The 72,089-nt window shown below is 34.3% G+C and overlaps 1 protein-coding gene across 2 annotated transcripts; it reads right to left on the reverse strand.

Annotated features, from left to right (window-relative positions):
- Positions 1–9,488: 9,488 nt before the first annotated feature.
- On the reverse strand, positions 9,489–47,022 carry NOS2 (nitric oxide synthase 2). 2 transcript variants are annotated; one of them, XM_053704601.1, is made up of 28 exons: positions 46,945–47,022; positions 44,065–44,163; positions 42,594–42,774; positions 38,253–38,328; positions 37,092–37,211; positions 35,553–35,701; positions 34,946–35,108; positions 34,731–34,822; positions 33,415–33,556; positions 33,023–33,162; positions 31,481–31,655; positions 30,555–30,656; positions 29,560–29,754; positions 28,727–28,809; positions 27,822–27,966; positions 25,800–25,904; positions 25,386–25,435; positions 22,542–22,716; positions 21,942–22,074; positions 19,761–19,839; positions 18,603–18,784; positions 16,447–16,610; positions 14,987–15,197; positions 14,615–14,702; positions 14,145–14,266; positions 11,666–11,814; positions 11,164–11,358; positions 9,489–10,128 (listed from the first exon to the last, which is right to left on the reverse strand). In XM_053704601.1, the coding sequence occupies exons 3-28, from the start codon at positions 42,704–42,706 to the stop codon at positions 10,042–10,044; spliced, it is 3,435 nt and encodes a 1,144-aa protein (XP_053560576.1). In that variant the 5' UTR covers positions 42,707–42,774; positions 44,065–44,163; positions 46,945–47,022; the 3' UTR covers positions 9,489–10,041. The 2 variants fall into 2 exon arrangements, with proteins under 2 accessions (XP_053560576.1, XP_053560575.1); XM_053704600.1 differs by having other exon boundaries at positions 37,092–37,214.
- Between the last annotated feature and the right edge of the window lie 25,067 nt (positions 47,023–72,089).

Here is a 72,089-nt window from a genome sequence, read left to right on the forward strand (position 1 = left end):
GACACTGAACCCAAATTTTTTTCTTTCGTGATTCAGATAGCGCATGCAATTTTAAGCAACTTTCTAATTTACTCCTATTATCAATTTTTCTTTGTTCACTTGCTATCTTTATTTGAAAAAGAAGGCATCTAAGCTTCTTTTTTGGTTCAGATCTCTGGACAGCACTTTTTAATTGGTGAATGAATTTATCCACCAATCAGCAAGAATAACCCAGGTTATTCACCAAAAATAGCCGCCATCTAAACTTTCAATCTTGCATTTCAAATAAAGATACCAAGAGAATGAAGAAAATTTGATAATAGGAGTAAATTAGAAAGTTGCTTAAAATTGCATGCTCTATCTGAATCACGACAGAAAAAAATTTGGGTTCAGTGTCACTTTCATAAAACTTTTAACTCGGATATTACCTTAGAGCCTGAAGAGATTGTTTTCCTTAAAATTTCAAGGGATAATCAATCCTTACAAAAAAATATACTAAACACAATAATTCTTTTAGGTAGACACCTTATATTAAGGTTCTGGAAAGGGAAAACAGCCCCGAGCTTTTCACTTTTTATTAGGGAAGTACAAAATCAAATAATATTTGAATCCTTTCATTCACAGTTAGCAGGTGAAAAAAAAAAATCAAAAAATTCATACTGGGATGGCTCCCCATAATCAAAACATACCCTCTTCAAGCGCAGAAACGTATTTCAAGCCCTTTTTTGAGTTCAAATAGTTTTGCAGACTTGGTATTATTAGAGCTTTTTCCAGCCGGATGGATCTCGCTTTATAGAGAAGCATATTGATACATAAAAGGGGTTAGACAGATAAAGCTAGCCAATAGCTGATCGCATGCCCCCGGTCGTCAGGGCAGGGCCCTGCAGGGTTTGGGTCTTTTTTTTTTGTAGTTCTGTGTTGTTTTAAATTCTGTTAGAAAAAAAAAGAAATAACCAATAATACGGTAAAAAAAAAAAATGTTCAAAGACATAAGTATGTAACGATATGATTGTTTTGATAATTGCCAAGATTGTATTAAATCTGTTTTTTGTTTTTTTTGTTTTTTTTTCCGGAAGTTTTCTTCAAACACCCTGCGTGGTGTGAAACAGACATACTTAAAGGGACACTGAACCCAATTTTTTTGTTTTGTAATTCAGAAAGAGCATGCAATTTTAAGCAACTTTCTAATTTACTCCTATTATCAATTTTTCTTAGTTCTCTTGCTATCATTATTTGAAAAAGAAGCCATCTAAGCTTTTTTTTGGTTTCAGTACTCTGGACAGCACTTTTTTATTGGTGGATGAATTTATCCACCAATCAGCAATGACATCCCAGGTTGTTCGCCAAAAATGGGCCGGCATCTAAACTTACATTCTTGCATTTCAAATAAAGATACCAAGAGAATGAAGAAAATTTGATAATAGGAGTAAATTCGAAATTTGCTTAAAATTTCGTGCTCAATCTGAATCACGAAATACATTTTTTAGGTACAGTGTCCCTTTAATGTTACAGTGTTATTGATTGGTTATAAATAAAGAGATTTAAAAGAAAAAGTAAAATACAATTTTTTGATTCAAAGAGAACATGCAATTTTAAGAACCTGTTTAATTTACTTCTGTTTTCAAATTTACTTTGTTGAAAAGCATACTAAAGTAAGTTCAGGTGAAACAGTGTCATTGGCTCACCAGATGTGTTCCACAAAGTCCCAGTAGTGCATTGCTGCTCTGGAGCTGACTTTAACTATTTGTCAAACCATTGTATGAAGAAAGATAAGATTTGTAGTTAAGAAGGCAACCATTCATCAGTTGCACATAAAGAATAATGCAGGGCCTCCTTTAGCATTTGTGGGGCCATTGGCAAGACAAATTTGTGGAGCCTATCAGCTAAGCGCTCTTATCCCCTCCCCCCTTTATGACCCACCCCTGTCCCAACATTCACCTATAAAAAAACAAACTATATAGCTATGTAAAGCATAACACTATATATTACACCTCCTAGTACCATAAGCAGTTCTTCATAAACTAAATACAGGATGTATATTGCTCCTTCTCATACCGCCCAGATCACAGGGCCCTGGGCGAGTACCCACCTTGCCCTGCCCAAAGGGCAGGCCTGGAATAACACTATTCATTCTTGAATACAATCTTCTGTGCATCTGAAAAACACAATTTATGCTTACTTGATAAATGTATTTATTTCCGGATATGGTCCATGGCTTGATTAATTACTGTTGGGAATATCACTCCTGGCCAGCAGGAGTAGGTAAAGAACACCACAGTTAATCTCATATCCAGGCTTGAGAGAACTTAGAAAGTCTTCCCCCCACCTGATCCAGTCCCGGATCAGGGGCAAACCCTTCATGCTGATTTGGAATCAGCTGCTGGTTTCTTTGATTGTTTCCCCCTGTTCCAAGACTGACTGGGTTTCCAAAAAGAATTGGATTGTTCCTGCTTGGAAGAAGAAGGGGAAGGCTTTCTCCTGAAGTTACGAAAGGAATGAAAATTGCTCTGAAGTCCTTTAGGCCTATTCTTCCTATCTTGAGGTAGAAAGACCCTTTTCCACCCATAATATCAGAGATAATTTCTGCCAAACCGGGTCCAAAAAAGGTTTTGTCCTTGTAAGAAATCACCAGAAGCTTGACTTTAGAGGAAACGTCCGCAGACCAGGATTTCAACTATAACGCCCTGCGGGCTAGGACATCGAAGCTAGAAGTTTTAGATCCTAGTCTAACAACCTGTAAAATGGCATCTGCAATAAAGGAATTGGCTAACTTAAGGAAGTCTCTACTTGAAGAGAATCGAACCAATAAGATGCCACACTAGTCACGGTGGCAATACACACCGCGGGCTGCCATTGGAGACCTTGATGAACATAAATCTTTTTCAAATAAGCCTCCAGCTTCTTGTGCATCGGATCCTTAAAAGAGCAGCTATCCTCAATAGTAATAGTGGTTCTCTTAGCCAGATTAGAAATGGCCCTTTCAACTTTGGGTACAGTATACCAAGGGTCTTTAATGGAGTCCTCAACAGGAAACATTTTCTTAAAAATGGGAGACAGCGAAAATGACACCCCTGGTTTCTCCCATTCCTGTGAGATAATCTCCCTAGCACGGTCCAGCACAGGAAAATCCTCTGAAGTGGAAGGTTCATCAAAGAAACTATTAAGTTTACTAGATTTCTTAGGAGTGACAACGACAGGGGTATCGGAGTCATCTAAAGTACCTAAAACCTCCTTTAACAATAGATAAAGGTGTTTAAGCTTAAATCTGAAGGATACCACCTCAGTCTCAGAAGAAGGAATTATACTGTCCAAATCTGAGATTTCACCCTCAGAAAGTCCCGATGCATCTTATGAGAAAGGGCCACTTGGGAAGCAGAACTGAGGACAGACACCTTACTTTCTGAATTTGTAGATTTCCTCTTGCATTTTCCCTGTAATCTGGGAATGGCAGCTAATGTCACAGATACCACTGAAGATACCTGGGCAGCAATTTCTGCTTTTAAATAAACTCCACTAGGAGTTATAGAGGAACCGCAGGGCACTGCATGTGACACTATTGAGGCTTGGGATGTAGCAGGAGAAAGTTGAGGTATTATTTTAACAGCATCACCTTTATTTTAACAGCATTACCTTTATTTTGCAAGGTTTTCTTGACACATGAAGAACAAAACTGCATAGGAGCTGCAATTTGTGCATCTAAACATAATAAACATGAATTCATGAGAGCAGGCTCTTGCTCCATATCAGACATGTTGTGAAACAGTAAATACACTTGTACAGATAAGTTTCAAAGATTTTAATATTCAATTAAAATATGCTAAGGAAAAAATGCACTTTAAATTTTATCCCAAATTAGGATCGATCCACAGCTAAAATTATGTGAGAAAAGTTAAGAAAAAACATTTAATAAACATCAAATAAACTTCTAAAATACCACTCAGGCAACCCCACATCTCAATTACTGAGGTGCCTTGCCGCTACCAATTAAGACTGGATCAGTGATCACCCAGAAATGGAGAAAAATAACTTTTTCCTCAGAAACGTTATGAAGTAAAGCCGTTCAAATTACTGGTGTGACACAGAGAGGCACTAAAAATAGATTCCTGGTACACTGAGTACCAGAAATAACTATTTTTTCAAAACGGACAGTTTGAAATGTTGCATTGTTTTATTTTAAAGCAAAGGGGAAATTAATAAGCTGCTGAAATAGAAAATTCAGCCTTACTTTCAGTTTAAACTTGAATTGTTTTATCATGTAAATATGTGTCAGAAAATAAAGCCTAATAAAAACATTTTACCCTTTCTTTTTAAAAGAGTTTAAATGTTAGTCTCACACATGCTACAGTGCCTGCTTCATGCCCCGTGTAACCCATACAACAGGATTATCTATGACCCAATAAAAAAGCAGTGTCTTTTAATTTGTTAAGTGCATGGTCTCATCAACTGGAAGAAAAAGCACTAACCTGCTCCGCTGTCCGGCATGTAGACAGTTACAAGGTATGAGAAGACACAGTTCTTCACAGAGACCTTTGAAAAAGAAAGGACAGAGTAGCCAACTATGGCTTTCTAAACTAGGGCAGCAATTGTTAGGAAAACGCAGTAAGTACCTCTTTACAAGTTCCTAACTGATTTAAAGCCACTAATTGACTGCAAGGAATGACGTGGAATACAGCTATACCCCAAAACTTGCTAGTAGATGAAATCAAAAAAATTTTTCAGACACCTAAACGTCACCTCCTCTATGCACCAAAGGCAAAGAGAATGACTGGGGTTTGTGGGTAAGGGAGTGATACTTAGCAGTTTAACTGTGGTGCTCTTTGCCTCCTCCTGCTGGCCAGGAGTGATATTCCCAACAGTAATTACTCAAGCCATGGACTCACCATATCTTAGGAAAGAAATGCAGTTTTGTAGCATAATATATATTTTTTTTAATTGAATATTTTATTGATTTTTCAAACAAATAAACAGAAGTACAGAACAATTACATTTTTCCATCAAGGCTAACAAAAGGATGATTACTGTATATGTGTACATCAACATTCCATACTGTGCATCAGTTCGTCTCAGTTATAAGTATTATAAACAAATAAAAAGCACTGACAAATAGAGTTTTAATTTGAGCTTTGCAGTTCATCATTCTCAGACATACTATTGTAGCAATTACAGTGTTTTTTGTTTCCACAAGAATAAAACATCAGCAATAAAATCTTGCCTACCAATAAAAGCATAGTGTACGCTAAGATGTGGTCCACTTCTTTTAGCCACATAGGCAGCGTAGGGAGCACGCTTTTCTTCCACAATCTGGGTATTAATTGCTTCACACAATTAAGCATGTATTCCTGTATATACAGGGGATGGATGGGGTATTGTTTAGAAGAATGATAATAGGTGAGAGTGTTATTGAGGTCCCCAGCACCTTGTTAATGTTCTTAGAGATATGTGTCCAGAAAGTACGTAGGATAATGTACTTGTACCCCTACAGTGCCTCCAACATAAAGAGGAGGAATTTGGGAAGATACTATGAAGGCGATGCGGAGTCAGGTATCACCTGGAGAGCAGTTTATAATTTATTTCAGCAATATTTATGGAGATGGATGATTTTTTTGTCTCACTAAATATGTGGCTCCATTGAGATTCTGTCAAATTAGTTTTCAGCTCTATTTCCCATTTAGAGATGTAAGGGTTTCTTGACGGGAAAGGAACCTCTTAGTATTTTATAGATTATGGAGATATGGGATCTAGAGATTGAGGGAGTGTTACATAAGGTTTCCAGGGGGGGTGAGTGTTCTGGTAAGATCTTGCCTTTAGGGGCTAGCGAGTATAGCATGTCTTATTTATCGGTAGGTGAACTATTGATAAAAAGGAGGACCCAATAGCTGGGAAAGCTCTAGCTGAGGATGTACCACACCTTTGTCTAACACCCTGTGAAGTGGGATGTTTGTGGGTATGCCTGCAACATGTGAAGTCCCATCCAAGAGAGGTGGCCCTCTCTGTGCCAGGATGCTATGGAAAACTGAGACTCCTTTTGTAGAGGGATGTAATTAAGGTTGAAGAGATCTACCTGACTAGCGGGCACCTCAATTCCTAAATAACGTATTTTATTTGTAATCTGGAAACTGGTATGACTTGAAAGAAATCGGGATTCTTCCTCGGAGATATGTAGGGACATCAGCATTGCTTACCCCATATTAATAGTACAATTTGAAACCTGTTTGTACTCATCTAGCTCTGTGAGAAGGAAAGGTATAGAGGAGGTTGGGGAGCAAATCGTGAATATAATATCATCCGCGTAGAGGAGACACCTTTGTTGCCTCTCTCCAAAGGAGATACCCTGTATATTAATATTACTTCTAATCCTAGACGCCAGTGTCTCTAACACTAGGACGAACAACTGTCAGGTACCCTTATTAATGGGAATCTGGTGGGATAGTGTGTTGTTGGCGGAGATTCTGGCAGTGGGATTATTATAAAGCGCTTTTATTTGGGCAATCAGTGCGTCCAAGAATCCAAACTTTGACAGTGTGGCCTAGAGAAAATCCTAGGGAAGGATTCTATTTATTCTTGTCACCAACAACTTTGTGTATAACTTAATGTCAATTGTGACAGACCCTTCTGTCAGGACTGAAAGAGTTAACTGTGTTTAGCTTTAAGAATCTAATTTCTAAAGACAGGGTCACCAACAACTTTGTGTATAACTTAATGTCAATGTTGATTAAAGATATAGGGCGGTAATTGGCAACCTCTTCCGATGATTTGCCAGGTTTTGGAATGACAGAGATCGTGGCCTCTAGTAGAGATTGCGGTAATTGGTGTGCATTATCAATGGAATTGTATAATTGAAGGAGCTGAGGGCTTATTTGGGATTTGAACAGATGGTAGAATTTGGGTGTAAATCCGTCAGGGCCTGGGGCCTTTCCCTGGGGGAGATTTTTAATGGCCAGAAGGAGTTCCTGCAGAGTGAACTTCGAGTCCAAGGCCTCACAGTGTTCCACCGTTAAAGAGTGGAGTTGGGTCTGTGAAAGGTAGTCTTAATTAATATGTGTTTATGGAATGGGCTTAAAGTTGGAAGATTGTAAAGGGAGGAGTTAAACCCCGCAAATTGGTTGACTATGTCCGTATTGGAAGTATGTGAGGATCCAGATGTATTCACTATTTTGGGAATAAAGGACTTTTATCTTTTCTTTTTAAGGGATCTGGCCAGAAGGCATCCTGCCTTATTACTTTCGATGAAAAACGTAGATTTTGTCGTGAGTGCTCATAGGTGGGAATTTTTAATCGGGTATTGAGTAAGTGCTTCCCTGGCCTGCTGTTTTTGCAACAAGAGTTGCAGAGATTTGGGGTTTCGCTTTAGCTCTTTTTCACTATCCTGAAAGTCTGATGTCAGTGTTGTGTAGAGTGCCACTCTTTGTTTGCGTAATTTGTGTGTGTGGCTCATTATCACGCCACTGATGTAGCATTTGTATGCTCCCCAATTATTGGTTATTGAGGTCTCAGCAGGGTCGTTAAAATGAAAAAACTTGGTTGTTTTTTCTATTATATCAGTAGTTATCAAAGGATCAGAAAAGATTTGATCATTAAGTTTCCAAAGCTGCTGGTGCTGAGACTTTGTGGACCACTTAAAAATGGAGCTAACCATACTATGGTCGGACCATGAGGTGTGATGTATTCTAGAATCAGTCAAAGAAGTCAGCATGCCTTGGTTGCAAAAAACATAGTCTAAATGCGTGTAGGAGCACTGGGATTTGGAGAAAAAAAGTAAAATCTTTAGTAGTTGGATGCCTTATTCTCCAGGTGTCGAAAAAAGGGATAGCATGGAGTGCCTGCCAGTTGACCCTTACTTGGCTGCCCTGGAGATAAGATTTGCCCGAAGATGTATCTCAAACTGGGTTAATATGAAAATTAAAATCCCCTCCTAGTAATATGGGGCCTTTAGAGATATCTATAAAATGGTTAGCGACTTTACGAAAGAAGGGAGGCGTAGGGCATATTGGAGCATATATATTGGCCAAAGTGAGTGGTCTGCCATAATAAAGCCCTACCATGATCAGTATCCTGCCTTGCTGATCTTGGTATTTATCCAGGAGTTGGAAGGATGTTCCCTTTCTAAATGAAATAATAACCCCATTACGTTTTGTTGGGCCAGAGCTAAGAAAGTGTTGGTCGTAATAGAGGTGTGAGAGAGCGGGTTCATTAGCTTTTCTGAAATGAGTTTCTTGAGTCATGATAATGTCTATATGTTTTTTATAGAAGTCATGGAATGCTATAGAGTGCTTCTGTGGAGAAAAGAAACCCATTACATTCTGTGTAGCAATTTTAAAAGAGCTGACTTGGGGATGTGGGGTCGTAAGGGTCTGAGTAACGTTCTGTACATTGGACATTTTCTACTGAAACTGAGACAATGCATTTCTACTGCAACTGGACTATATTTTGCACTTGACGTAGCTGCTTTCAAACAGTAAAGTAGCATAATATTTTTATATATTTTAAACAAGGTTCTGTAACCAGATCACAAAGTAAAAAACACAAATTCTAGGAACATACTTTTCATTTTATTAAATATCAGATATAAAATTACGCATTAAAAATATTGCACATCATATTCCATACAGGTAGCCCTCATTTTACATTTTACAATTCATTTTACACTGATTCGCAATAACAAACGTTATAGAATTGATGACACACATAAGAAAATATTGCATATTATGTGGAATTCCTTTGAGAGAATAAATTAACACTAAAACATAACTATCTGGAAATTTGTGGGAAACTATTAAGACATTACTGCACAAAAACTGAAGAATCTTTGCACTTAAAGGAACAGCAAATTAACAGTTAATCATTGACATCCCATTAAATTACATTATACAAATAAGTACATTTTTCAGAGATTCTTTTTACAACAGTTCCTCCAGGAAATGAATTCAGATATAAAAGGCTGCCTGTACAAAGCTGTTCTAAAAAGTTTTTTTTTTAAAAAAATAATTTAATATTACATTTTAGTGTCAACACTAATATTACTATAATATTAAAAGTTCTGAAAAAATTCAGATACAGATTGAAAAATAACTAAAATAAAATAAAAAGCATATATTAATTTTTCTATACAATAATCTTAGCATCTGGACCTGCCATTGCTGCATCAAATACATTCTAACTTTACTATAAAGCATAATATATAGAGATCAGAGCTATTGATAAATACAGTCAGAGAACGCCTTATAATGTAGCTAGCCTAGTCATAACTCAGAATGGACAATTTTATATTTAAAAATATTAGTATGTTTGATCATTATTCCATAGAGTAAATATTAATATTCACTTAACAATCACATAGGATAAAACACAAAATAAATTATATACAGTATATATATATATATATATATATATATATATATATATATATATATATATATATATATATGTTAAATTACAAAACATCATATCTACTTAGAATCAAGGGATATAACAAAAGATGCTATTGTGGCCACAAAAGTATATATGTATTTGATGTTATTGTGAAATATATTTAATCCAGTTAATATACTTAAATAAAATGTGTATAAATATGATTATCAGTTGAGAATTGGTAAACAAATACAATATTACTGGACATGTTTGCAGCTCTTTTAATCACAACTAGCATTCAATTAACCACCTTTAAATAATGAAGATATTTATATATATACACAGTGTATATATATATATATATATATATATATATACATATATATATATATATATATATTTATATATATATATTGAATTCATATAGCTTTGTGTTTAACATTTTTTTTATTAATTTATATAATGACATAATTTAACTAATTATTTAATTAATTTATGATGCTATGTAATCATAACAATAAAAGAAAGAAGAAACAATCAATAACATCCTTAAATATATAAATATACACATACACACACATTTGGACATTACAATACATTACATGAGTTCTGAAGTATTAAGTCATATTTCATCTAATGGTTCATCTTGTTTTTTTTTTAATAAACTCTGATCAGCAGATTAAAGTTGGTCCTTTTTAAAATGTGCATAAGTATTCAAAGTATTGCCTTCTTAATTCCATTCTTAGCATTTAGAGGTTTATGGGCAGCTCCAAATATATCTTCATGATACCGCATTTGATTCTGAAACGAAAGGATATACATGAACACGGTGCCACTTACTGTTATTGCTTAAGAGTATCTGCAAGCTAAATTAATGTAACAATGAAATGCACCATTGGCTGGTCAAGTGAAGTTTGCTGTTTGATAAATTGTTTCCTCTTTCCCAGGGGTGGATATCTCTGTTTCTTAATTAAAGGAATATGGAACACAGAAAATAAACTGCGATAACACTTTATTTTCCATTTAAATGCTAAAACAGGAAGACCCTTAGCAATTAAAGGAGTAGAGGGTAGACCTGAAATGAGGTCAGTAGTCAAAAAGTTGAAATGTTACTACTAGTCAGTAGATCCTTTTCTGCTTATCAGCTGCCCTTAATTGTGTAAGTGCATTGTTATAATTATGCTTGTATTTTGTGAACCAGTGAATTTAGAATAAAAACAATCTTTATTTAACCCTTTAAGGACACAGCTTTCAGTTTGCTCAATTGTTTTATGACGGAAAAATTCTGTCATATGTCCTGAAGAGATTAAAGGGACAATGTATACTAGATTATTTCCTTGCATAAATATTTTGTAGATGATTCATTTATATAGCCCATCTGAAAGTGTAACAATCTATAGTTTTGCTAATTTTTAAATTACATTAAGGTTATTTTCCGACTCCAAGCCCCAAAGTTGTAGATGTATACTGATGTCTACAGACTCCTGCTTGTGTAATGGGTCTTTTCATATGCAGGGGAGGGGAAGTGTCTGCTCTTCCTGTTTTCTCAGCCCATTTCAGTGGGTGTCCCAGCCTAACCTTATCAATAGTGCTAAATTGGGAGTAAGTTTTTAAAAGGTTTTATACTAGATTTTTATATAAGTATCTGTGCATATTCTTGTTTATATTAGTGTCTCTTACATGCAGTTATATGAAAATTGGTGTATACTGTCCCTTTATTTTTACCAGACTAATAATTTCCCTGGGTAATTTGATTCCACTGTGGCATTTTGAGACACATGTTGCCAATTTGTATCTTGATGTATGCAGCACAGCAGTTTTGTAAAACATTTTTACCTTTAGCTGAGAGAAATAATTTTCAGTTTCCTCTTCATTTAGCCTCATCTTCTTTGCAATAATATATTTTAGAGCGCTTGCCACATCTCTTGCCATTTGGATGCCTCCACATACATACAGGTGGCCCTCCTCTTCAAGCAAAATCCTGCACACTTCATTCTCAAGTTTGCTTTTCAAGAGGTCTTGAACATAGATCTTTGAGTAAAAAAAATAAATAAATATTTTTTAGAACAGAAAATACCTAATTTTTTCATTGATACAATTTGCAAAAGCGTTATTTGCTGCATAATATTATGATGGATGGGGAGCACTTTTTTAATCAGCATATTTAACAATATGAACCTACATTACACATATTTATAATAAAATATATTGTTCCGCTTTGTGTGTTAATGTAAGAAACTACTGTTGTCAGATGACCCTTTTATCATTTAAAAAAGATAGGGTTGGGAAAAAAGAAACAGGCGAATTAAAGCGCTCATGTTGTATAAATGATCCTTACCTTGGCTTTGCCTGGTTCCCTAGAATAAGCCATGTACACTTCTTTCAGCACTCCTTTGCTCTTCATGTCTGCCGTCTCTTCTTTGTAGATATCATCCAGCTCGGACTGTTGGCAACCAGACAGTAATATCATAGAAGAAGCCTTTGTTCCTGCAATTGACAAGACATTTATAAGTTAGCATGTACCTTTGTTTCTTAGTTCCCTCTTTAATCTTAGATAGAAAGCATTAAATGCCTCACAGCAACCTTAATAGCTATGGACAGTATGTTCTTTAATATGTGTTTCGTGTATAGAACACTTACAAAGCCAATTTAATAGACTACTAGGGAATATTCTATATGGCCTCCATATGAGTAAAACATTGCATTACCTTAATAAATCATTAACTTATTTTACTGACGTCTATATTGTAAAGTAAACGTCTCTCCTTTTCAAAAATATTATTAGTGAATCCCCCTTAATGAAACACAAAGTTCTCAAGGTAAAAAATGCTTGGAGCCAAATTTATTCTTGTGAAAGTGCAACACACTAAGGTCTGGATTTTCAAAGATATTAGTGTGTTGATCTTTCACAAGAATAGATCTAGACATGTGCATTTAGTTTTTTTCCGAATTGAAACTCGGACGAATTCTCCAAATTCAGAGATTCAAATCGATTCGAATTTCTGAATTACCCTAGCAATGAAACTAAACTAATCCAAATGCATCTGTAATGAATAAATCCAAATTAATTTTGATTTATTCATTACATACGAATGGCCATGGACTAATCACAATTCAGTATAAAAATGAAATTTAGTAAGATTTAGTGATATTGAACAGTGAAATAATTCCGTTTGTGTAACTTGGAACCATCTGAATCAACATAACACATACCAGACTTCCGAATTTACGAATCAAATCCAAAGCGAATACATCCAAATTTATTCAAATCCAAATGAATCTGAAACTAATACATTTTAATGTATCCGAATTTGAATCGATCCGAAACGAAATTAAAAAAAATCAGAATCGGTCTGAAACGAACCAAAACGAATTTATCCACTGTGCACATGTCTAAATAGATCTGGCTCTGTAAACAACTGAATGTTGCAAGCGGACACCTTCTCCCACATTCCCCAGGACATACTTGAAAACGAGAGAAATCTCAATGTATCCTTCCTGGTAAAATATTTTATAAATAAATAAAATAAATAAATTTGGAGGCATCCAAAACCTCTGAATGCACATTCCTATTGAGGAGGCATCTTATAGAATTTCCCCAGACTAGAAAGCTTTAGAGAATCATGCCCTTTAAATTTTTTTAGGGTCCTCTAATTTGATGATGTCTTAGGAAGGTGCTTAGGTTGCCATGTGGTCAATCCAACTCTTGTAGGATATGGTATAAGGAAATACAAAGTAGGTCTACAAATTAAATAAACAGAAGTGGAAAGTTTTTGTTTTAGATAATTTACACGCAGGGTGCCATAGGTGATATCTAACTGAGAATAGTTTTTTGTTGATAAACAGTTTTTAAAATGCCAAATATTTTTATTTTAGTAATTTCCTATTCACTACATCAGTGATTCTCAGGTTGGTTGGTAGGACAACCAGGACTTTCATAGTCACAGTCACACAGCCATGGTTGATAAAAGTTCTATATTGCCTAATATGTTTCCCATGAGTATATTTCCTCTTACCAGAAATATTCTGCAATATTAAATACTTATATTATTAAGAAACATTTAAATGTTTTGTAATTGTATTGCATTAATAAGTTCACTGTAGTGCCAACAACATTTAAAAGGACCAGTAAATACAGTAGTAGATTTTTAGTTATGTCTATTTCCACTCTTATATCACGTGACAGTCAATCATCTAATCACAAATGCATTTACGAATATTCTGTGAATTCTTGCACATGCTCTGTAGCAGCTGGTTACTCAAAAAATGTAAATATAAGAAGACTGTGCACATTTTGTTAATAGAAGTAAATTGGAAAGTTGTTTAATTTTGAGTTGAGTGTCCCTTTAAGAAAACAAATCAGACTTGCCCCCTTTAGTTGAAAGTAGGGCAAAGATATCCCAAATCAATTGCAGGATGGGGACCAATTTAAATGGTGTTTAAATGATTATAAAAAATCTCACAATAACATTACTATTCTTTCTGAATTCATTCTCACCAATTACAAATAAATCCCTAAAGACTAAAAGGCACTACATTTTTCATGGGTATTGTAAAACATAAATGACTAATACTCTCTGAGAATAGAAGGCTAAAGATAATGTATCTAATTATACAAATCTAATAGAAAATGTATTCATAAGAGAAAGAAAGAAAGAAAGAAAGAAAGAAAGAAAGAAAGAAAGAAAGAAAGAAAGAAAGAAAGAACGGATAAAAAAAAAAATTCCCACCTTTCCTAATATAATAGAATAATTATAAAATGTGTTCACACACAAGATAAATTGATATCTTGTGTTATCAGTACATTTTTTTCATACCTTTCTTTTGCTGATCATAGAGTCTCTGTTGCCAAAATCCTCTGTATGGAGAAATTCCAGTTCCTGGTCCAATCAGCAGACATGGGGCAGCCGGATTCTCCGGGAGATGGAATGTGTTTGTGCTGTAGTGACAAGTACATTTTTCATTTAATAAATGAAATAAAATTGGTTATATATTCTGACTGAATAATCTTATTTGTATAATAGAAAGTAAAAGCCTATTTCTTTTATAAATGTGTGCATCTTTAAAATGTTGCTATTAGTTTAAAAAGTTTTACATTTATATAATAATAATTTTGTAGTATATCATTCACATAATTTTTTAGTTGACTGTGTAATCCATTGGCACTGAAACAAACCCTTTGCAGATTGCTCTTAACTGCTCGTTAATTTTTTTATTTTCCTTCATACTTGTGTCCATTGTGTTTGAGTGTCTGAAACAGGCATAGTTGTACATATTTCCCACTCACCTTCGTATAAAACAGGGTACTGTATCATTGAGCTTCATGGAATTCAGCCATGTACTACACACCCCATGATGCAATGGGCCCTTGCCCTCTGTGTGAAAAACAATAATTCGTTAAACAATGAGAGGTGATGTAAAGCCTTATATAGCTCTTAAAGAGACACATATGATATTGTTTTTTTTTTTTTTCCTGATGTAGAATTATACTGTTTTATATTTGTGCATTTTACACTACATATAACAAGCACGTGTCTCCAGAATTATTTACAATGAAGTAATACTTGTAATGATTGGTTGGTTATATTTTTAATTAACAAAAACTTTATTAGAAAGTAAACAAAAGACACTATTCAAGTGTAAAAAAAAAAGTACACACCTTTTGTATTGTAGTTTACAACAGCAACTGTCAGATGAATTTCCCCAGGTACCATGTCCACTGAGGAGCTAATGGAATAGTATCTTGGTTTTAGAGTGGGCAGTTGAGTCAGCAAAAAAGTAGTAGGCACTTGGAGGGATGGAAACTCTTCCAGAACCTCAAAGAATGTAGGATATTTGTAAAATTTCCATTCATTGTATTCATCAGCACTCTGAAAGGCAAATATTATATTATCATTTTTATTATGTTTTATTATTATCAAGTATTTGTAGAGTGCCAAATATTTCAGTATGTGAAGAAATTCCCAATTTCTAAACTTTCTGGGACCTAGTATCTACATAACATCTACAAATTATATGAATGAATGAGTGAGGAGAATTTACATTACTTCTGTACCAATCACTATATAACTACAAGTGCACCATAAAGGCTTATCAATAATTGTACAGAGAAAATATAGAAGGGATTGATGGTTAATTTGTGATGTAGTTAAATAAATATATAAACATATATTGGTTTGCATGTGCTTTGTATATATTGGCAAATAAAGGGATAGTCTAGTCAAAATTTAACTTTCATAATTCAGATAGAGCATGCGATTTTAAGCAACTTTCTAATTTACTCCTACAATCATTTTTTTCTTCATTCTCTTGGTATCTTTATTTGAAAAATAAGAATGTATGCTTAACAGCCGGCCCATCTTTGGTTCAGAACCTGGGTTGCATTTGCTTATTGGTGGCTAAATGTAGCAAGCACTAGCCAGGGTTTTGAACCAAAAATTGTCCGGCTTCTTAGCTTACATTCCTACTTTTTCAAATAAGTATACCATGAGAATGAAGAAAATTTGATAATAGAAGTAAATTAGAAAGCTGCTTAAAATTGCATGTTCTATCATAATCATGAAAACTTAATTTTGACTAGACTATCCCTTTAAGCACTACATTACCAATAAAATGTTTTAAAAACTACCATTTTGTTTGCAGACATTTTCAGGGCTTAAATGTCGCAGAGCAGTTCAGCGATACAAAATTTTGAAACTCACTGTAGCATTATCCAACACACAGACCTCAAATAAGAGCAATATGTATACTAGGTCTTTAGGAAAAGGGGGAAAGCATTGGTTGCCGATGTTAGTTACAAAAGGTAAAAGAAATAATGAATGTACATTACATTGTTTTTACTATTCTTATTAAATATTTTTATGGGGATTTCAATTTATGTTTAATGTATCTTTAAGTAACCCTGCCTGCTTAGCTGTATAACATGATTCATATCTATATTTAGCTTGCTGTAGCAGTTCTTCTGAGTTAAAAATATCTTGCTGAACCATACAAAATCATAATGAGCCAGATTGTTTAAACAATTAACCCTAAACTTAAATAGAAATATAAATGTACTTTAGATTGTGTGAGAAACTGTTTGTCAGTATCAGATACTGAACTAATTATCCTCATACGTACTTTGCACAAAGTTTCCAGTCTAGTTTTGTCTCGGTCATCAGTAGCCAGTAGAGACAGTTTTTTCAGTAGCAGCTGTGTGGGCGGAGAAGTTATGTCTAGGAAGTATGTCAATGCCTGAAATAGGGAACAGGCTGGGATTTTTTCATTTATTGCCCAGAAGTTACCTTGAAACAAAGAAAGATGGGAAATCATTAAGAATACATTGAAATGTACACATGATAAGGGGGTGGTGAAGTTTAGTATTTTTTTGCATAGAATACAACAGTTTTCTCGTAAATGACATTTCCCTCATTGACAACTATGAAAACTTGTATGTACCTATCAAATGGTTTGTGGTATCTACATGAGATTTGTTTTCACCATCAGTAGAATTGTATTTACAATAAATATACTATTAGGGTTGTTTTCACTAATCCCCAATTGCTATAAAAAATTGGTGGAAAAAGTCAGCTAAAGTGGGTCAAACATGCCTTCATATAGTCAGTTAAAGGTCCACCTGTTCTAGAAAGTGGACTTGTTAATAACTTTAACTGACTTTAGCAATTTGACTGAATTGTAAGCAGATTTTTTTAACATAAATATTATTGGCTGGATTGGTTCCTTTTTTAAATTGACTTTGCACTAACTTTAACAAATGTAAAAGGACATAAAACAAGTTGGGATATAAACAAAATAAAATATGTACTTTAATTACTTTACCTGTAAATTTATACTGCAGTGCCTCACCATTAACCATTTCTTTTTAGTTTCTGAATTGTAAAGCTCTAACTCCCCCCACACATTTCCTTCTATGGCTGTATCTATATCTATTGTTGTTTTGAAAGAATACAAAAGTACATAGGGATTATCTGCTGGAGCATGCCTAGAAGCTGTGAACTCAGTTGAAATACAATGCCCATGTCTAAACACTGATAAGGGGGGTGGAGTTGGCTTCTCCAGGCAGCTTAGTTATGTAATTCATTTTGCTTATTTTTGAAAATTATTTTAAAATACTTGCCAGCAATTTTTGAACAATTTTTTTTAATGCAAACTCGTTTTAATTACTAAGCCCTTTTTGGATATATCTCAACCTGTTTTATGTCCCTTTACAGTTGGTTATAATTATTTCAAACTGTACGCAATCAGTTATGTAAAATTACTTTTTAAAAATCTGGAATGAAAAACAATTGCAGATCCTCCAGTCTGCACTATATGGTGCTCTTTATCTTTTAGGCAAAACCTCATTGGATAGTGAATACCACTGAGGTCTGATTGAGCATTCAAGAAGCAGTTTTGACATCCTTAGATCAATTGAATAATTAGTATCACCTGGTATAACCACAAATAACAAGGCGATAACATAAATGGCCTCTGTCGATGAAAAGTTGCTGTAAACACTTTCAAACATTTTAATGGAAAATGCATGATTCATTCATTAGCTATTTGAAGAAAGGCTAATTATTTGAATTTGTTTTTGCATATGACTCAACAAATCCTAAATATGGAAACCTATAAATATTGTATTATTTATACTGTGCAACACATGCATAATTTACATACATTTGTTAGGTGGATCATTAAAGAAAGGCTATTAAAAAGCCATTTTAGTGAAAAAATACTTGCTTTTATCCGATAGAGCAAGTTATTTTTTGTCACTTTTTAACCCTGCAATGCTAAGTATTTAACCTTCCAGCAGACTGATTAAACACATAGTTGAATTACTGCTCAGGAGCTACTGAGCACTACTGCACCGGAGTGGAAAATGTTGCTGACCCAATCAGCAGCGCTAGTCGCATGGACCTGCTGTGCAACTTTTCTGCTGTTCCCTAGTGATACTTGTGTTTAATCCCTATGCTGGGATTAAACACATAGCATTGCAGGGTCAATACGTAGTGATAACAATTACAAAGGAAAGTATGTAATTGTTTTCACTAAAATATTTCTTTAACCCTCATGGTTCTAATGTACAGTAGAAAAAAAAAATAATAAAAAAATATCAGAAATGATACTTGTATGCCAAGGCTCATACTTGTCTATATTATATGTTTTGTATGCACAAAAGCACAATCCATTCATTTTAAATCCATAAATAAGGGTTAATAGCTAGCATATTTTATATCCACTGACAAAGCAATGCAGGGCTTTAAAGGTCAAAGAGAAAAAGAATATATTCTTACCCTGTTCACTGCGTGTCTCCAGTCGGAAGTCCTGATCACTAGGGGGAGCATCCTTTAAATGTCCAATTATGCCCATAACTAACTCTGATTGGTTGGCAGGAAACAAACCAACATGTTCCCCTGGAAGATACTGTACTTCCTGTCTATCCTCGGCGGAAAGCTGGAGCAGAAGAGTGGCACGACTGAAAGCAAAAAAAATCCCATAATATTTGTTATTACGTATTCAGGATTTCCTTTTTGAGTGTAGTAAACAATAAAGTTAAATAAGGGATTTTTTTAGATATCAGTAAGTTATATATATATGTGTGTCTGAACCCATTAGTAAATTAACAATTAAATACACAATTGTCAAAATGTGCTCCCCTTTTATACATGTTAACAGAATAGGATGAAAGGTGATACATAGTACATGAAAGGTTTAGTTGCAGTATATAAGTTTTAAATATTCCTTATATAAATGTTTATATGGACATAAAAAGCCATAATAAACATGTTCTAATGCGTTAGAGTATTTTATCGTTGTACTATTGCTTGGACAGAACTATGTGTTTAACACTCGCATCACCCTACTTAGATCAGTCAAGGACCTTGGTTACATTTGGCTCTAATTGGCAACACAATATGGACAAGGTAAATTTACTCAAGAGGTACCTAAAAGGGACATGACCCCCCCCCCCTCCCCCAAAAATGATTTGGAAACAGTATACAATTTTTAAAACTTTTCAACTGTTTACTAATATTATTTAATTTGCTTTACTATTTTGGTATCCTTTGTTGAAAAGCATATCTAGGTAAGCTCAGGAACTGGTAGCTAGCTGCTTATTGGTGGCTGCTCTTATATAGCTAGCTGATTATTGGTGGCAGGTTTGCCTCTTATTATTGGCTTAGTGGTATGCTCAGCTAGCTCCCAGTTGTACATTGCTGCTCCTTCAGGAGACCAGGAGAATGAAGCAAAATTAAAAATGGAAGTAAATTGGAAAGTTGTTTAAAATTGTATGCTCTATCTGAATCATGAAAAAGAAATTGTGTTTTATGTCCCTTTAAGACTTCTCTGCAATAGCAATACCCTAAAAACATTGCTAGCAAAAATCACATTTTAAACTTTCTAACGGACAATATGCACATATAGTACAATTTACTTTAAAATAGAAGAGTTACCTAGACTTTTGGCTCTGAAGATTCTGCCTAAATTTTAGTTTCATTGGAAGGATATACTTGGAGTGCATTTTTGAAAGTGCTGTAAGAAAACAAAATAAAGAGATGAAAAAACTGATACACAGTGAAGAAACATATGTAAAGCATACAGGGTTAAGACATAGAGATACTCGTAATATCTTTATTTCATTTAGGTGTATTCCCTCAATCCTTAGAAATAAAGGATTTATATATGCATTTAAAATAAACGTTTTTTCTATCAATCAGGTTAGGGTGTCACATAGAATTAGGGTGAAAACAAAATGCTGTTCTTTACAATGTAACACAGGAATATAAATATTAATCAGGAATGTCACAATAATTGATTTTAAATTGTGGCAAAGTTGTGAAAAAAAGTCTAATATAAAAGTTATTACCACATATAGCAGTTTTGTCATTACTTTACATTTATATCTTATACATTGTTTTGTCCGCTTATACGGTGCATAAGCAGCACGGTTACTTTGTTATTTTATATGGCTACATCCATGGTCTGATAATACTGCAAAGTGTTCACTGATTGAAATACTACATAATTACTTTTGAAAATTAAAAGAGTGTTGTACAAAAAATATAAATGATGCTACTCAGATAGGTCACATTACTCATTTGGCAATACAGGCAGCTGCCTAAAGGTTCCTTCTCCAAGGGATAATTTATATGCTGAAAAGTTAGGTAGTGTCTAACTAAGTGACAATGCAAATATCATGCTAAAAAACTGTTACAAAATGAATATGGTCTCACTATACCATCCATCAAGCATATTGCTAATTGTAATAAAAATATACCATTTCCATTTATAATTACTAATAAGAAAATTAGAGCCACTGTCAATAGCAAACAATAGCATAAAGCATCTGTATGAAAAAAAAACTAAGTGCTTCCTCTCATCCATGGTAATAACAAATTGTGTAACTGCATTTCCTTAGTCCAGGGAAAATTGCCTACACCTTTTCCTGATTACTGCAATAAGCCAGATGTAGGGAACAGTGTGATGGAACTAAAAAATAATCTTAATTGTGAACACTGTGCTAATTGAAAACATCAAAGCTTGTTTTGCAGGTAATTAGCTGCTGTTCCACATCATGGCTTGCTGAAAAGTTGAAAGTTAAAATGACACAGCAGGTGTAGTGTACCAGGAAAAGGGTGCAGCAAAAATCTGTGTGGTCTCACTGTAATGACTCATAGACCTAAGTAAAGAAACTAGTAAGCTCTGAAAACGGTTTCCTATACTTTCTTGCTTTCTAAACATTTACACTTAAAGGAACATACAACTTAACTGAATTCCCCATATCATTTTTAATTATGTTGTAAAAATGCTTTGCAATGCATAGTTTACATGCTCAAAACGTCAGACACCTATTCCTGCTACATTCTACAAAATGGTTTCTTGATCATGGATATGTAATATAATCAAAATAACAAAGCTAACATTAGAAATATCATTTTCATAAACTTCAGTGTCAGCTTATGAACATCATTATTCAATTTGAATGTCAAAAACTGACAAGTGCCTATTAATATCCATAATTGCCATCTTTCAATATACATCATGGTTTGAGAACAGTGATTTTCATCTGTAGGCCTCATGTCCTATTGGTAGACCTAATATCAGACCTGTTATGGGATTCCATTGATCACCTTTGAGTAGGCTAACCATATTGCCGCTTTAAAAAGGGACACATATGAAAAATACCTATGTCAGGGCTGTTTAAAGAAATGCTTTGAATAATGTTCTGTTATAAGAACCCTGACATATGTATTTTTCATATGTGTCCCTTTTTAAAGCTGCAATATGGTCAGCCTACCTTTGAGAAATGCTGTTTTGGAGGGAAACATTAATCAAGTATAATATATATATGGGCAGAATCATCTGATGTCTAATTACTCACAATATTCCATTTCCAACACCATTTTTCTTTACTGAACAGAATCACATCAGATTTGAAATAACATTTATGGTAATACTTTTAACTGCCAATATGCATCATTGCCTCACACACTTATACTCCAACTCTTTATGTAACATGGGAATGTAACCATAAAGTTTTTTTCAGTCACATTATTATTATGTGTTCAAAAATATTATTAGATTTTGGCTTTGTTTCTAATTTTAATTGTGGAACTTTGAAGTATTTTAGATACCTTTAATAAGGTCAAATGGCAGTGTTTCATTCACTAAGCGGTAGTTCTCAGGATGCCAGGTTTCCGATGAAGAGTAGTGTTTTGGCAGCATAATTTTCTGCCTGTCTCGAATCTTGAATACTTCACATGCAGCCTAGAAAAAAAAAACATTATTTTTTTTTAAATATATACAGTGATATATTGTGGCTTCTTCTTGAAGCCAAAGGGTTATGCAACATAGTCATATCTTCAGATTTTCAATATATTAATGTAGTAATAGTTGTGTTTATTTTTAATAAAGTAGTTTAAAAACATTCCAATTTTCTGCATTTAAAATGAATATTGAAAGCAAAAATGTGATGCATTGTGGAACTTATCTGCATATCCATCCCCATCCCCTGCTATAGTGGAAAAACACTGTTAACTGAGGTTACAGAATAATGTACATCTAAAGTATACAATACTCTATTGTGTACCACTGAATAGGAAATCTTATTTAAAGGGACAACTATGTGTATAATATGTTTCCATCTTGTGACATATATTTTAATGTATACAAAATATAATTACATAATTATCATTGCCTTTGTGATTCAAACCTCTGATTTTTAAACAAATTACCTTGAATGTATGCACTGCCCAGGTTAGAAAAGATTCTTCTTGACCATTAAGTTCATCCCCTTCACCTGTCAGGCTTATCTGTGACCCACCAAGCTGAGCCAACTTTTGGTCAACATTGTGGGCAAATGCACAGAACTGAGGATACATGCTTGACCCAAGGCCAAAAACAGCATACCTGTGGGAAAAGAAATGTACCTTAACATATGCCGACAGATTTATTTCAAAGTTTTATTCTAATAGCATTATGTGTTTATATTCTCAGTGCATTCATGCAAATACTTCTGTGGTTGAGATTGTGTCACTGGCATAAAACAGAAAGAGAAAATGCCCATTTCTAGGAATGGAGATATAGTTCCAAATCCAATCTAATCAGATACATACAAAGCTAAGTGACTTTAGGTGTCAGTCTCTCTTTGAGTGATATAGAATAGATAAAGTGCTAGGTACTAGTGAACACTGTAAAAAGTCTGAATCTATTTGATTAACTTTTGTTTGGTTGATAGATTATTAAAAATGAGGACGACAAAATTATTTTTCTTTCTGTCATTTTAACATGCTCATTTTATATTGTTCTGTTAATTTTACATATGTTCCTGTGATTAATCCAGTGTGCATTAGTTAAAGGACATGAAAACCAATATTTTCTTCCATGATTTAGACAGAGCATATTTTTTAACAGCTTTCCAATTTAGCTAAACATATCAGTAAGCCAATGACAAGAGGCATTTATGTGCAGCCACCAATCAGCAGCTAGCTCCCAGTTCCTGAGCCTACCTAGCTATGTGTTTCAACAAAGGAAACCAAGAGAACTAAGCATATTAGATAATTTAAGTAAATTGGAAAGCTGTTTAAAATGATATGCTCTATTTGAATTATGAAAGAACAAGTTGGGTTTCATGTCCCTTTAAAGGGATATATAAGTGCAGTAAAACCCTCTAGTATTAGAGCATTTCATTATAGCACTAAAACTTGCATAGGATTATGTGTTTAATCCTTACATAGGGTTAGTAACATAGTTAATGTCAGCAACAATGCCCTACTGGGTCCTAATTGAACATATCTGATGAGCCAAAGACAAAAGGCATATGTGTGTAGCCACCAATCACCAGCTAGTTTCCAGCTCATGAGCCTACCTAGGTATGCTTGTGAACAAAGATACCAAGAGAACAAAGTACACTTTATAACAGAAGTAAATTGAAAAGCCTGTTAGAATTGTTTGCTCTATCTGACTTATGAAAGTTAAATTATGGTTTAACTTTCAATGAGATAAGGAGGAAATAACATTAATATCAGGCTCATGTTACAACATCATATGTTTTTAGTGTTAATAGGATGATATAATAATTTATGTATTCATTAATGAGTTACTAATGTGCCTCCAAGTATTACACTGTACCTGGTTTGATTAAAACAAGGACAATCCCTTAAAGATATATTAACAACATTTTTTTAAAAGGTCAAGTCAAAATTAAACTTTCATGATTCAGATAGAACATGCAATTTTAAACAACTTTCTAATTTACTCCTATTATCATTTTTTCTTCATTCTCTTGGTATCTTTATATGAAAAGGCAAGATTGTAAGCTTAGGAGCTGGCCCATTTTGGGTTTAGCACCTGGGCAGCACTTTCTGATTGGTGTCTAAATGAAGCCACCAATCAGTAAGCTCTACCCAGGTTCTGAACCAAAAATGGTCTGGCTCCTAAGCCTACATTCAAATAAAGATACCAAGAGAATGAAGAAAAATGTATAATAGGAGTAAATTAGTTGCTTAAAATGGCTGCTCTATCTGACTCATGAAAGTTTCATTTTGATTAGACTATTCCTATAATATACATTGTACTTATCAGCATCACAAAAAATAGCAAATGAAACAAAGGTTTTAAAGTAAATAAATTGCCATTTTTATATTTTTTTTATAAAAAATCTACATTGCGTATTCATCTTATCCCTTTTGCTGTGGTAAGTTAGGGGCAGATATTAATGAATGCCTGCACTGATCAATCTGTATGTAATCTTGCAGGGTCAGCCAGCTTCTTGATGTGAAATAACACCATTTTCAGATTTAAATTACAAAAAAAGTGGGCAAATGAATAATCAAATTATATTGCATTTTTAAAGTATAGTTATACATTTTAGGTGAGTTCAGATTTAAAGGGACAGTCTAGGCCAAAATAAACTTTCATGATTCAGATAGAGCATGTAATTTTAAACAATTTTCCAATTTACTTTTATCACCAATTTTGTTTTGTTCTCTTGGTATTCTTAGTTGAAAGCTTAACCTAGGAGGTTTTTATGCTAATTTCTTAGACCTGGAAGCCCACCTCTTTCAGATTGCATTTTAACAGTTTTTCGCCACTAGAGGGTGTTAGTTCACGTATTTCATATAGATAACACTATGCTCGTGCATGTGAAGTTATCTTGGAGCAGGCACTGATTGGCTAGACTGCAAGTCTGTCAAAAGAACTGAAAAAGGGGCAGTTTGCAGAGGCTTAGATACAAGATAATCACAGAGGTTAAAAGTATATTATTATAACTGTGTTGGTTATGCAAAACTGGGAAATGGGTAATAAAGGGATTATCTATCTTTTAAAACAATTAAAATTCTGGTGTAGACTGTCCCTTTAAGGAGGGTGTGATGTTTGGAGCAATAGCTGTTCAATAGTATTCATATAACACTGTCCTTTGCCCTGTTATGCCTAGTTGTTGTTGTTGTTGTATAGGTTATAATGAATCTCTGGTACAGTCAGGTTTTTATGACCATGATTACTGGACTGTGCAATTATTTGTTTAACTTCATGCAATGACAATAACAATGAAAGTATTTCTTTAGACATTTTCATACCTTAGTTTTTTCTTTAGTTGTTTCAAAGCAAATAGAGATTTCTTGAATTTCTATGGGATAAAAAAAAATCTGAGTTAGCCTGTAATGTACATTATTTCATATATAATACAATTTAAAATGAATATAGTATATTATAATATTCCTATTTGAATTATAATGCATTCCAGTTAAATATTAAATGCATTTACTTAGATAACTATTATACTAGGAATGGATACCTAGAAAAGTCTCAGCTATTTTTAAATGTATATACAATTAGATATATCATTGCTTTGGTAAAGATATATAAAAATGCAAATTACTATAAAAAAAGAGGGTTTATTTAGTGGATGAAATAAAAGAATATTAATACATAGCACTCATTCCCTATAAGATGGTATGATGTCTTAATTCATACCATAAGGATCAACTTACCTCCCCATTGCCAGGACAGTCTCCATTTCCAAATGTACTTGTCACCACCAGTAGAAGGGTTTCTTTATCCAACTGGCTGATGTCATAATCAGCCATACAGCAAATCTGAAATAGTAACATTTTTGGCTTAAAAAAATAAGCTGTTGGAGTGAAGTATAATTAAAGGGACAGTATACACCAAAATTGTTGTTCTTTAAAAACATAGATAGCGCCTTTACTACCACATTCCATACAGTTATGGCGGACATAGAAACTCCCCAAAGATTGCTTTTAGCACAGGAGTGTCCATTAAAAAAAAAGTTATTTTAATATGCCCCATTTTAGATGCACTTTCATGGCACATGTGGGTATGTGATGTCGCATATAGTAGGTGACACGTACAGTAGGGTATAGCATTTGGTTTCACACTTGGATATATCTTGCACTACATTTAGGATTATAGTCAATAAAATCTGTTATTTCAGCCATGTTTTTGAAAGTATATTTTTATAGCATAAAGTATATGCATAATTATTCATTCACTTTTTTATTCAAATGCTCCACGAGTCAAGTGCACCTACATGAGCATAATACAGGTAATATCAATAACAGCCACCTACAAAGATTACTCTGATATTTATGTTTTATGTATTTATTTTTATATAAATATACATCAATTCAGTGGTTCTTCTAAGGAGTGCTGGGAGCTGCATCTTGCTTGATTACTATAGGATCCCTTACCTGAAAGGTGCTAGCTGCCTTCAGTTTGCATTTTGTGCATGTCTAATGCTTTATGCCAGGGCCCCCAGATGTTTTGGAACTAAATTTCCCATGATGCTGAGACACTCTTTAGGCTGTCTGAGCTTCATGGGAAACGTAGTTCCAAAACATCTGGGAGCCCAAGGCTGCTGACCCTTACTCTAACACATTAGAGGTTTTACTTTCTGCACTTTTATATCCCTTTAAAGGGACATAAAACCCAAAATTGTTCTTTAATGATTCAGATAAAGCATATAATTTTAAATAGTTTTCCAATTTACTTCTATTATCTAATTTGCTTAGTTCTCTTGCTGCCCTTTGTTGAAACTCATAGCTAGGTAGGCTAAGGCGCTGGGAGCTAGCTGCTGATTGGTGGCTGCACATAAAATGCCTCATGGGAAATTTAGTTCCAAAACATCTGGGGGCCCAAGGTTGCTGAACCCTTCTTAATGCAGCACAAAGAACCATGCTTGCTTCAATACAAATGATTAAACACATATTTTTTTTAGCTCATGTGTATGTACATTTTGTTCTATACACTGGCTTACAATCTGCGTAGACTTAGTCCGATGCACCTGAGAAACGTCACTGATTTTTAGTGTCACACAGGTTTAAAAACAAGTGCCATATTCATTTTAAGGCATGATACAGCTGTGACAAAAGTAAAAGAATAGATACACTGTAGCAATGTATGTGTAAATGTGTGTTATACATCACATAATAGGACAATTTATACAATTAATCAGTCATAAGGACCATTTTATTTTATTTACATTGTACATATGACCAAGTAAAATGATTGCATTTTGTCCAGTTATTTTAGTTGCCAAAGAGAGAGCAACAACTCGTGGTCCAATATGCACAAACGTGGGATTAATTACATGCATAAAAACAATAAAATCATGGAAATATAACATCAGTTAAAGAGCCACTAAACGCAAAATCTTTCTTTCATGATTCAGATAGAACATACGAATTTAAAAAAACATTACAATTTACTTCTATTATTTATTTTGCTTCATTTTTTAGATATCCTTATTTGAAGAAAAAGCAATGCACATGGGTGAGCCAATCACATGAGGCTTCTATGTGCAGCAACCAATCAGCAGCTACTGAGCATATCTAGATATGCTTTTCAGCAAAGAATAAAAAAAATCAAGAGAATAAAACAAATTAGATAATAGAAGTAAATTAGAAAGATGTTTAAAAATGCATTATCTTTCTAAATCATGAAAGAAAAAATGTGGGTATCATGGCCCTTTAAGGACATGACAGAGAGCTTACCTTAGTGTTGAATGCATAGTTGAACACGGTGTGCAGTTTTTTTGCTAATGTTTCAGATTTTCCTGTTTCAGTAGCATAAAGAATAGTTGCTTTGGTTCTGGCAGCTACTGATTTAGCCATAAGTGCTGATGCAAAAAGGACAGCCCTGAGAATGTAATTAATATGTATTTAGTTTTTTTAGAAAACAACATTTTAAAGAGAAAACAAACTAGAAAATAGTATGACATCTGTATATGTTGTATATGTATCACGTTTACTGTTTTGCCTCTAGAGTCCTTTGGAGAGCACCAGCAACATGATAATAATAGACTGTATACTTGGGAATTATAGTGTGGAATTAAATATAATGTTGCCCTTATTTGAAATGAAGTAGACACTTTATATAATGAATTAGTAGTCTCAATAGCATAACACAATCCACACTGCTTGAATTTTTATGTTGGAATTATAAATCCATGGTTAATATTTATGGTGCGCTACACTATTCATGTTGGATAGCGCAGATGAGTAATTTCCCTCATTTAATAGATTTCATGACATATAATGCTCAGGCACAAAGCTATTAGACTGCAAGAATTCTGTTCAAGAAGCAGAGGTTTTGCCTAAGTTCTTTGTTATACACCTTTCATGTTTTGAAAGCACAATATCAAGCAATAACAATTAATATGTAGTGTTCAAAAAGTTTGCTTTAAAATGCTTTGGTTAGACATTTTAAGCAACAACCTTAAAGACTCCATTGTGATTGCCCAAGGGCCTACAGCTTTATAAAATAATTTTAGATAATGAATAATATTTTTGAGAGGAATTAACACAATTGTTTGTTATTACTTTACACTAAAAAAATAAATGTTGAATGTATTAACTCAAATTTAAACAAAAATACAATTCAATGAGTTCATTCTCACTTTGATATAACGCTAAACTTGAACTTCTTCTTCATTGGTTTACGACTTTCATCTTTCCACACATGGGTTTTCCAGGCATCCACCTAAACAAATTTCACAAAATGTTGTCAGTTGTATTAAAGGATATTTTTTTTTTCAGTTCAGAAAATATAAACAAGAATAGCAAACTGCAGAAACCAACTTCACATAGAACTGAAACAAGCAGTTTGTCTAAACACAAAATAAATAGTTCCTGTACTGCCCTAACTTACAAATATACTCAAAACATGAATTACATTTTTATCTGTTAAAAAACACAACCTGTTATACTTAATATTTTAGAAAGATTTAGAAAGAAATATGACCTTTCAGTAGGTGTTTTGTATATTGAAGCATAATCACATCATCATTAAAGGGATACTGAACCCATTTTTTCCCATTATTCAGATAGAGCATGCAATATTAAGCAACTTTCTAATTTACTCCTATTATCAATTTTTCTTCGTTCTCTTGGTATCTTTTTTTGAAAAAGCAGGAATGTAAGCTTACAAGCCGGCCCATTTTTGGTTCAGCACCTGGGTAACGCTTGCTGATTGGTGGATAAATGTACTCACTTATCAGCAAGTGTGCTAAATCAAAAATGGTCCGGCTCCTACGCTTACATTCCTGCTTTTTAAAATAAAGATACCAAGAGAAAAAATGAAAAAATTATAATAGGGGTAAATTAAAAAGTTGCTTAAAATTGCATGCTCTATCTGAATTATGAAAGAACATTTTTGGGTTTCATGTCCCTTTAAGATACTGACTTTGGAATTTACTATGGTTAAACTTTTCATATTTTATTAAATTCTTACCTGATAATAGTAGAATGGGCTAAGTATGTAATTAAGCATTTCCTGATGAAACACTGGAGTGATGCTTCCTGATATCGGAGGAACAATCCAAACCCAGTCAGCTGGACAACCTCCCCTTAGCTTATACTCATTCTGCATATGTTTCATAAATGATTCTGCTGCAGAGTGGTGGTCCATAATGGTTACATTGTGTTTCTGAAAAGCATACAAGGTCGTTTAGAAATCTGGTATTTTTCTTATAATAGTTTTCATAAGTTACGAGTGGAACACTGTTTATAATTCAGGAAATAGCACATAAAACTGCGCAATTAAGAAAAATAGAATTAGATTATGATTTTTTGTTGTGTAGTTAAGATATATAAATTGCTATGCTGCTATACTGTTTTATTTTTATGACTGATGAATAATAAATATTAATACAGGTATATCAATACAAAAATTTGAGTTGAATGTTTTTTAAGTTATTATTAAAAAATAAATAATTCCATGTGACAAATTGTAATTAAAGTTTTTTAATATTTGCCAACCCAGTGTTATAGATATACCAGATATTAAAACATGATCAAACACCTGAACAAAGCCACAAGGCTAAAATAGCCATATATTGGATAGAACCTAATAGTCCCTCTGAACAAAATAAATAAATACATAAATAAAAACATATCATTCAGATAAACACTGCTAAGAAATAGGAGAAAGACCTGAGACATTCTCTAATACAGACGTTTATAAAGCAATTGATGTACCAACCGTATACAGCAGGTACCCCAAAAAGACTAGAAGAGATTAGAAAGGGAGGAAAAGCTTATAAGAAATGGGGAATAATTAATTGAGAGAAATTCTGGAAATACCTGATTGTCCTTAATTAGGTTTGGTAAAATGCAATGAACATGATGATATGACATCTTAAAGTGAAATAGAATATTTAATATGCTATATAATAGCATATAAATACTATAAAGATGTGCAAAACAAATATAGGTTAAATGACTCACCTGAAAACTGTAAAGAACAGCTACATTAATTTCAATAACAGCTTTGTCTTTCCATAGTGAAGCAAGTTTATGTGTTTCTAAGCCCAATCGTTTTCCTACTTCCTGCCCAGAAAAAAAACAAAAAACATACAATCATTGAGTACTGGCAATCAATTTTTTAAAAAAATATTCTTTATTGAACACAAAATCCAGTAGTGAAAATGTCAAACTTACCTTTAAAAATATTAAAGAAAAATGGTTTTGCATGAAAACTTACAACATGCAATGTAATGTGGAACAACTTCATCCATTACACTGTATACCAGTTAAGATCTTGAAATAATTTTATATATATATATATATATATATATATATATAGTAGCAATATGTCAGAGCTATTGGCTGCAGCAAAAAAAAAATAACAACTGCTTCCATTATACTGTGAACCAGTTATAATCTTGAAATAATTATATATATATATATATATATATATATATATATATATATATATATATATATATATATTTGCAAAAAAGCAGAGATATTGGCTGCAGCAGAAAAAAAAACAAAAGAAAGGAGTTACATTTATCCAAATTAAAGGGACATTAAAAGCTATAAAATTAAATATATTTTATAAGCATAGTATTGAGGTTTTTCTCTGCCTCTGTCTAGTCATGGGTGCTGCCATATTGAAATCTAGCTTTCTCTTTATTCCAGTGCTTACATTTTTGTGTATGTACAGCAACTCTACTTCAGATACCTGCAGTGAAACCTAGGTTCCAAAGTGATTAGAGGGAGGGGCATGAAGTTTTTTTTAGTGTTTAATGTCCCTTTAATTCTAGGCTGCATATGTAAAGAAATATAACAGATGTGTATGGTAATTGACTAACAAATTACCTAAGTACAGGTTTTAAGAGCCTGCCCATAAATATCTAGAATGGAATTACCTCAAGAACATTGTAGCGTTGAACATCACAAAAATCCCTGACGCCTATTTCAGTACCCATGTACCAGCCATTGAAAGGACATGCTGTAAACTCAATTCCTCCAGCTTCGAGAAGCATGTTGGCAACTGCAGGCAGCGTGTACCATCTTAGATTCATTTCCTTAAACCATTCATACCTGCAAACAAAACAAGATTTCAGAACGTTAAATTTCATCAGATTGGTTTGCAAAGCAAATAAATCTAATTTTATTTAATACATTCTAACGGGCAGTTTCATTTTGGTTAATTCTTATTATATATGTCTGTGGTGTAGACATACAGGGGCCGATTTATTAATGTCTGGCGGACATGATCCACTGTAGTGATCATGTCTGCCAGACATCGCTGAATGCCGGAATCATATGCTGTCGGCATTTAACATTGCACAAGCAGTTCTGGTGAACTGCTTGTGCACTGCCACCCCTGCAGATTTGAGGCCAATTGGTCTCTAGCAGGGGGTGTCAATCAACCTGATCATACACGATCGGGCTGATTGCTGTCCGCCGCCTCAGAGGAGGCATACGAGTTAAGGAGCAGCGTTCTTAACTCCTGTTTCCGGAAACAGATGCATTGGGGCCGATTGACTGCTTGGTAAATTGGCCCCACAGTATGTTTAGAGCTGGAAAAATATTGTTATAGCTTACAAGTCAGGCCAGAGAATTACTATTCTATTCAATGTAAGCTGTTTTACCTGACATACATAGATATGCAAGCTATGAATACATTTCAAGCCAAAAGGAAAAAAAAAATATTTATGATCTGGTGAAGATAAAAATATTGAATGTTATAATAACTACAACTGTATGATTTGCATAATATCAATAACAAAATAAACCAACCTTAAAGTTTCATTTATATCTATTAAGCTAGCAAAAACAGCAAATTTCTGCAATTTTCGTATTTGACTTTTGCTTTCCCTGAATTTACTGAATAACACTACAACCCTATTTATGCATTGAATGGACAGAAAATAACCCAATATTTTAATATATATTATTTAGTTTTGCATAGTAAAACAACTTTAAAATATACTTTCATTACGTATTTTGCCCTGTTTTCATGTAATTTAGCTCTGAAAATTTTGTGATTTCGACTTTTCAGATCTGGAAATGCACACTGCAGACTTTTAAAGACTAACCCTGAACACATATTTCTTTAATTGACTTTAACTGATATCAACTGAAAACAATCCAATTTATACTAACATAATGATTTTAGCTAGCCTTGTTGTCTACAGGCTAAAGTCCAGTTTGGAGCCTCCAAATAATTCAAGTGGTAGGAGTAGTTTTGGCTATTGAAAAACAATTGCAGCAATCAATATGTTAATTTGTTTAGGCTTGGCTGATATGTTATTCTATAGCAAGATAACAGAAATAAGGGGTTTTCTGACCCTTTAAATCAGCCAAAATATTCCCCCGTGACTGAAAAATTGATACCAACTATAATAGAAATTCACACCTTAACTTGGCTTACAAATGCAACAACATTTCTTCTCCCAACTTACGTAGGATGTTCTAGTGGAACTTCAGGAATGAGTTCCGAGGGAATTTCAAACACCTCCGGATCCTGCCCATTTGCCTGGAGCACTATGGGAAGAATCTCAAACCGTCCATATTTTGGCTTCCATCCGAGCTGAATGCACAACTATAATTAAATATAATACATTAAATCAGACAAAAATATGTTAACTATGAACAATATTTTATGGCTTACTCTTAAAAAGCATAATGTGTCATTAAAAAAAATGTGTATTCTGTGTACTGGCTTTTGCAACCAAGCTGCAATAATTCTAAAAAATTCAGCAACAATTTCCTGTGTGATAATTACTGTGTTTCAGTGACATTTACATTACAGAAATAGTATCTTGAAATATAATTCATGATTTTTTTTAAATACCTCTGTAAATTCTACACTAGCTGGATCTCCACGAATTGATCCATCTTGCATTTCAAAGCCTGCGTAACGAACTAGCTGACTGTTCCATACTCTGAAATCATGTTTCCCATCAGTCCGCTGAGGAAATATGGTTATAGCAGATCTGAAAAAGGATACAAAGAAGTCTCCTATAAGTATTTTCCAGAAATAGTTTTACTGATATACATATATCTATCCACGTATAGACACACACGTTTCTTATTAAAGTGCATTAAGACAGTATATTGCAGAAATTAGACTGAAGCTGTAAAAATTGTGTGTTTCCCTTAAACAGCAACATGTGATTATTTTATTCTCAAAAGGATTTTAATTATTACAATAGGAGCCATCTCTGAAGGCCCTGTTTCTCATTAAAGGGACATGTACTCTAAAAATTATCTCCACTTTTATGTGTTCCCATTGGTCCATTTACCTGCTGGAGTGTATTTAATGAATTAATTTAAACATCTTCTTTACCTTTATTTTGTTATTTGAAAGAGTTGATTTACCTGTTGAAATTGACACCTTTACAGAAAATGTGAATACAGTTGCATTCTCTGTAGAAAAATTATATAAACAGGAGACAATAATGCTGAGATATTTTTGTATCTGAAAAACCTGGTTGCGCTCATTGAACCCCAGCCATAATTAGTATTTAAATACCTAATTATTAGGCTGAGTGATTAGATATAAATAACATGAGCAAGTCTGCTTTACATTACATAGGTGATGGTTTTAATGCGCAAAAGTCGCTGTTTCAAATACAATAAAAACATGCAATATAATCTCCCATTCATAACAAGTCATTTGGAATACGGGAAACAACAAGTAAAAACATTGAGGGTAGGTTTTCCAACTCAGCAAGGAGAAACCTGAATGATGCATTTGGATACTATTATTCGTGTTCCTCCCTGCACACCCTGCAGAATGTGTAAATCATAGCTGTCCAGGAAAACATAATTGAGGTGGCAAACTTAATCTAGCAGCAAATTATTAATGCATTTACTGCCATTAGTATATTGACATTAGTTGGTATAATATCTATTTTAGTTTCTTTTATGTGTGAACGTTGTAAAAGCAATTATTTAGTGATCTAAAGTTACAATTTATCACCATACATTTACCATTAAAAGTTCATAACCTTTTCCAAACAAGGGGACCTGGTGTAGTTATTCAATACCGCTCTTTTTTTCATAGGACATTAATTTATTTTAAAAAAATATATATATCAGGCACTTTATTGCCATTTCTTAATAAACTGGCACCACATATATTATGATTTATCTTCTCTAAATTACCTAATGTTTCCGCCATTTGATGAATACTTTATGTGACGACAAATGAAGTCAAACATTTCTTTTGCTGTCTTGCAGTTTCGGCCATCAAACACCTTAAAAATGTAAAATATTTCATCATTATTGTCAATGTCATTTAATAAACATGATAGCGAAAGACCAAGAAATGATATTGAATCTAGTTTATTTCACTCACTTTCAAAATATAAAATTCTGACCTGTAAATTTGACCACTGTATTCTTCCTATACATCTGGGAGCATTTCTCCATGCCTGCTTTGATGCAAATATAAGCTCTTCTAGAGTTAGCTGGTAAGTGCCAGTTAATTCAATCTCTTTGGTAACCGCTTCAACTCTTTTAAGGTGGTTATCTATTTGTGGCCTGGAAAAATGACACAAGATATTTAAAAACAAGTTTGAGTAAACTTAGTATAGTACATAGTGAGGAAGTAAATTGCATTTCCTGCTGCCTCACTTTCCTGCCAGTTATAAGTCTTCAGCAGTGTACAAAACCTCAGAATAGCATTGCCTAGTATCATGTAATCTAATGAAGAATCAACATGATAATTACACTTGTAGACGAGATGAGACAGCATGACTAAACATAATTAGAGATTCTTGTACACAGATACTTTACATTTTAGTTTGTTTTTCTTTATCCAGTTGTTTTAAAAGTGTTGCATTTAATGTAACATACATTATTTGAATATAGGTGGTACACTATGTAAAAAGTAGATTTGCTGAAACAAAACCAAGTCTACAATCTAGTCCTAATAAAATGGCAAATATAAGAAAGATTCATATATTAGAAGGCAGAACTACTCACTCTTTGAATGAATTGTAGTATTGGTTAATGAATTCAATTGCTTGTGGTAAAAGTTCATCCATGGATATTGGCTGGTCCCTTGGACCCTTTATTAAGTTCTTTGGATTCATAATTGATCCCTGACAATTTTTTGATTTGCAGCTAACACTCTATAAGGAAAAAATACAGGGACATTATAATAGAGTGCACAATGTAAACAAAGTTTTGTTCATTAGCTTTGATTGACAGCAACACATGTAACAATATTTTGTTAGTTTTACAACTCTGAGAAAACAGCTAATGATATTACATTCACTTTATCTAATGTGACTGATAACCCATTTAAGGGATGAATAAAACTTCCTAATTAGAGTTCTAGATTATGTAATTTTTCCATTTTTTACTTCTCATCAAAGACAAACTTCCATATAGGCAAGTTGTTGATATATCAGATGAGATGCTTTGACTTAGAAATATAACTAGGAGGATTAAAGGGATATGAAACCCAATTTTTTCTCTTTCGTGATTCAGATAGAGCATGCAATTTTACTTTCTAAATTACTCCTATTATCAATTTTTATTTGTTCTCTTGGTATCTATATTAAAAAAGCAGGAATGTATGTTTAGGAGCTGGCCCATTTTTGGTTCAGCGCCTTGGTAGCCCTTGCTGATTGGTGGTTCTATCTGAATCATGAAAGAAAAATTGGGTTTCATATCCCTTTAAAACCTTAAAATTAGTCATACTTTTTTTATTTAGTATAACTTGAAATAAATAACTATATACTGTATTAAAAAAGTTATCATTACAGTGTAGACAAATAATTACCAAAAAAGAAACAAAAAAACAGCTGACTTAAAGTGTCATGAAACTCAATCCTTTTTCTTTTGTGATTCAACAGAGCATACCAGTTTTAAAAAGTTTCCCATTTACTTCTATTTGGAAATTTGATTCATTCTCACGGTATTCTGTGTTGAAGAGATATCTAGATAGGTAGAGTGCACATGCCTGGCACACTACATGGCAGTAAATACTACTGCTACCTACAAATGTATAACATTCTTGCATAACTGCAGCCATATAGTGCTGCACACGTGCACACTCCTGAGCTTACCTTTTTTTCCAACAAAGGATACCAAGAGAAAGAAAAAAAATTAGATATTAAAAGTAAATTGGAAATTTGATTAAAACAGCAAGCTCTATCTGAATCATGAAAGAAAAATGTGTGGTCTCATATTCCTTTAAAGGCTGGTGGCAGAGAAAAAGATTTTCTATTGAAGCTTCTAATTTGCTTCAAATCTTATGAACGGACTAGAGCTCTTTTTCACAAGCTTAATGTCAGATCCATCTAAAATAATGAAACGCTTCTATGGAAAAAAAATGGAAGCTTCTAATTTGCGTTTTAGAAATGACGAAATGCCCTTGAAATATGTGAAAACCGCTTTGAAATTAATACAAAAGAAAAATAAGTCAATGCTTTGTGCTAAAATAATTAGAAAATGAAATACTGACTCAAATAAATTAATTTTAAATATGTGTGTCCTTATAACATTAATCCCAACCTTTTCTGATTTGAGGTGTAATGTGTCTTGTAAGGTCATGCCATTTTCGTAGTTCTTCAGTTGCATGTATCTTGGACAAGATGAAACTTTACAGGAATTCTTGACCTTTTCAGAAGTACCCTTCTTGAAGAAAAAAGGGGAGGGGTTAGTTTTACCTAAGTAATTTCTAGCCACTCAAATGTTACTTTAAAAGAACACTTTGTAATTACAAGACATAGGGCTAGATGATATAAACTTCACAGTATCAAAACTAGTTTTTCTCGCCGACTCTCACAGGGCTGCCCTGGTGGAATGATCGTAAAAAAGATGGCTCCTATTAAAAGTAATGGAACCTGCTGGATAGCGACACTCAATTTTGGTGAATTATTTTGTTATGATTTTTGATGCTCCTTAACAATACAAGTTTTCCCTGCTCGTTTTTGTGTGAATGGTTCAAATATTTGTTTTGTATGATGTTTTAGATACAAATTTTATTTTGCACGTTTCATACGAAAATGCAGTATAGGCCCCTTTGTGAGACACCCTGTTTTCGGGTTAAAAAGTGGCTTTAGATCATTCCACCAGGGAAATAGAAGGACTGGCGAGCATTCTTTAATAAACTCGCCAGCCCAGAGAGCTTTCAATCATCAAGCCCTTAGACTATTTATATATTAGCATATGGAGAGAGTGTGAAAACTGTCTGAATACATTAACACTATATTTGTTGCAATTGTTTTTTTAATGGTCAATTTTTCGCCACTTGCTGCCTTATCTAAAGGAGCCAAACCACATTTGTTACAGCAGTAGATATGGCCTTCCGTTTGTTAGCAAAATGTGCATTCTTTAATTTGTGTGGTCTTATTACATCTGCTGACGCAAATTAAGACAAGATATTTAACAGGATTGGATTAGGCTTGTGAATTATGTGAATTCTCTGAAACAGAAAAACACAAACTTTCAATGTTAAATTACTGGAAAAAAGTGGCACAATACGTAATGAAAGCATCTAGTAAAGTTTTTGTTTTGTTTTGTTTTTTGCCACAATGCATAAGAAAATATATTTAACAATGTTAAAGTAGTTTGTCCCCTTTAATGTTTGATTATGGCATATTGTTTTACTAAACAAATGGATTTTGTGTTGTATTTCAATATTCTTCATGGCTGCAATTTGATGTTACTCACCACAGATGTAGCATTTGTGTTAATCACATTTTCTTTCTCTCCATTGATCTTAAAACCTTCAATGTGTTTGAAAACGCTTCAAAATAATAGAGAAATATGAATATATTATTAAATATATGTTACTACAAATGATAACCAAACATAATAAAGTTACAAATAAATATATCTACTTGTGCTATCGATACAATGATAATGAGTATGATTTAAGACCAAATCCTGTCCTTGAGGATTACAAAAGACCAGTATTTTAGTTTTATTCTTCATGTTTAAAAGTGAATGAACCTGTTTATCTCATCTGTGCATAATTTATTTGAATCTTAAATTCCAAGAAGAAGCCTTTGGAGTTAGACACCCCTTCCAATATCAGGGGCCAAACTACCATTGGTGCAGCAGGTGCTTGGGGGCCCATAGCAACCAGTCTATACAATAGGTATGTGCAGAATATTTACAATCCTAAAGGGGAGCCTTTTATTAGTGCAGATTGCCAGTCTATTATCTATCTATCTATCTATCTATCTATCTATCTATCTATCTATCTATCTATCTATAATCTATCATCTATCTGTAATCTATTTATTTATATATCCTCAAAATCAGCATGCATATTATTACTATTGCTTACTACTAAGTTACCTTTAGGGTCCTCTGTTGAGTAAAGGCAGCTACTACCTGCCATACCGTTATCATTGTGTTACTTATTATAAAAATGTGTTTTTATTTCATTAAAAATATAAGTTATTTCAAAGGATTCCAGCCCTGCCTTGCCTTTAGTTCCAATAAATCATTTTATTTAGACTGGCACAGTTCTCATTGCATGGGAATACAAATAAACGTCACTTTCTTGCAATGATTTTTTGTTGCCTCTAAAAAAAAGTAATTTGGGATGTATGTTCATACAATGAAACAACCATATCCCATTATTTATGTACTATACATTAATCTATATATATATCTATCTTACATTTATATTATGTTATAAATGTCTAATCTATGCACATGGGGGTAGATTTATCAAGCAGCGGATGCTGCAATCTACCCCCGAATTTTCAGGTCCGCCTGAAACTTAAGTCACGAAGCAACGGTCGTAAGACCGCTGCTCCTTAACTCATCCGCCACCTCTGAGGTGGCAGACAGCAATCATCCAGATCAGATACAATCGGAATAATTAACACCCCCTGCTAGCGGCAGATTGGCCGCGAATGTGTAGGGGGCGGAATTGCACAAGCATTTCAACAGAAATGCTTGTGCAATGATAAATGCGGACAGAGTATGCTGTCGGCATTTATCTATGTCCGCCTGACATTTGATAAATCTACCCCATTGTCTTCACAGATTAGTAAAGGAATATGTATGGAGAAATGCCTTCTTTGTTTGGTAAATCTAGGCCATATGGGTTTCTTAAAGAGACAGTGAACACCTTGTAATTACAAGACATTTCTGCTGTGGGGCTATAGAATAACATATCGGACAAGACTTAGGGTTCTTAAAAACAATTAAGATCATTGCTACTGCAGTTATTTGTAATAGCCAAACTCCACCCACCATTCGCCTTATTTGGATAAGCTAATATTTTCTTTAGTCCACAGACAAGACTAGTTACTGTCATAAAGTTAGTATAAAATGCACTGGTTTGCAGGAGTTATCTGATAAAGCCAGGTAGGGACTGATATGTAGCAGATTTAGGCCGGAGAAGTCAACAGGGGGCACTCTAAGTTCTTAAATTGCTCAATTTCAGAGCTAAATTACATGAAAAGGAGGAAAAATAAATAATGAAAATGTATTTTAAAGTTATATCATGACACATAACTAAACATTTTATATAAAAATGTCAGGGTGTTTACTGTCCCTTTAAGCATTGTCTTCTTAGTGAAGTTTAGCGATATGCACAAACTCAATACCAGACTACATGTGTGAAAAATCTTCATTCTGTAGTGGAAAAATCTTTGGTGTTCACAGGAAGCTATAAAACTTTTTCACTTCAAAAGTCATATGGGAAGGAAACTGTGGTGTGATAAGGAGGTGACATTTAAAAAAAAAAGAGCTCAAACAAATTTTCTAATATTTTTTTATAAAATGTCCATAAAATATTTTTTTAATTTTGAGTATAGTCATTGAAAAGGTGCATCTGTATCATACTGTATTGATGTGAAACCCACCCATATTTTAAACAACTTTCTACATTCTTGCTTTTTCAAATAAAGATACCAAGAGAATAAAGAAAAATTGATAATAGGAGTAAATTAGAAAGTTGCTTAAACTTTCTGCTCTATCTGAATCATGAACGTTTATTTTAGACTTTAGTGTCCCTTTAAGTTTGTTAAAACATATTGAGACATCTCTTGCTCTCTTCTATATTTGCTCTGCACCTGTGCTGCCATTGGCTGGTAGTGGTACTAGGAATTTCATAAACCAATCAATTTGTAGCAAAATATCTGCATAATGTTTAAAAGGATTGTAATTTTGTTTTGCACATGTCAAGTGATCACTGTGCAGTAAGGATAGGTTTCTGAATTTCATTGAAAACTAAAACATATTTTAAAAAACAGGCTAAATAAATAATTATTGTACAATGCATTTTTTTCCCACTGTGCATTATTAATCTTTTTGGGAGTTCAGTTTAATTTAATGTCATTTTCATATGTACAAGGTTCAATAAATTGTCTCATATATGGAATTAGAAAAGCATCCCAAATGGTTAATATATGCAACATGACAAATGTTTGCAGCATGTTTAATTTAACATAAATAAGAGGTGTCACAAATCAGATATGTATATCTACCTCCTTTTCAGGTGTAATCACTAATGTTAATACAAGATCAAAAGATATATCTGATTGCAAGGCATTCCAATGTGAGTACATGGCAAAGCTGCTGGGGTTGTAACAAGTGCCAAAAAGTGGTTCTTGACTAACACCCAATATTTCCTGCCCATTCACACACAACATAAACTAATTACTGCCTAATTTTAATTTGTAAGATGCAATAATTAAAATGCTAAATGATTGTATAACATATCACAAAACATGCTCTATAATCAGGAATACACACTGGATAACATCAAAATGTATTTGAAATGTTTTATATATATATATATATATATATATATATATATATATATATATATATATATATATATATATATATATATATATATACATATATGTCTATATGTATATATATATATAAACATAATACATATATTGTTATATAAATGTGCATTATAAGTGCATGTTCACACATTTTGTTAGCAATATGTAAATGTTCTAAATGATTCATCTGAAAATGTTTTGCTTCAGTATTGTATTTTGTCCTAAATATAATTATATCATTTAGTTTAGTTCCTTTTTAGAATTATAGGTGATGATGTCTGTGTGAATTATACAACAGGAAACAGACCAAAATAAAACAACAAAAAAACACGGTTTAGGAAACACTAGTCATGCATCATAGACATGAGTACAGTTCAATCTATTGATAAACATAATTTAAGTAGAAGTTCGTTTAGACTGCTTAAACTTTCTATACTTTCTTTGTATACAACAAATTAATCTCAAATAGTACAAAAAAGTTGTATACTGTATAATAAATCAATCCATTTAGAGACAAATGAATTAGTCAAAGAAACTGTATTGCCTTCTTTTTCTACACATCTTAAAATGATGGGCCATATGACCCTCTAGATATCATATGGTTGATGGACAAATGCTATCTATCTATATATCTATCTATCTTCTATCTATCTATCTATCTATCATCTATCTATCTATCTATCTATCTATCTATCTATCTATCTATCTATCTATCATCTATCTATCTATCTATCTATCTATCATCTATCTACAGGTATCTATCTCATATATATATCTATCTATCAACTATCTATCTATCTATCTATCTATCTATCTATCTATCTATCTATCTATATTTGTCTATCTATCTATCAATCTATCAATCATCTATCTATCTATCTATCTATCTATCAACTTTCTATCTATCTATCTATCTATCTATCTATCTATCTATCTATCTATCTATCTATCTATCTATCTATCTATCTATCTATTTATATTTGTCTATCTATCTATCAATCAATTTATCAATTATCTATCTATCTATCTATCTATCTATCTATCTATCTATCTATCTATCTATCTATCTATCTATCTATCTATAAGATATTCATTACATGTTATCCCCCCCTCTGGAAAAATAATCTGTAACCACCCATGCCTCTATGACCCTGATAACTTGCTGATATTTAGGACCTTTAATGTTAAAAGACTGCTTACTAAAACTACGCCAATAAGAAAATCAAGCATAAAGCAAGAAAAATCATTTTACCTGTGCAGGTTCTCTGGATCCTTTGTCAAGTTGTTATTAATATCCATTGTATCATCAAAAGGTTTTACTTTAAAGTTTCCTGATTTTGTGAATAGCTTCCATGGGCACATCATTTTGCAAGTCTTGGGTGTTTCTCAAAGTGTAAGATGGCAAAAAAAAAATTCTCTGAAGGGTTTGCCTACTACATAAAAAAAGACATTGGTTACTGTTGATATTAGCTAAGAATAAACGCCCACTTTCAGCTCTATACAGGAAAACACTAAGAAGTGACATATCCTTTGGGTGTTTACTTAAAATAGTGAGCGTGAGCTGAACCTATGGGTCCACTTGCAGAGTTAAAGGACCAGTAAATACAGTCTATTTGCATAATCAACAAATGCATGATAAAAAGACAATGCAATAGCACTTAGTCTGAACTTCAAATGAGTAGCAGATGTTTTGCTCTGACAAAATAGACAAAGTTATGTATATTTCCACTCCTCCTGTATCATGTGACAGTCATCAGCCAATCACAAATGCATATATGAATATTATGTGAATGTTTGCACATGCTCAGTAGAAGCTGGTGACTCAAAAATTGCAAATATAAAAATACTACACACTTTGTTAATGAAAGTAAATTGTAAAGTTGTATACAATTGCATGCTGAATCTAAATCATGAAAGTTTAATTTTGACTTGAGTGTCCCTTTAAAACATCTTCTTTACAAATTGTATCCAGCTATAAAGAGGAAGCAAACCCTGCTAAACATCAACTACAATTTTTGCATATAAAGCTAAACTTGGTATAATGTTTTGCATCATAGCCTTACTTATGACAGTGACAGACGAGTAAAGTACAAACAGCACCTTGCTGTCACAATGTAATAAAGCTCTTTGAACTATCCTGTATTATTATTTTTTTAAATGTATCTTCTATATTACTTTTTTTTACCATGCATCTGTGTCTTGGTATAGCCCTACAGAATTTGGTATCAGTTTCAAATGAAGGATAATAATTATAAATGCTAATAATAATTACAAAACATATATCAAGTATAGAGATAGCATCATATAGCTGAAGTTTAAGGGTTTTATGCTTTATGTTTATAAACAAATTATTCATACAATTGTGTTATTGTAAGGAATATTTGTTACAATCAGGTTTATGGTTTTAAGTGTATAAAACTTGTTTGGGTTGTGTAGCCTATTGTATTGATATACCTACGATTAAGTATATCTAAGAATGCATTTAATGTATATATTCCTTATGTATTGATATTAATATATAAATGTGTTATATTGCTTTAATTAAAGAAACAACCTATATTAAAAACGATATTCCGAATTATTATTTTTTTTCACAATAGATTACATATATAACTAGAATATGCTATTGTAAACAAGCATTTCCATTCAAAAATATATAATTGATTAGAGTTTTAAAAGTGTATTTTTGTATAAAAGAAAGTATTGAAGGGGAATACACTTACCTTTGTGCCTTTGTTTAAGCTTTCAGGTTAGTCTTGATCAGTTTTATTTCTACAGGAAAAATAGAGCAAAATGTTGCTAGTGCAGTTTATATTTTCCACCTGAAATATAAATAGTTATGAAAGTTTAATAGTAAACATTATATGATACACAAAATATAACAGAAGAAATTGCTCCTTTGTATGTTCTGGGTGTCTAATATTTATGTACAGTTCATTTCTTTAGCATTATACATTTTTCTTGCTTGGATATTCCATGCTCTCTCAGGGAAGGAAGTAAAATGCTATCATTGCCAAATAATTCCAGGCTTTGATGACTCTGAAACACAGGTGTGGCAATGAGCACTGTATTGTTTCTTGATGAGTTTTTATCACTACAACTATCTGTAGGACGCTAGAAAGTATTTATTTATTTATCACATACAAATATATGGATAAAACATATTAACCTATATACAAAAATAGGAATTCTTTGCTAACAGATTTATTATTTTTAGATAATGTCTGATAATATAAAATATTAGAGATGTTAAAATTGTTTTAGTGTTCATATGAAAGATCAGCATTAAATGCATTATTGTTTGTTTTTCTTTTGTGAAAATCAAACAAGTTTAAATTAAAGCTGTTTAAATTGATTTTAACAAATAGAAAATGTACTGTTTCTCATCACTAGGGACAGATGCTCTGTGACTAATAAGAACACATCCAACAGCTCTGTTGATGAACAGGAATACTCTTCTACCAACATAAAAATAATACTTTCTGAAAAAGAGCAAAATAAAAAACAAACAAACAAAAGAAACAACAACACATTTTAAAATACCTCTATTAACCCCAATGTTTTCTTTCATGATTTATGTAGAACATACAATTTTAAACAACTTTCCAGTTTACTTCTATTTTCAAATTTGTTTCATTCTCTTGGTATCATTTGTTGAAGGAGCAGCAATGCACTACTGGTTTCTAACTGAACACAAGGGTGAGCCAATGACAATTGGTATATATATATTTATGCAGCCACCAATCAGCAGCTAGAACCTAGGTTCTTTGCTGCTCCGGAGCTTACCTAGATAAACCTTTCAGCAAAGGATAACAAAAGATGGAAGCAAATTAAATAATAGAAGCAAATTGGAAAGTTGTTTAAATCTGTATGCTCTGTCTGGATCATGAATGCCTAATTATGACTTTACTTTTCCTTTAAGGCAGGCAGGCAGTATGGCAATGATCAAAGCTAATGTACAGTAGCAGTATTAAAATGATTGACACTTCTTTCCTACTGTTTCCTAGTGACACTTGTTTTGGAATGTAGCTATACATCTAACCATAGCTCACCTACTGTATAATATGCATAGTTTGGAGTAGACTGTCTCTTTAATCTACATTTAACCTTAATACTTTTATTTTCCCTTTTAATCTTCTTGACTGTTATCATTTAGATTTTTGTTACTTGTAAAATAAATTTGAAAATCAATATCAGCTGATAAAATGTCTTAGTTTCTCCTTAGATAATTTTTTATGTAATGTAAATTGTATACCATATTGTTAACTCTGCCTGTTTCTACAACTCTAACAGTAAGCACAGATATCAGCACGTTTTAACTATTCTAAAGTATGTTACATCCATTTTATTAATCTTACTTAAAAAGGCAAAAAAAGGTATACAGAAATATTTTATAAGGCTTTTTTAAACATTAAAAGTAGAAAGCCCTTCTTTTGAAATGACAAAATAATATTTATTAATGTATATCTCTGGAAATATATGGATCATTTTGTTATTAGGATCATTAAGCTACTATTAACCCTAGCCTTACTTAGTCCTCTGATTATTAACAAAAATAACTAATACACAACACAAATATGGAGTGAGTAATGTCATCTTGCCATTTACAAACATTACTGATATGGCTAAAATGTCCAGACATATGCCTAAATAATACTACTGTTAGAATTAAAAACTCATATAATCAGAGTGTTTGTATCATACACAATAAAAATATGTACACATATATATTTTAGTATGCTCATTTTGCTAAGTAGTTGAACTGTAATAAATTCTAAAATATAAAAATCAAGGTGTCTTTTAATACAAGTCGCAATAAACTATTACACACTTAAAAGGGTGTATACATTTCAGATTGACTAAGCATACCAGGGTTATTGCAGTCTTTCAGTATTTTATAATTTTAGAAAGGTTCATCAAACTAAAAATCAAGGTTAAAAACCAGGCTCATTGTTATATAGGACCAATAGATGATAACTGATTTGTTAGTATATATAACTGTTACATATGGTAGATTATAAATGTATTACTCTGTGTTACTATGTGATGCCAGTATACCATTTTAAAATTAAAAGTCATTTTAAAACCTAGTGTAATTAAATGACAAAAAACAATTATGTTCATGCCTGGGTCCTCACTCAGTACTGAGGGGCACTCTCATGTCTAAATATGAAGCTCACAAAGATGCTAATTAACAATTCCCACAATACTGAAATAAATCTCTCTTAAGCAAAGTCATGTAGTCAAGCACTCTTTGGACTAAACTCGTTTTGTATTGTGATATTCCTGAGATATATTTGTCACCAGGTGTATATTAAAGTCTTGAAAAGAATCTGCAGTCACATTCAACTATAATTCAGCCATTGCTGTGTCAAAATGTATATTCAAAATATGTATTTTTGGGTGCTCACTCTTCATTTCAGAGAGTGTAGTATTATTTTGTAAATTTACAATAATGTGGAGGATAACTTTTTTTGAAGAGTGAGACTGTAGATCTTCTACAAGTGGTTATTTATCAATAAGCTGCCAGAATACACTGGTATTAACCAATAATGCAATGATATGTAAAAGCCACACATAAACACATACAAAAGTCTGCTTACCTATTTGTTTTTCTGCACAATCAGTTGTTACCAGGTCCCTACACAATAATATCTTCAAGACAAGAAAGCTGTTTATATATATATATTGTACCTGGATTATGCATAATGAGTACTGTGAAGTCAATAAGGGTTTTCCCTTAAGGTAGTTACTTTGTTTCAGGGTGGAGTTTGTGTTTCCACATGTCATGCTAGAGATGTAGGATGTCCTGATTTCATCATTTACAGACTAAAAAAAGCCTTTCAGTTTACTTTCCTGTAAAAAGGAATGAATTAATATTAACTTTAATGATTACGTTGGCACCAATATATACAAAATTGAGCAAGTTCTTCCAAATGCCAGAGAAGTGGATAGTTTCATTTTCACATGCTATGTAATGAACTGGCATCCGCTCTTGGTCCTGCAGAGCAAGCACTGATTTGTGGTAACCTGCTCCAAGTTTTTATTTTATTTTAATGGTGAACATTTCAGATATTCTGAAGCATATAAATGACTGTGGTATTATTTTACTTGTCAGATACATGTATAGCAAGAAAGATTTTTTATTCTGCAGTGGCTAATTATCTTCTTTTAGGAAGTCACAGGTTGCACAAGCATTATCCTGAAGTCTTGATGCCATGTGACCCTCTTGAATTTTACCTTCCTCCTTATTCCCCCTTACACATTATTGCTCTCACCATATGCAACACACAAAATAACCCTCATATGGTATATTCCAGTCCGTTCTTCATGGGTTAAAAGTAAATGTTTTTGTGTGCATATGAATATGTGTGTCACAAATCTTGATGAAAATGTGTTTATTTGACTTTGTTATATAATTTTAAATATTTTAACATAATTAATATGAATAATATGATTTCTAAAGGCTTGGGGAAAGTTTGGACAACCCTTTATTAGACACACAGTAGATTCCTTAGGGGAATAGAAGCTCAAATCCTCAGGTAAGGAATACTTTTTATCAGCTTTGCTTAAGTCACCTGTACTGCAAACGTGAATGACAAACATATTATCTATAGAAAAGCAACGCAAACAGTGCACAAAAGCACTAATTCATCTCCCAGTGGGGGTTGGAGAAAGAGTGACATAAATAGATGTTTATGCTTATTTAACCTTCCAGTAATAATTAGCATTTCAATACATATTAGGCTGTCTGTTTAAACATAGATAACATTTACCAGCAGGCTCAACCCATGTATATGGGCATGTTCTTCAGAACAAGTGAGGGTTTTAATGTGCAAAAACAACCATTTCAAATACAAAAATAAACATGAAGGGAGAATTTCCCATACATTTAATAATCTGCAGTAGGTATAACATTTGGAACACATTAAGGGACAACACATTTTATAGTACATTGCCCCTTTAAGTGGTAATACTAAGAACATATGGAGTATAAGGGGAATTTATAGTTAAAGTGAATGTAAATTTTGATGATAAAGTGCCCGTTTTTTAAAAATTCGATTAAAAACAGGGGCACTTTAATTCATCAAAATTTACATTTCACTCGTGTTGTGAAAATACTTACCTTTTAATCCTGACAGCCGCTCCAGCTTCCCTGGGTAGTCGAATCAGTGTCTGATTAAACGCCGTGATTGGAGGAAGCCGGATTCCTAATTTTAGACCCAGGAAAAGGCTTTGCGACAGGTGGAGGAAACAATGCAGCGGCTGTCAAGATTAAAAGGTAAGTATTTTCACAACACAAGGGAAATGTAAATTTTGAGGAATTAAAGTGCCCCTGTTTTTGATCGAACTTTTAAAAAACGGATACTTTATCATCAAAATTTACATTCACTTTAATTATGACACTAAAATATTAATACATCAAAGCACAAACTATACTGATAGGTCTGACCAGTTTCAAGTTAAGGAAATGATACAAGGAAGTAAAAAAAAAATAACATATTTTAAACAGCAGGTAAGCAATCTCTATTTAAAAACTATTGTTTGTATATCTTTCCCAACCAATATGACTACTGTAATAGCAAACTCCACAGTAGTAAATATGACTCGAAATGGTTTCCTTTGTCATTTTGACCTATTTCACTGCTGCATCACATAACATTTCCAAACTGAAATATTATTTTAGTAAAAATAGAGAAGAAAAACTTGTTTTCTTTTAGTTGTTTACTCTGGTAACTTAAACATTCATATTTATTTTATATTTTTTTTAATCTTATATTCCTAAAAAAATATAACTGAATATAGTAGAAATATGTTATAGTCTCAGTATGCATAGTGCACTGGGGGTTATAAACCTTAAACAATTGTGCTGCAAACAAAAGGTGCCACAAAGCTTCATATCAAGAAAGAATGGTGCAGAGCTTCCAATAATCCCATATTTTGCAAGATTGTGACTGTGTGTTTTGATATTTTTATGAATACTGTACTTAAAGGGGCATGAAAAAGCCATGATGGTGAAATGCGTTGGTGGCATTTGCATGTTCTATTAAACATTTTTAAAAGCATAACGGGATCTTAATAGTTATGATAAAGTGTCAGAAGGTGATATGAACAAGTAATAATTTGATGCACAAGTCTAGTATGAGACCAATGTATAGGTGCTTTATTTAACATTTTAAGGTTCCACAAGCTAATTTAAGACAATACATAGGAAGGGAATACTTGGTAAACCCCCACAAGTTATGATATATAGCACGTAGAAACCACACATATATATAAAATGATTTGCACTGCTATACAAAAATCACACAAACATTGGTATATCAGTACATATGTAATAATCACAATATAATCACAATATGCTATTTACCCCTGCACAATACTAAACCTATTGTATTCTAAATTATTTCTTTTTTTTCCTGTTTTTACACAGAATTTTTAATAAAAGTTAAGTTTTAATAACCTCAAGATTCAAAAGAGATTAATATGTAATTAATGTTGTAAGTGCAATAAGTGTATTCTTTTCTTTTCAGTTCTTCACTAGAATTATTTTTCTAAAATGTCATAATACACAGCACCCCATCCTTAGCAGACAATCTATTATTATTGAATTATTACTTTTTGATATAAGGAAGACGTTTATAAATGAAGCAGTGTCATTGGCCCCATATAGCATGGTTCGGTATCATCTCTATTGGACATAAAAAGAAATCCAATTTTCAAAGGACTGGTTACAAATTCAAAAGAAAAATCTTTGCATCTCATATTATTCTGTGAAAATTCCTAGTTAATTGTAATACTTATTTAAAATTCTGACTTCTATATTTAATTTGTGCAGCCAAGTCATAATTTAAAAGTGTAATTTAAACAATAATTAAACAGTTTTATTATGCAACCCCCCCAAAAAAAACCATAATAGTCTCATCCGGAAAAACATTAATAGTAAAAAAGCTGGGCCAACAGACAAAGTGTGTAGCTTAAAAGAGGCCAAAATAGAAATTAAAGAGGGTAAAGCTACTATAAAAGTATTTGCTAATGGACTGGAATAGTGCTGTCAACTTGTCCCTATACAAGGTTAATGGAGAGTTATCACATTACAAACACATCTTAAAGCATTTATTAAGCAAGTTATCACAGGTTTTCTAATGAATTGGAATGGATTTGAAAATCACGCAAAAACCCATAGGAAGCACTATGCATAGGAATTATAATGAATGTGAATAAAGGTCTGTAATAGCCGGAATATATGTTCTCAAGAGCCTTATTGTGTATTACTTGCCATGCATAATTTTAACTAAAGAGGGCAGCAGTTACATTGAAAATTCAAATGACAAAATGAATTGATAGATTATTATTATCATTCATTTGTATAGCGCTGCAAAATTCTGTATAAATAATTTCATATGTAAACCAGTTTGGTCAAATAAAGTATTCTCAAATAATTTTAAATCGTTTTCCTGCTTTCTGATGACAAGAAAGTGATTATGATTTTATTATTACCTTTATTAAGACCATAATAACTTTATTGTGCTTAGAACACAGGAATATAATTTCAAATTATAAGAGAAAACTTTGATCAAACAAGGTTATAGATAAAATTATTTATAAGCATTAGTTTGTCAATTATTTAATTTTATTTGAATTACTTATTTAAAATGTGCTTAAAGTTGGAATGATGATGCATTTAAAGAGAAAACATTCCACATGACTTAAATTTGTCAGTTTCCAAAACAGTCAAATGATCAGAAAGGATTACAACACGTTCCTGCTATATCATGAAATTGGTGACTGTTTTTAATCACCTTACAAGAGCTATTTGGATATCTGTAAGATAAATTGTGTTAAAAAACAAATTTTTTGAATAGTACTGGTTTAAAGGATTTGGCCATCTATATAAATAGATTTAGGCTCAGATTCTGGGGAAAAAAGTGGGCTTGATCACTTTGATCATAGTAACTAAAATATTTTGTATGAATCATTTAAAGGGATATTCTAGTTTTAAAAGTGAAATTCTCTATTTTGCTACATCAATTTATTGTTAAACAAATTGCCTTTATTTTAAAGATTAAACACATAGACAAAATTGTATTCCTGGAATACCTTCATTTTGATCTAGATGAAGATATGACTCATCTGTTTTGCTCAACAGCTATAGCCTTATTGTAGTGGCGTCACATAAGAGTAAAACTTCTTCACACATGACATGCTTACTTACAATGCTGTGACAAGATACAGTATTGAATTTCCACACTTCCTGTAAATGGCCCTGCAAGTCATTGTAGTGTAAAATTGTTTCAAAATGAATGTTTTTCTATTAATTTTGTAAGAACTACAAGGTAGTATTACATATACATACTAAAAAAATAAAACAAAAACTAATTTAAAATCAGCCTTATAAATCAGTATTTGAATAACTGAAGTTCACCCTAGAAACTCAATAAATATTATTACGTGTTTAGAATGAAAATGCTTTAGGTACGACAAGCACAAGTACAAGGGAATAGTATGCAATTAGGTTTAGTTAATTCATATTTTTCACTATTTATTATGCCCAAAATGTGTTAATTTGTATTGCATCCTTCATCAAATATTAGATTTGTCAATATTTGGGATTATAACAAATGTATTTAAAGGGACAGTAAAGTCATAGTTAGACATTCATGATTAAAGGGACACTGAACCCAATTTTTTTCTTTTGTGATTCAGATAGAGCAAGCAATTTTAAACAACTTTCTAGTTTACTCCTATTATCAATTTTTCTTCGTTCTCTTGCTATCTTTATTTGAAAAAGAAGGCAGCTAAGCTATTTTGGTTTAGGACACTGGACAGCACTTGTTTATTGGTCAGTTAAATTAATCTACCAATCAGCAAGAACAACCCAGGTTGATTCACAAAAAATGGGCCAGCATCTAAACTTACATTCTTGCTTTTCAAATAAAGATACCAAGAGAATGAATAAAAATTGATAATAGGAGTAAATTAGACAGTTGCTTAAAATTGCATGCTCTATCTGAATCACAAAAGAAAAAAATTGGGTTCAGTGTCCCTTTAAGAGAGCATACAATTTTAAACATCGTTCCTATTTACTTATATTATTTTATTTGCTTCATTCTCTTGTTATCCTTTACTGAAAGGTTTATGTAGGTAAGATCAGGAGAAGCAAATAACCTAGGTTCTATCTGCTGATTGGTGTCTAATATAAATACTGATTGTCATTGGCTCACCAATGTGTTTAGTTAGAAACCAGTAGTGCATAGCTGCTCCTTCAACAAATTAAACCAAGAGAATGAAGCACATTTGATAATAGAAATAAACTGGAAAGTTGATTAACATTGTATGTTCTACCTAAAACATGAAAGAAACATGTTGGGTTTCATGTCCCTTTAAGTATTTATATAAATAGAAATGACTAGATATTTTCTCAAAGTTAAAAAACTTTTTAAGCAACATTTACGACAGTTTTTTTATTGAGACTATTACAAGTGGTATCTTGAAGTGAATCATTTGACAGAAATCTCAAATTACTGTGATTACTGTCAATGAGACACTTATTTTGAAATAAAATGAGAAACTTTACATCGAAAATAAGGTATCAGTGTTAAGGATACAGTAAAGATAGGCAGGGATTTCCTTGCTGTTCTAGTGAAAAATAGAAATATTTTCATGTTAGATCCATCTATGTAAGCAGACCTTCTCATAAGGAAGAAATACTAGATATGTTATTTACAAATTGGTACATAATATGACTTTGTGTGGACATTAACTCCAAAGATAATTCATTTTATTTATATTCAACCTAAGGAACAACTATTATAGATCTCAGATAAGATGTTTTTATATAAATGAGATTTTAATACAGAAACATCGTTACTTTTTATAGTATCCTGGTATTTTAGATAAGTACCCAAGTACCTTGGCGTAGACATTGGTCTACCAGATGTGTTCAGCTAGCTACCAGTAGTGCATAGCTGCTCCTTCAAAAAAGGATACCACAAGAAGCAAATTTGATAACAGAAGTAAATAGGAAAGTTGATTAAAATCACATGCTCTATCTGAATCATGAACAAATAATTTTGGGTTTCATGTCCCTTTAATGAAAAACAAACAAAAAAAAAACCAGACAACAACAACAAAAAAAACTTAGATCTAGGCCTTAACTTGTCGACATTTTTACCTGACCATTTTAACAACTCAGAGAGTCCTAAGAATTTATTTCTTCTAACAACTACTTTCATTATATCTAATTACAAGAGTTTTAAAATTATTCCAGTATAGATGGTAAAACATATAATTGTTTTATGGACCCACATAGGTCCTTCTACAAAGCCTGTGTTATCAAAAATATTTATAAAAAGAAAATTAAAACCATGATCACACAAAATAAACAAAAACATATTTGTACTTAAAAATCTAACTCATTTTAGGTTAGTTACCATTTTTATAGAGTAATACCATTTTTTTTTTTGCAAATCCCTGACATCCCCAGGGTTATTCATAATCATGGGCTCGTTTTCAGTGAATATTTTAATTTTAGCAGGATATATGACTGTAGCCTTTAAACCATTGGCAATAAGTCTATAGCAAATGGGCGTTATTTCTTTTCGTTGTAGTGAAGTTTCTACCGAAAAATCTTGAAATAAAAATATTTTTTTATCTTGTATTGTGAAAGGGATTTTTTTTTGTATAGCTGCATGATATTGAGCTTGTCCTGAAAATTCAGGAACCTTGCAATCACCGGTCTACTCTTGGTTGTACCGTCAGCTGAGTAATTTAGGGAGCCTATGCGGTGAGCCCTCTCGACTGTCAAAGGGAGCAGATTAGGCTCCATACCTAAAGTCAGTGGTAAGGTCCTTGAAATAAAGTCAATTAGGTCATGGTAAGCGGTAGTTTCAGGTACACCTATTACTCTTATATTATTACGTCTATTTTGGTCCTCAAACTCATTCAGTTTGTACTGTATATTTGCGATCTGAGTTGTTTGAGCTCTTATAGTAGCTGCCTGTTGTTCATTAGTGTCTTCTAGATCAGATATACGTTGCCCTGCTTCGTTTAGCCTGTGCGTAAAATGTTTAATCTCAGTAGTAAGATTTGATATTTCTATTTTAAGATGTTCAAATTGTGGGATTATAAAATCCGATATTTGTTCTACAATATCTTGAGTTTCCATCCCCTGTACCTCTGTCACATCAGCTAACGGGGTTATATTTACTAAGTTATCAGTGTTAATCCTATTCTTCCTATCTCTTGTTTTAGGTGGCATATTGGCTGAATTTAATTTATGACTATAGATAAATTTGTCCATAAGGTGAACGTATGTGAAAAAAAAAGAGAAAAAAGAAAAAAAAAAAGAGGTGGATAAGAAATATATGTCTTGTGAAAAAATGAATGTGGTAAAGTGTTTGTCGAAAGTGTATTGAAAAGTTGATAACTTATACCCAATATCATAAAAAAAATTAAAAACAGTGAATGCAAATACCTGCTATTGATTATAATAGACCTATAGAAATTTTAAACAATAAAGTATGGTGAAAATGTGCTTATTATATAAAGTTATAATGAACCCTTCTGTACATCAAATATTCCCTGAAAAAAGATCCTTCAGACCTAAATAATAAAACACAGAGACCTAGATTTGGAGTTTGGCGTTAGCCGTGAAAACCAGCGTTAGAGGCTCCTAACGCTGGTTTTAGGCTACCGCCGGTATTTGGAGTCACTCAAAATAGGGTCTAACGCTCACTTTTCATCCGCGACTTTTCCATACCGCAGATCCCCTTATGTAAATTGCGTATCCTATCTTTTCAATGGGATCTTTCTAACTCCGGTATTTAGAGTCGTTTCTGAAGTGAGCGTTAGACATCTAACGACAAAACTCCAGCCGCAGGAAAAAAGTCAGTAGTTAAGAGCTTTCTGGGCTGACGCCGGTTTATAAAGCTCTTAACTACTGTGCTCTAAAGTACACTAACACCCATAAACTACCTATGCACCCCTAAACCGAGGTCCCCCCACATCGCCGACACTCGAATAATTTTTTTTAACCCCTAATCTGCCGACCGCCACCTACGTTATCCTTATGTACCCCTAATCTGCTGCCCCTAACACCGCCGACCCCTGTATTATATTTATTAACCCCTAATCTGCCCCCCTCAACGTCGCCTCCACCTGCCTACACTTATTAACCCCTAATCTGCCGACCGGACCTGAGCGCTACTATAATAAAGTTATTAACCCCTAATCCGCCTCACTAACCCTATAATAAATAGTATTAACCCCTAATCTGCCCCCCCTAACATCGCCGACACCTAACTTCAATTATTAACCCCTAATCTGCCGACCGGAGCTCACCGCTATTCTAATAAATGTATTAACCCCTAAAGCTAAGTCTAACCCTAACACTAACACCCCCCTAAGTTAAATATAATTTTAATCTAAGGAAATAAATTAACTCTTATTAAATAAATTATTCCTATTTAAAGCTAAATACTTACCTCTAAAATAAACCCTAATATAGCTACAATATAAATTATAATTATATTATAGCTATTTTAGGATTAATATTTATTTTACAGGTAACTTTGTATTTATTTTAACCAGGTACAATAGCTATTAAATAGTTAAGAACAATTTAATAGCTAAAATAGTTAAAATAATTACAAATTTACCTGTAAAAGAAATCCTAACCTAAGTTACAATTAAACCTAACACTATACTATCAATAAATTAAATAAACTACCTACAATTAACTACAATTAACCTAACACTACACTATCAATAAATTAATTAAATACAATTCCTACAAATAAATGCAATTAAATAAACTTGCTAAAGTACAAAAATAAAAAAGAACTAAGTTACAAAAAATAAAAAAATATTTACAAACATAAGAAAAATATTACAACAATTTTAAACTAATTACACCTACTCTAAGCCCCCTAATAAAATAACAAAGCCCCCCAAAATAAAAAAATGCCCTACCCTATTCTAAATAACTAAAGTTCAAAGCTCTTTTACCTTACCAGCCCTGAACAGGGCCCTTTGCGGGGCATGCCCCAAGAAGTTCAGCTCTTTTGCCTGTAAAAAAAAAATACAATACCCAAGCCCCCCAACATTACAACCCACCACCCACATACCCCTAATCTAACCCAAACCCCCCTTAAATAAACCTAACACTAAGCCCCTGAAGATCTTCCTACCTTGTCTTCACCTCACCGGGTTCAACGATCTGTCCAGAAGAGCTCCTCCGATGTCCTGATCCAAGCCCAAGCGGGGGGCTGAAGAGGTCCATGATCCGGCTGAAGTTTTCATCCAAGCGGGAGCTGAAGAGGTCCATGATCCGGTTGAAGTCTTCATCCAAGCGGGAGCTGAAGAGGTCCATGATCCGGATGAAGTCTTCTATCAACGGCATCTTCAATCTTCTTTCTTCCGGATCCATCTTGCAGACCTCCGACGCGGAACATCCTGCTGGCCCGACGGACTAACGACGAATGACGGTTCCTTTAAGGGACGTCATCCAAGATGGCGTCCCTCGAATTCCGATTGGCTGATAGGATTCTATCAGCCAATCGGAATTAAGGTAGGAATATTCTGATTGGCTGATGGAATCAGCCAATCAGAATCAAGTTCAATCCGATTGGCTGATCCAATCCGCCAATCAGATTGAGCTTGCATTCTATTGGCTGATCGGAACAGCCAATAGATTGCGAGCTCAATCTGATTGGCTGATTGAATCAGCCAATCTGATTGAACTTGAATATGATTGGCTAATTCCATCAGCCAATCAGAATTTTCCTACCTTAATTCCGATAGGCTGATAGAATCCTATGAGCCAATCGGAATTCGAGGGACGCCATCTTGGATAATGTCCCTTAAAGGAACCGTCATTCGTCGTTAGTCCGTCGGGCCAGCAGGATGTTCCGCGTCGGAGGTCTGCAAGATGGATCCGGAAGAAAGAAGATTGAAGATGCCGTTGATAGAAGACTTCATCCGGATCATGGATCTCTTCAGCTCCCGCTTGGATGAAGACTTCATCCGGATCATGGACCTCTTCAGCTCCCGCTTGGATGAAGACTTCAGCCGGATCATGGACCTCTTCAGCCCCCCGCTTGGGCTTGGATCAGGACATCGGAGGAGCTCTTCTGGACAGATCGTTGAACCCGGTGAGGTGAAGACAAGGTAGGAAGATCTTCAGGGGCTTAGTGTTAGGTTTATTTAAGGGGGGTTTGGGTTAGATTAGGGGTATGTGGGTGGTGGGTTGTAATGTTGGGGGGCTTGGGTATTGTATTTTTTTTTTTACAGACAAAAGAGCTGAACTTCTTGGGGCATGCCCCGCAAAGGGCCCTGTTCAGGGCTGGTAAGGTAAAAGAGCTTTGAACTTTAGTTATTTAGAATAGGGTAGGGCATTTTTTTTATTTTGGGGGGCTTTGTTTTTTTATTAGGGGGCTTAGAGTAGGTGTAATTAGTTTAAAATTGTTGTAATATTTTTATTACGTTTGTAAATATTTTTTTATTTTTTGTCACTTAGTTCTTTTTTATTTTTTGTACTTTAGCAAGTTTATTTAATTGTATTTATTTGTAGGAATTGTATTTAATTAATTTATTGATAGTGTAGTGTTAGGTTAATTGTAGGTAATTGTAGGTAGTTTATTTAATTAATTTATTTTATTGATAGTATAGTGTTAGGTTTAATTGTAATTTAGGTTAGGATTTCTTTTACAGGTAAATTTGTAATTATTTTAACTATTTTAGCTATTAAATAGTTCTTAACTATTTAATAGCTATTGTACCTGGTTAAAATAAATACAAAGTTACCTGTAAAATAAATATTAATCCTAAAATAGCTATAATATAATTATAATTTATATAGTAGCTATATTAGGATTTATTTTACAGGTAAGTATTTAGCTTTAAATAGGAATAATTTATTTAATAAGAGTTAATTAATTTCGTTAGATTAAAATTATATTTAATTTAGGGGGGTGTTAGTGTTAGGGTTAGACTTAGCTTTAGGGGTTAATACATTTATTAGAATAGCGGTGAGCTCCGGTCGGCAGATTAGGGGTTAATAATTGAAGTTAGGTGTCAGCGATGTTAGGGAGGGCAGATTAGGGGTTAATACTATTTATTATAGGGTTAGTGAGGCAGATTAGGGGTTAATAACTTTATTATAGTAGCGCTCAGGTCCGCTCGGCAGATTAGGGGTTAATAAGTGTAGACAGGTGGAGACGACGTTGTGGGGGGCAGATTAGGGGTTAATAAATATAATATAGGGGTCGGCGATGTTAGGGAAGCAGATTAGGGGTACATAGGGATAATGTAAGTAGCGGCGGTTTACGGAGCGGCAGATTAGGGGTTAATAATAATATGCAGGGGTCAGCGATAGCGGGGGCGGCAGATTAGGGGTTAATAAGTGTAAGGTTAGGGGTGTTTAGACTCGGGGTACATGTTAGAGTGTTGAGTGCAGACGTAGGAAGGGTTACCGCATAGCAAACAATGGGGCTGCGTTAGGAGCTGAACGCGGCTTTTTTGCAGGTGTTTGGGTTTTTTTCAGCTCAAACAGCTCCATTGTTTCCTATGGGGGAATCGTGCACGAGCACGTTTTTGAGGCTGGCCGCGTCCGTAAGCAACTCTGGTATCGAGAGTTGAAGCTGCGTTAAAAATGCTCTACGCTCCTTTTTTGGAGCCTAACGCAGCTATTCTGTGGACTCTCAATACCAGAGTTATTTTTATGGTGCGGCCAGAAAAAAGCCGGCGTTAGTTTTTCGGGTCGTTACCGACAAAACTCCAAATCTAGCCGAGAGTCTCCTGAGCCACTGTTATATCAATTATAATTTCTGATGTAAAGAGATATTGGCCTAGATTTGGAGTTTGGCGTTAGCCGTGAAAACCAGCGTTAGAGGCTCCTAACGCTGGTTTTAGGCTACCGCCGATATTTGGAGTCAGTGATTAAAGGGTCTAACGCTCACTTTTCAGCCGCGACTTTTCCATACCGCAGATCCCCTTACGTCAATTGCGTATCCTATCTTTTCAATGGGATCTTTCTAACGCCGGTATTTAGAGTCTTGGCTGAAGTGAGCGTTAGAAATCTAACGACAAAACTCCAGCCGCCGGAAAATAGCAGGAGTTAAGAGCTTTCTGGGCTAACGCCGGTTCATAAAGCTCTTAACTACTGTACCCTAAAGTACACTAACACCTATAAACTACCTATGTACCCCTAAACCGAGGTCCCCCCACATCGCCGCCACTCGATTTAAATTTTTTAACCCCTAATCTGCCGACCGCCACCTACGTTATACTTATGTACCCCTAATCTGCTGCCCCTAACACCGCCAACCCCTGTATTACATTTATTAACCCCTAACCTGCCCCCCACAACGTCGCCGCCAGCTACTTACAATAATTAACCCCTAATCTTCCGACCGCAAAGCGCCGCCACCTACGTTATCCTTATGTACCCCTAATCTGCTGCCCCTAACACCGCCGACCCCTATATTATATTTATTAACCCCTAATCTTCCCCCCTCAACGTCGCCGACACCTGCCTACACTTATTAACCCCTAATCTGCCGAGCGGACCTGAGCGCTACTATAATAAAGTTATTAACCCCTAATCCGCCTCACTAACCCTATCATAAATAGTATTAACCCCTAATCTGCCCTCCCTAACATCGCCGACAACTACCTTCAATTATTAACCCCTAATCTGACGACCGGAGCTCATCGCTACTATAATAAATGGATTAACCCCTCAAGCTAAGTCTAACCCTAACACTAACACCCCCTAACTTAAATATAATTTACATCTAACGAAATTAATTAACTCTTATTAAATAACTTATTCCTATTTAAAGCTAAATACTTACCTGTAAAATAAATCCTAATATAGCTACAATATAAATTATAATTATATTATAGCTATTTTAGGATTAATATTTATTTTACAGGCAACTTTGTAATTATTTTAACCAGGTACAATAGCTATTTAATAGTTACCTAGTTAAAATAATAACAAATTTACCTGTAAAATAAATCCTAACCTAAGATATAATTAAACCTAACACTACCCTATCAATAAATTAATTAAATAAACTACCTACAATTACCTACAATTAACCTAACACTACACTATCAATAAATTAATTAAACAAAATTCCTACAAATAAATACAATTAAATAAACTAGCTAAAGTACAAAAAATAAAAAAGAACTAAGTTACAAAAAATAAAAAAATATTTACAAACATCAGAAAATTATTACAACAATTTTAAACTAATTACACCTACTCTAAGCCCCCTAATAAAATAACAAAGACCCCCAAAATAAAAAATTCCCTACCCTATTCTAAATTAAAAAAGTTAAAAGCTCTTTTACCTTACCAGCCCTGAACAGGGCCCTTTGCGGGGCATGCCCCAAGAATTTCAGCTCTTTTGCCTGTAAAAAAAAACACATACAATACCCCCCCCCAACATTACAACCCACCACCCACATACCCCTAATCTAACCCAAACCCCCCTTAAATAAACCTAACACTAAGCCCCTGAAGATCTTCCTACCTTGTCTTCACCATCCAGGTATCACCGATCCGTCCTGGCTCCAACATCTTCATCCAACCCAAGCGGGGGTTCGCGATCCATCATCCGGTGGCTGAAGAGGTCCAGAAGAGGCTCCAAAGTCTTCCTCCTATCCGGCAAGAAGAGGACATCCGGACCGGCAAACATCTTCTCCAAGCGGCATCTTCGATCTTCTTGCATCCGGTGCGGAGCGGGTCCATCTGGAAGCAGGCGACGCGGATCCATCCTCTTCTTCCGTTGTCTCCCGACGAATGACGGTTCCTTTAAGGGACGTCATCCAAGATGGCGTCCCTTGAATTCCGATTGGCTGATAGGATTCTATCAGCCAATCGGAATTAAGGTAGGAATATTCTGATTGGCTGATGGAATCAGCCAATCAGAATCAAGTTCAATCCGATTGGCTGATCCAATCAGCCAATCAGATTGAGCTCGCATTCTATTGGCTGTTCCGATCAGCCAATAGAATGCGAGCTCAATCTGATTGGCTGATTGGATCAGCCAATAGGATTGAACTTGATTCTGATTGGCTGATTCCATCAGCCAATCAGAATATTCCTACCTTAATTCCGATTGGCTGATAGAATCCTATCAGCCAATCGGAATTCAAGGGACGCCATCTTGGATTGAGAGTTGCATTTGCGGTAAAAATGCTCTACGCTCCTTTTTTGGAGCCTAACGCAGCATTTGTTTGAACTCTCGATACCAGAGTTAAATTTATGGTGCGGCCAGAAAAAAGCCAGCGGAGCGTTAACAGCCCTTCTACCGCCAAACTCCAAATCTAGGCCATTGAATATACTGGCATAAAATATATTGCCTCAGTAAGCTGTGTAAATAGCACGGTTATATATTTGTTCAATAAAATAGATAATTAATAAAACAAACTAGAAGATGATTAATTCGCTACCATTTTAGTTCAGCAGGCTATGTAAATACCAGGATTATATATTTAACTCAATAGTATATATTTTTTTTCTCCCCCTTCCTCCCCTGTTGGAAAGAATAGAGGTAAAGAAAGTTAACTTAAATATAAATGAAAGAAATGCTTAACTTGGCCTCTTGGAATGTGGGGGGCTTTACCTCCTCACAGAAAAGAAAAAAAGTACTAGCACAATTAAAAAGACATAAAATAGATATAACTTGTATACAGGAGACACACTTAAAAGAATCAGAACTGGTTAAACTTAAAACTGTTTGGGTTGGGGAAGTGGTAGGTACCCCCTGCATTGGTAGGAAAAAGGGAGTTGCTTTTTTATTTAGTTAAAAACTTTGTTATGTAATCAGGGCTATTGAAATGGACAAAGATGCAAGGTTTTTAATTATACAGCTAACAATAGTAGGAACTCCACTAATATTATGCAATATATTGGGCCCCAATAAAAAAGATAAGAATTTCTGGGAAACATTACAAGCTAAATTGCTACCCTTTCTTAATTGTAACTTAATTATTGCAGGTGATTTTAACCTGACAGACCTGCCCACTCTTGATAGACTTAAACCCTCCCTGAACAAAGATAATAAAAAACAGACTAAACTTCTTAAAAATTTTAAAAACTTGTTACATCTAAAAGATATTTGGCGGATACAAAATCCTGATTTAAAGAAATTCACTTGCGAATCCCATTCTCACCAAACGATGTCCCGTATAGACTTTTTCTTAATAGATGAAAAACTAATGACCTATGACATTTATACTGATATACAAGAAATTGTAATTTCAGACCATGCAATTATCACTTTAAATATTAAATTAAAGACCCCACAAGAAAGGAATTTTAATAGATTCTTTTTCCCAAGACATCTCGTGGCTAATGTACAATTCAAAATATGGCTTAAAAGAAAATGGACAGAATTTGTCCATATTAATTCTACACATGGGATCAGCACAGAAACATTATGGGAAAGTTTTAAAGCAGTTATAAGGGGGGAAATCAAATCCTACTTGGTCTGGCAAAAACGTAAACATACCACTAGAGATATTGAACTAGCTAATTATATTCGTAATTCCTATAATTCTTATATAAGTGATCCTTTAAAAAAACTGTGGTAAGCATATCAGAAAGCCAAAAAAACAAGAGAAATCTTCTTGGCACAAAAAGTGGTACAAGAAGATCTTAAATCAAGTTGTTTTTTTTCTCGTCATAGCGGCAAAGCTGGAAAACATCTAGCTAACCTAACAAAATCTAAAAATAAAAAACCTATGATCGGAGCACTAAGAACATTATCAGATAGGCTTACAAATAACAAGGAAATAAATAAGTTTATCTATAAATATTTTCAAGAATTATATACAGAAACAGAAATAAATGTTGAAATTAAAAATAAAATTTGGGAAAAGATACAGGTTCCTATATTAGATAAAGATAAACTCGATGAGCTGAATGCCCCGATATCCAAAATTGAGGTGGAAAATGCTATTAGGAAGGCTGCTATGAATAAAGCGGCTGGTCCCGACCAGATTCCCATTGAACTATACAAAATCTTAATAGATGATATAGTCAACTTGCTGGTAGATCTATTCATTCAATATTTTTTAAATAAGGTAACGTGCTCGCGATATTTTGCAGCTTCACTAATAACATTAATCTTAAAAAAGAATAAAAACCCAGAAGATATTGCCTCTTACAGGCCGATTTCACTGTTAAACAGTGATTAAAAATTGTTAATTTATATTATAGCAACAAGATTAAAAGTGCTTATGGGACCACTTATACACAAAGATCAAGTAGGATTCAAGCCAGGCAGAAACTCTACGTAGATTACTCTACGTAATTTGCGCAAGTTACAGCTAATACTTAATAATACACAAAAACAAATTTGCAATAGAAAGAATAAGAACAGAGTCCACACTGACACAGCTATAATATCAATAGATGCAGAGAAGGCCTTCAACTCCATAACTTGAGTAGTGATGTTGCGAATTGTTCGCCGGCGAATAGTTCCCGGCGAACATAGCTTGTTCGCGTTCGCAACGGCGGGCGAACATATGCGATGTTCGATCCGCCCCCTATTCGTCATCATTGAGTAAACTTTGACCCTGTATCTCACAGTCTGCAGACACATTCCAGCCAATCAGCAGCATACCCTCCCTCCCAGACCCTCCCAGCTCCTGGACAGCAGCCATTTTAGATTCATTCGGAAGCTGCATTCTTAGTGAGAGGAGGGACAGTGTAGCTGCTGCTGATTTAATAGGGAAATTGATAGCTAGGCTAGTGTATTCAGTGTCCACTACAGTCCTGAAGGACTCATCTGATCTCTGCTGTAAGGACAGCACCCAAAAAAGCCCTTTTTAGGGCTAGAACATCAGTCTGTTTTTTTTTTTTTTTCCTGTGTAATCTAATTGCAGTTGCCTGCCTGCCAGGCCCACTTGCTCAGTGCCACCACTCATATCTGGTGTAACAGTAGTGTAAATTTTAAAAAAAACACCTTTTTTGACTGTGAAACATCAGTCTGCTAGTGTAATCTAATTCATGATTCAGATGGAGCATGTAATTTTAAACACTTTTCCAATTTACTTTTATCACCAATTTTGCTTTGTTCTTTTGGTATTCTTAGTTGAAAGCTTAACCTAGGGGGTTCATATGCTAATTTCTTAGACCTTGAAGCCCACCTCTTTCAGATTGCATTTTAACAGTTTTTCACCACTAGAGGGTGTTAGTTCACATATTTCATATAGATAACACTGTGCTCGTGCACGAGAAGTTATCTGGGAGCAGGCACTGATTGGCTAGACTGCAAGTCTGTCAAAAGAACTGAAAAAAGGGGCAGTTTGCAGAGGCTTAGATACAAGATAATCACAGAGGTTAAAAGTATATTATTATAAATGTGTTAGTTATGCAAAACTGGGAAATTGGTAATAAAGGGATTATCTATCTTTTAAAACAATAAAAATTCTGGTGTAGACTGTCCCTTTAAACGGGGAGTTTGGGGAGGCGGGGCTTAGAGCCGTTCAAGGATGGAGCTGTAATTGCTGAGCTCCTTGAAACACTGCTCAAATTTGGGGTAATATAGAGCAATTAGAGTCCCCCAAAACTACCATGGACTAAGTTGAAAGTGAGGTGAACGCACGGAAAGAGGATGGAGGGGTAAATTAAACGCGCTGAAGAAATACTAAGAGCGCTTAAGGCAGAAGCGGATAAAAGCCGGGTGCCATCTTGCCCACGAGGTGAAACGTTCTGCGTCTAGAGAATAAAAATAAACAAGGCAGCCGATCCGCAACGGAGGTACATAGACACTTCACCTCAGACATAAGGAGACAGTCCGGCATCCAAGTAAGATAAAACGGCCACACATGGGGATGCTTAAAATAAGCCATTAAGGGAAATGAGTCACCGACAATAAAGGCAGCAAAGGGGAAAGCAATATATAAGCAGCTACACGCTGACTGAGGGACACATATGCCTGTATAAATTAAGAGGGTTGTAAAGAAAGAGCTCCCTTCTGCGATACTATAAACGATAAAGCAGCCTATTAAAGCAGCAGAGGCCTACCATATTTTAAGATCAGAGTCACTCAGTGTTTGTTATAAAACTCTCATGCTAAAACAGCAAACAGTAACCATCACAGAATAATAATACCTAATAGCTATACATAGGTATGGGCCACTTAATCTAAGCCACTGTGTAAAGATGCAAGACAGATCAGACACCATATGACCGCTATGAAAAGAGCAAAGAAAAGTTGTATATAGCTACTACACAGGCGAACTGAGATGTTTATTCATTGAAAACAGAACTGTTTTAAGCAACATGTGATATTCTCACTATTAACATAGCAGAAACCTACTGCCTGTCTAAGACAACTACCTGTGTTTCCTGACTGAGAGGGGGGAATATATTAAAATCTTTAATATATACTGAAAATGGAATAAGGAATACTCCAAGAATCCTCATACCCTAGCAATACTTGTGGGGGAAAAGAAACAGTTAAACAATAGGGGAAGCATAAAACAGCAACACAGTGAAATAAAAACACAATCCAATTACACCCAACCCACACACAACCGGCTGCAAAAAAGCCACCTCACTCCCCTAAGTGATATTTCTTTATCTGTAGGCCAGGAATTACTTAAGCTATTTGGTTTATTGGTACATCCTTGCCATCATGTCGGTCAGGAAACAAAATAAACCCTCCCAAGGGACCAAAACACCAGCAGCTACCTTGTTTTTCAAACCGGTAAGAGGAGAAAGAGCACCAGAACTTGCCAATAACATTACAGAGGAAGATGCAGATTCTGACATAGACTCGCAGCTTAATGAAGAGGATTCTATACCCGCTACAAAAGCTGACTTACGAGCCCTAGTGTCTAAGCAGGACATTAATAAGAACTTTGACAAACTTTGGGAGAAATTTGATTCCTTCCAGAATACTGTCACTAACAGCCTTGCAGAAATAAAACAAGACATCACAGAACTAGGCTCCAGAGTAGATACACTAGAGGAATCTGAAATCACCACTACAGAGGATTTAACAACTCTCAAACATCAAATGTCTGAACAGCAGCAAGAACTGAACGAGATGCAGGACAAAAAGATCTCGAAAATAGAAGTCGCAGATGCAATTTGCGACTAAAAGGGATACCAGAATCTGTCCCTGTGGACGAGTTACACATCTATCTACACCAACTTTTTCAAGCAATTACGGGCGAAGTTGAAGATGAAACATTCCAATTAGAAAGAGCTCACAGAGCACTCAGAGCCAAACCGAGAGAAGAAGCCCCACCCAGAGACGTAATTGTAAAATTTTTCAGATTTCCAGAGAAAGAAACAATCCTAGCGGCAGCTAGGAAAAACCCTACTTTTAAATTCCAAGGGACAGTTATCCAATTTTATCAGGACCTGTGTGTCAAAACGCTACAATGAAGATTCCATCTAAAACCACTCACTACCCTGCTGAGGAAGAATCAGATCAGCTACCGATGGGGATTCCCCTTCAATCTACACATCTTCCATAATGGAAAATCTCTAAGCCTAAAAGAACCGACGGAAATCCCTGCGATCAGTAACAAACTACAGTTGGAGTTTCCAGATTTACCACAAGCTAAACTCCCAGAGGACACATCACAGAAACCATCTGGCTCTGGTCAGCCACAAAGGCAAAGGTGGACCAGGGTAATGAAAAGAAAAGCCAAGACATGACACTTCTTCTATATGGACAAACTGAGGGTTTGTTGAATAAGTTGTACACTGAATAATTGTGGAGGGTGAGATATCACATTCTTCTTTCCATTATTTCCATCTCAGGTCGGGAGCCGGGGTCAAATTGGTATGTACTATGGCTCTATAGTCAAAGAATTTAGATCAAAGAAGACCCGAGAAGGGTCGATGTAGAGGGTTTCAATAAAACACTTGGATGCAGGACGACTATGTAATGCAATGTAGGGAGCTATCTAAATATCAGATTGGTTAAGTTTAAAAACCTTAAATTTCTTTTAACTTACAATAGGCTCCCAAGCAGTGAAGGTAAATGTATTCACAAAATGTTTTTTGTATGTAAGGGGGGGAGGGGGTTGGGGTCTCTTTTTTTCTTTCTTCTTCATTTAGCTCTTAACTGTAGGAGTAATATGCTTTTTATTACTGACAATGTTTATGTTTTTGTTCTGGTTTATGTTTTAATATATTGTTTTGCCTGCTTGATTGAAGTGACTAGGAAAGGAAGCACATATCCGCAATGGCTATGGAAGGTTGCTGCATATACACAGAAGGTGGATCCAGGGGAGGAGCCCCAGACCGAAAACTGTAAGTAATGACAGGTGACATTAGGCTAATTACACATAATGTGAGGGGTCTAAATTCAAATCTTAAACGCAGGACGGCAATGAGCCAGTATTCTAGACTAAAGGCTAATATTATATATTTACAAGAAACACACTTTACCAAAGAGATAGTGCCGAAGTATTGGTCGAGATGTTTTACCCAACACTACCATTCTACAACAGATAACAAGAAGAGGGGAGTGTCAATTTTGCTTCACCACTCACTGGGATTTGTAGTGGAGGAGACAATCAAGGACCCAGAAGGGAGGTTTTTGATAATAGGAAGGAGACTCTGAGGCAAACAGATAGTTTTATGTAATATTTATGCACCCAATGAGACACAGACTTCTTTCTTCTCTCACATCTCATATTTACTTACTCAGTGGTCTCAGGCTCGGATTCTGATAGGAGGGGATTTTAAAATATCTATGTATGCACATTTAGACATAAATGGGAACAAACTGACTCAGAAACAGTTGAGACATAACTCCCTGGTCAAAAAAATTAAAGAGGCTTTCCTATCACACAACATAATAGACTCTTGGGACACATTATATGGCAAAACCACGGATTATATGTACTACTCTCATGCACATAAAATCTACTCTAAACTAGATTATGTTTATCTGAGCCAAGTATGGATCCCAGATCTAAGGGCCTCCTCTATCTATGCATGTGCATGGTCAGACCACTCTATAGTCCAAGTGGACATTAAAGAAACATTCCAAACCAGCGCAACTCGCTCTTGGACTTATGACCCTTACGTACTACAAAACACGAATATACACAGCTCCATATCCCGTGCATTAGCAGAGTACTGGGAATTAAATACAGGAACCACTACTAACCCAATCAACACATGGGCAGCACACAAGCCCTTCATAAGGGGATTACTCATTAAAGAAAAGGCTGTTTTGACTAGAGCTAACAGATCCCAAATCGACTCTTTACAGGCACAGATAGACACCCTGACTAAGTTACACCAACAAAGTCTAGCAGCAGCAACTTTTCAAGAATTGCTATCTAAAAGAACAGAACTAGCAACAATTCTGAATAAAGCGTCTCTCAGAGCAGCCCATAAGTTGAAATCACAATATTTCCTGTATTCCAATAAACCATATAGGTACCTAGCACACAAACTTAGAGAAAAGATTAAATCTTTTGCAATACCATATTTACAGAAAGTTGACGGAACCTGCACTTCAAATCCCCAGGAGATAGCAGATAGCTTTGCCCTTTATTACGCTCATCTTTATGATGGAGAGAAAACTACCCATGATGACCAAACTAGACAACTACGACACCAATTTTTAGAGGACGCTAACCTTAGGCCCATAGACAAAAAGATCAATGATGAATTAAACAAGGGGGTGTCAGCCAGGGAGGTACTCATGGCCATTAAGGAACTTAAACCAGGGAAAGCCGCTGGCCCAGATGGATTTCCAGGAGAGTACAACCAATTTTTCAAATCCATTTTAGTTCCACATGTAGAGAAATTTTGTAATGACATTATGCAAGGTAGGGATATCCCAAAAGAAATATTACAGGCCAAGATAGTGGTGATACCGAAACCAGGAAGGAACCCTAAATGATGTCAAAGTTATAGACCTATTTCCCTAATTAATCAAGACATAAAGATCTTTACAAAAACTTTAGCAAACAGGCTTAAGCGGTACCTTCCTGACCTGGTCCACCCGGACCAGGTGGGATTTGTTTCAGAAAGAGAAGCACCAGACAACACCAGACGCATGATCTCCCTGGTTGACTACCTAAATAAGATGCAAACGCCTTCTCTGGTCCTATCTTTGGATGCGGAGAAGGCGTTCAACAGAATAGACTGGGGGTATATGATGGAGGTCCTAGCAAAGTTGGGATTTAAAGGACCCTTTGTACAGGCTATTATGAGCATCTACTCCCACCCCACAGCCTATATTAGAGTGGCAGGTTATCAATCAAAGCTCATAGAAATTCTGAACGGGACAAGACAGGGCTGCCCCCTTTCACCGCTACTATTTGCGTTGTGCATAGAGCCCTTAGCAGCTAAGATTCGTTCGACCCCAGAAGTTCGTGGAGTCAGGATAGGGGGGAATGAATTCAAAATTTCCTTGTTTGCGGACGATGTCCTCCTAACCTTGACTAGACCGACGACATCCCTACCACACTTATATAAAATACTACAAAGTTACTCGACTATCTCAGGATATAAGATCAATTTAGAAAAGTTTGAGGCACTACCGATTGCCCTCCCAAACCATACTAAAAAGGTAATTGCCAAAAAGCCAATTTCGCATTCACATGGGCTAAAGAGGCGATTAAATATTTAGGAGTCAGAATCTCAAGTGATGTTACAGAACTATATAAACTGAATTATACCCCTCTGTATAAGACAATTAGGAAGGATATAAACTCCTGGAGGATGTGTGGGTTTTCTTGGTATGGTCGTTTATCGGCTATAAAAATGAACATTTTGCCAAGATTGCTGTATCTCTTTCGAGCCCTGCCAATCAAAATCCCCTCACTAGAACTTAATAAGCTACAAACTGACTTGGTAGGTTTTCTAAGGGGCAACAAAAAAGCTAGAATCCCTTCACATATATTACTACAACATAGACAACTTGGAGGGGTGGGGGTCCCAAATTTACTGAACTATTACCAAGCGGCGAGATTAGCACAGACAACTTTATTTGGTAAAACACCAAATTACTTGGTGTGGGTACGAGTGGAGACCCTGTTGTCAGGATGTAAACATCCAGATGACATACTGTGGGAACATGCGGGGCAAACACCAAGGGAGAAACAGACCTCGAGACTTACAGAGGAGATGATGTCTCTATGGAACACACTATCGACGTCTCTCCAACTGCTTCAGACAGACTCACTGATGAGACCAGTTAGAACAATTATAAGCTCAGACTTTCACTCACAAATAGGAAAGTGGGAAAATAAAGGGCTTTATAGGGTAGCTGATTTCCTACACAAAGGTAAGATGGCTACATATCTACAAATACAGGAGAAATTAGCACCTGAAAAATTACACTGTTTTTTATATCTACAAATAGCATCAGCCATCACAAAGGCAATACCCCGAAACCCTAGGCAGAGTTTGACGATACTAGAGCGTTACTCTAGTTCCAATGTCAGAAATAAAACACTAATTTCCCACATATATATAGCGATACAGAAGGCCAGGTCTACTTCTAAAACTCCACTAATGGAGAAATGGGAACGAGACATTAATAAGACACAAACAAAAGAAGAATGGGAGGCAATCTTTCAGGTAGCCGGGAAGGGACTAATAAGTGCAGATTTGAAAGAAAATTGCATTAAATCCACCTTTCGGTGGTATCTCACTCCGATAGTCACATCACATTATACTCCAAATGGTAGTAAAAACTGTTAAAGGGAGTGCGCGGAGACAGGAACATATATCCATATGTGGTGGGACTGTCCACAAATAAAACAGATATGGATTAACCTATCTAACTTATTGAGTGAAGTATTATCTGAAAATATCACACTGACGGCATCTCAAGCACTGCTAAATGAACACATACAACCTTTTAACACAGCTATAAACACTTTCATTCGCACCCTATGCACTGCTACCAGGATATGTGTGGCTAAATATTGGAAGACATTGGTACCCACATGGGGGGAGGTAATAGAGAAGATCAAAACTACCTATAAGATGTCTGAATCAGCATCTTTTATACAAGCTAACCATGAACGATTTTTAAAAGTATGGAACTATTGGATACTGAAGGGACTCTCGGCTAGAGTCATAAAACACTTAGATACCACATAACGTAGACAGTCAAAAAGGAGGACACGAGGACATGAGACATTGACTCAACATAAAGACCCGTGTTTGATAATGAGACTGGGGGCTCCTTTCCCGGATCGACAGTAAGAAGATTGAGGAGGCAGGCAAGTTATTCAGGTTGTTTTTTTTTGTTTTTGTGTTAAATTGTTTGAAGTTTAATGTTCTAATTTTTAGGTGAGGAAAAAGAGAGGTTTAGATGATAGCTATGAGAGTTATGAGGAGAGAGGGGTTATCAAAGGAAAAGATCTTTCAAAGTTTTTTCTCTGGACATTGTGTTCACCTCTCTCTCTCGAGAAACCTCTGTTTGGGTATTTGGACACACTGATCAGTAGATCTTCCTGGACTAACCTAAGAACTGATATAGGTACAATTAGAAATGTCCCCCTTTTGGACGTCATGGCAACGCAACTATAAAGGACATGGAGAGGTATAACCCTCCGTCAGGAAGGGGAGGCAAGGTGGAGTTCCTTGTGATGATTAATATGTAATGTACAAAGCCTCTTTGTGTTTTCTTGTGTGTCCCACAATAAAAATTATTTCAACTAAACTGGGAGTTTGGTCTGTCACTGTGAAGCAGGGCATAACCCTTACACTACCTGATCGATACAA

This window comes from Bombina bombina, chromosome 3, assembly GCF_027579735.1.
Source record: "Bombina bombina isolate aBomBom1 chromosome 3, aBomBom1.pri, whole genome shotgun sequence".
Lineage (NCBI taxonomy): Eukaryota > Metazoa > Chordata > Amphibia > Anura > Bombinatoridae > Bombina > Bombina bombina.

Excerpts from the sequence above, each read along its gene's own strand:
- NOS2 (XM_053704600.1), bottom strand. The coding sequence starts at position 42,706 with ATGATGTGCCCATGGAAGCTATTCACAAAATCAGGAAACTTTAAAGTA. Across the intron at positions 33,557-34,730 it reads TCAAATGGCGGAAACATTAG|ATCTGCTATAACCATATTTC; the intron begins GTAATTTAGAGA and ends ATCCTTTTTCAG. Across the intron at positions 14,267-14,614 it reads GTACCCTGTTTTATACGAAG|CACAAACACATTCCATCTCC; the intron begins GTGAGTGGGAAA and ends TTGTCACTACAG.